The 71,909-nt window shown below is 46.1% G+C and overlaps 1 protein-coding gene across 2 annotated transcripts; it reads left to right on the forward strand.

The window, feature by feature from the left end:
• The first annotated feature begins 22,753 nt into the window (after positions 1-22,753).
• Positions 22,754-55,446, forward strand: HNF4A (hepatocyte nuclear factor 4 alpha). Of its 2 annotated transcripts, XM_030533221.1 has the most exons (12): positions 22,760-22,874; positions 32,375-32,549; positions 35,626-35,720; positions 39,310-39,416; positions 43,974-44,129; positions 48,677-48,764; positions 49,743-49,898; positions 51,864-52,100; positions 53,263-53,398; positions 54,067-54,071; positions 54,306-54,314; positions 55,289-55,446. In XM_030533221.1, exons 1-12 carry the CDS (start codon positions 22,760-22,762, stop codon positions 55,444-55,446), a joined length of 1,437 nt encoding a protein of 478 aa, XP_030389081.1. The 2 variants fall into 2 exon arrangements, with proteins under 2 accessions (XP_030389080.1, XP_030389081.1); XM_030533220.1 differs by lacking the exons at positions 54,067-54,071; positions 54,306-54,314 and having other exon boundaries at positions 22,754-22,874; positions 53,263-53,385; positions 55,304-55,446.
• Positions 55,447-71,909: the final 16,463 nt, after the last annotated feature.

A 71,909-nucleotide genomic window follows, 5' to 3' on the forward strand; every position in this document is an offset into this window, starting at 1 on the left:
GCACATTCTATAGGCACACAAGCGAAATACTTTGCTCAGCCCCAATTCCCCAGGCACATTAGCCCCATATACCATTCCCCTGATATTGTCTCTCTTTCTGGATCACAACATCTGTATTTATCACAGAACCTAGGGAGCTCCTGGGGGCAGCGACTGGCCTGGCCTAGCCCCATGGGGCCCTCCATCAGGAGAGTGACCCCCATGTCTCTTACACATCACCCCTGCCAAAGGCCATTGCATTGGCCCCGTGGGAATGAGCAGGACACTCTTGTGAGGCATTGAAAGACTTGCAAAGGAAGGACCAGCTTATATTGCTGCAGGAGGCAATAGCAATGGACTGTGCTCCAGGAACAGTGATGCAGGAGCCATGGGAAGCCAGCCCGTCTCTGCTAAGCTTTAATCAGCCTGAGTCATGGGGGTGAGGTTGCGCCGGGTCCTGTTCTGCTCCTGGTACTGGTGTCAGGAGCAGAGTAGGTCTTTCACTCCCCAGAGGTTGGTGTGACAAGCGTGTCCTTTGGCTTCTGTCCTGATGGGTACAACTGGCCCCTCCTTGTCCTGTGTTTCTTGTACCTTCCAGATCTCAAAATCCATCTGGTTTCACACTGATACTGTGGATTCTGTCTGATCAGGGCACAGAACTGTCAAACAGCCCCAGGTCTGTGAATCTCAGGGATCCTCTCTGGGAAGCTGCTCTTAGTTTGGCATTTGTGATGAAATCCAGGAGAGCAGGCAAGAGTCCCATGGGGTGGGGGCTGAGTGGAGAAGGGAGAGGTTTGGAGCTACTGAGCCTGCAGACTGGGTTTCATGGTTTCTAGTAACAGGGAAGCCTCTTTACCTGGGTTCTGGAATCCCCATGCACAAGGATGTGACCTTTCAGATTCAGTGACTGGCCACCAGGAGATTAGCAGGCTCAGCAAGTGTAGAAGCGAGTGCTCCGGAGACCTCCTGAGAAGGAAGCATGGTCTAGGCTAGTCCTGGAGTGGGGCATTTCCAGCAGCCCCAGCCCCGGGATCATGCTGAATACAGGGACATTACAAAAGCTTTTGGGTATGAGCATTAAATCCATTGCCCTGAAACACCGTCGCCCACCAGGGGTCTGGGTGACTTCACCGAAGAGCTGCCCTGCTGCCTCTCTCTTTTGCATGGTCTCTCCTTCCTCCAGAAGGGGATCAGCAGGGCTGGCTCCAGGTTTTCTGCCACCCCAAGCGGCAAAAAAAGAAAGAAAAAAAGCTGTGACAGCGTGATTGTGCCGCTCCGCAATTCGGCAGCAATTTGGTGGCAGGTCCTTTGTTCCGACAGGGACTGAGGGACCCGCTGCTGAATTGCCACCAAAGACCTGGACGTGCAGCCCTAGTAACAGCCGGAGTGCTGCTGCCCCTTAGTATTTGCCGTCCCAAGCACCTGCTTCCTTAGCTGGAGCCTGGAGCCGGCCCTGGGGATCAGGATCCCCCTACCACACAAACAGCTTAGGCAGTGGACTGTCAGAATTCAGCATTTTCTGCTCTGTCCCACTGTGCAAAGCCACCAGCTTGGAAAGGTCATAGGAGCACTGCCGCCAGACAGGAATAGAAAGATCAATAGAGGCCATGGCACCCCGGTTCCTGAGATAAGGCCGGCAACGGCTCTCTCAAGGTCTTGTTCTGCTTTGCCAGCCAGAAAATCCCCTTATTTGCTACCAGACCTGACCATGCCTGTCTCTCCTGCATGCCACACCACAAAGGGTCCCTGGGGCAGGAACAGCCTGTAATCACTCCAGCTGAAAGCTCTTGATTGTGTTGCATGTTGAAGGACCTGGATTTCAGTTCCACCATCACCTCTGAGAGATTCACTAGGGAATAGGCTGGTGGTTAAACCAATGCACGGAACTTGCTGACAAATGTCAACCCGATAAGAGTCCCAGCCCACAATAAATACACCCCATCAGCGAGCAGCCTGGGTAAATAAAGGAGCCTTATTCTGTGCACCTGGCAGGTTGTGCTGAAGCAAAGGGCTAATTCCAGAACAAAAGGTGACCCCCCCCCTCTCAAAAGCTCCCTGATCCACCCACCTGGAGATGTTTGGATGCAGGGATTCTTAGCCTAGGTTCCCCTGCTGATTTCACCTGTTACAACAGTGCAGGTAGCAACGGCCACGTATGGCTTCGTAGGTCAATATCAGTGCTTCATATTACACTTGCGAGTGAACAAGAGGAAACCCGTTCAGTGAAACATTCCCCATCTGCTAGCAGCTCTGAGCTGCAGCGTGTGTAGCTTTCTGTAGTAGTCCCATATAGAGTGCACTGCCACTATAATGAGACCAGGACTGTATAGCCCATAGGAGGTCCCAAGGGTGAGCTTATTAGGTACAGCTAAAGATGGAAAGCTGCATATCAAGCATGCTCTAATGCACTGACAGTTATCGGGCTAGTAACACTGCCCATACAGAGAGCACTCTGCAGCCCAGTGCATTCCATTATTACACCACTCCCTATCCTTTTGTAATGGGAACTGGGTAGGGTGACCAGACAGCAAAGGTGAAAAATCAGGACAGAGGTGGGAGGTAATAGGAGCCTATATAAGAAAAAGATCCAAAAATCGGAACTGTCCCTATAAAATAGGGACATCTGGTCACCCTAGGACTGTGGAACTTGTGCCCCTCTATGTAGCACAGGAGATTCAAGCGCAGGTTGTTGTATCAAGGTATTTTATTATGGATGCTTGTACAGACATATTTTCTAATAAAGGCCTTTCGCTTCCCCCTTACCTTGCAGAGACAGACTCACACTGAGTCATTTTGCTAAACGCAATGTGGCATGTTTTCATAAGCAGCCTCTGCATTTGCACACGTGGTTGTGCACCCCAAAAGCTGCAGCTGCGTGTGGGCAGATATATGGGTGCCAGATCAGAGGCCAGGGTTAGGAGACTTTGAAAAGGTGGCCCAGAAGGCACAGGGCACTCCTAGGGGCATGGTCGCAGGGTGCAGAGCTCGGGCCACCTTATAATTCATGTTGGAGCATTTGTCAGTACTCTTTAAAAGCTGTAACTCCATTGCATGAACTCCTGCTTCCAATCAAATCTCATTGTGACCAGCATTAAGAGATTATCTTATTCCTGCAGCCCACACTCCGGCTGGCCTCCCGGTTACTTGCGCTGAACATGGCTCCTTGTTCACAGCCTTTGTGGTGCTTGCTGGGTAGAAATCCCTGTCTGGGGGTGAGACTTCTCTAGCTTCTTCCTGGGGCTCAACGGATCCTCTGGAAAATGAATGGCAGCAGCTATAACTTGCTCCAGGAGACGCCAGGTACTGATACTAGGTCTTTAACTTTACAGTCAGCCGAGTGGGGAAAGAATGGTATTTTCATAGCAGGTGTTGTGAAAATTCATCCAGATGAATTCAGCAGAGCTGTGCTAACGACCCTCCCCCACATCTACTGTCCACATGTCTAACTGCTCTGAAACCCCCACCAGAGAGAACAGGAGAGCACCGAGAAAGCTCCTGGGCAGTGGCTTTGGGAAAACATCCCTCGGGGTCAGCGCAGTAAGGGATCCTTCAGGGTTAGGCAGGGGGGTTCTGCATCTCAGGTACCTCGTGTGTAACTATCATGGCACTGTTCTGGTTTAAGACTCTCCCAGACCAACATTTCTCCTCAGCCCATATCTGCCCTTTCTATTTTTTCAGCTGTTTCCGGGTGACCAGAACTGCTGGCAGCCAGCACTGAATTCTCTCTTACCCTGAAGTCTCTGGGGCAGGGCCTGAATCTAGTGCCACAGCCCAGTCACTAGGCTACTGCCTGGAACTTGTATGGAATTGTCTGTCCCCTGGAGGTCCCCCTGCCACCAGCCAGAAGGACTCCACATTTCCTACTCGTCTGGAGTACCTGAGACTAAGGCATTCTCCCTTATGTAAAGTGACTGAAAAATAGATTTAGGACCTCAGAGAATTCACCTCCGTGTTACTGATCCTATCTCAGGCCTGCAAAGGTATGTCTACATTGCAGCTGGACGTGAGCCTGCCAGCCCACATAGACAGACTCATGCTAGCATGCTAGCAGGGTTCGAGCTAGCATGCATTACTACTCCGGCAGTGACTTGGGCTAGGCACCAGATCCTCTAGGCTCAAGCTCTGGTCTTTAGCCCAAGTCTCTGCCGCACACAGCTATTTTTAGCCTGCTATCTCAAGCCCCACTAGTGCAAGTCTGTCTGGCCAGGCTTGGTGATTCAGTGGCAGCTGCAGTGTAGGCAAAGAAGTCCCTGATTACTCTGCGATGCATTTTGCCTCTTGAGGGTGAACTGTGCAGTGAGATCCTGGCCTAAATTGTGGTGACTATGATGTCTCTGCTCCTCGGGAATGACGGGACTGCTAGGAATAGCAATACAAAGGTATCAAACCACCAAGGATCTTGGTCAGCCAAGAAGGGACTTGTTAGGATTCCCTTTCTGCATAGCGGAAATCGGGGACTCTACTTGAACATCACAAGTCCTGCCAAGTGGGTCTTCCATTTCACATGAACATGTATCGTTTCAAGGTGACATACCATGATGTGTATAGTCACAGCATCTCCTCATATAAGATGGCATTTTCTTAGGAGAATGTATTTTAGTAACAAGCGGCCTCTTCTCCCCGGGTGCATGGGAAAACATCCTCACATCAACCCGAGAGGCACAGAAGTTACAGGAACACGGTGTAAACTGGAAGCTGCTCGCTTTTCAGCCAACCCAAGGCTGCAGAATTCAGTCCCCACTTACTGAGTGGAAAATGCACCTGTGAAGTGGGACTCTTTTTCACAGGCGCAGCAGCTCCACAGCATGCCTTGTTGGGCCAGACCTGGTACTGCAGACTCTCCCTGCCTTCCCCCACGAGTTGTGGCTGCCTGCTCAGAGCTGGGCAGTCTGGGCCATCAATTCAGCGTCAGGCCCTACGCAGTTACAAACACAGAATTTGGCTGCCTGTATGTTCAATAAACAAACATCAAAGGCTTATGCTTGGTTGCAGCACTTGAAAACAAGGATATGACCTGGCCCTGGCATTTTGGGTTAGCACTGAGTGCTCTTCCTCTGTCCCAGTCTTACCCCACGCTTGTCCTGAGAGGCAGCAGGCAAGCCGTCTTAACTAGCCTGCTGGCTCCAGATTTGTCAGCATCTCCTGGCCCTTCTAGGCCACTAGACGACTAAGTTTTGTTGGTAGCCCAGTCTGAGTCTGTGGGTTCATCTTGAGCAGAGTGTTGTTAGGGTGCAAACATCTCCAGCAGGGGGCGGAGAAGGCCTGAGTGACTCCGTCACACTCCCTCTATAACGCCCATGGGCTGGAATGTCCACTGAAAGGGAGGAAGACGGGAATGTGGTTGAAGTGAAACTCACCTTTGAATTGAGACTTAGCAATCCTCCGGGTCGTTTGCTCAGCTCTCCTCACCTACACACCACCTCTTGTCGCCAGAACATTCTTCCTGTCTACCGATGACTTGGGGTCAGGAACCTTGCGCTCACTCTGGGCCAAACCCTACACAGAACTCCAGGCCCAGAAGCTGGTGGGAAGTGGAAGGCAAACAACCCACAGGACTATGGGGGAGGGTCAAATCAATGCAATAAAAGGGTTTACCTCTAGCCAGTCTCCCATGGTATGTGCACCAGGTGGATAAACTTGTGCTAGCAGGGCTTGAGCTAGCTTACTAAAATAGCTGTGTGGCTGTTGTGGCTTGGGCAGGAGGTTGGGGAGGTCCAAAGCCCAAGCTGCAGCCTGAGCTGCAACATCCACACTGCTAATTTTAGCATGCTGCCTCGAGCCTCGTTAGCTTGAGTCCATCTACCCGGGCTGGGAGGCTCGTGCCAAGCTGCAAAGTAGACATACGCCTATAGGCCCAGGATGGAAAGCAGAGGGCACCCAGTTCCAGCCGAGACAGAGGAGAACTCAAGAGCTCAGTCCTCATTTAGGGCCCAAACAAACTCCCACTGAAGCTACTGATAAACTATCCCTCAGCAGAGCCCAGCCCTGTTTTCCTGGCTGATGTACGAAGCCTGGCATCATGTGCTGAGAGACAAAGCTTCAACCCTTCACCTGCAAGTCACTGGGTAGTGTTTAACTCTTTCTGTACCCTGACATCAGTGTAAAGTGCTGCTCCATTATCAGTGTCTCCCTGCTCTGCTGAGCCATGCCACCACTACCACCACATGCACTCAAATCCCCTCTAGCTCTGTCCATATGGAGCAGAGACAGACTTTTTAGGAACCAAGTTGGGTGCTCTTAGTCTAGGGAATATCAGACTCTCCAGATGCAAACTTCATAGGCTGAAACTGGCCAAATCCCTTCTGAAGTCAGAAACAAAGTAGCTGATATGGGATTATTTTTATTAGCCCTTTACACCCTATGCAAGCTGCACAGGGACAATCCTACGGTCAGAAAGCCTGGTGAGTGCCACATACACAAACTCCTAGCTAGCCAAGTCTGAACTAACTAACCTGTGTTTTCACTCATAGCTCACTAAGGAAAAAATAGTTTTCCTCCAGAGAGTGCTAAGTAAATCCCAGGCTGGGGCTCTGCACTCCTCCTGCCAACAACACTTCCTAGCAACATCCTGGAATTTAATTCTGACATTTTGTAGACCGCAAGGCGCATGAACCCAAGACGGACACTAGACCAACGCACATGGTGTAAATTCTTAGATTAGGATAGATCGATCGATCTCCACAACACCCGATAAAGATATTGGTTCTGTAGTCACTGCCATCGAATAATTTTTGATGCCTTTGGTGAGATGGGTTGGTAGTCTCCAGTGCAACTCCTGGTTTGTTGGCACCCTCAGAAGAGAGGCTGAGGATTGAATGGGGCATGGAGATTGAACTCCCCACTCTCCACAGAGGCAGTCTCTCAGGTCAGGGTTGCCTGCATTGCCCGCACTGCAGCTGCAGCTCATGTTCAGTTTTGCGCCTGTCCTTTGGCTAAAGGGTTCCAGTCTGCAGAGCTAGCAGTGTCCGCCTTTTCAGTGGCACTAAAATCCATTTAAATCAAACAAGAGAGAAAGATATTGTGGAGGGACGTGTTTTTGTAAAACAGTCCCATCTTGTTTCTTCTTCTGACACATACTGCTGCTTCCGAGAAGCAGCCAGGTCTGTGCCCTGTCAGCCATCTCTCTAGATAAAGTCATCCTCTGCCAGCGTGTTTTGATTAAACTTGCTTTGGGGGCACTTGTACTGGGAGTTATACCCAGTTAATCATTGCATTTTTTATCTGTTGATGATTGATTTAGAAAAGTTCATGGCTTCGGTGTTTGAAACATTTAGTTGACTCAATTTATGCAGTTTATGGTCATAATATATTTTAATGCTTTTATGACATAAAAGGCCATTAGCCCAGGGTGCTGGGGGAACCAATTGTGATAAATAATAATGTTATTCTGCCTCTGAGTTCCGGGTTCAGCTTAAAGAGGAACTAATGATTTGTGGTGACGTGCGTTATCTTGGAAGTTAGCCAGATGGCGCTACAGCATCCACATCTGTGTTGTTAATGTGACTGTTTGGATTATAAACCTCTCCTGTGATGGAATTATTGATGAATCTTGTGCCCTAACATTACATAGATGACATCTTTCTTCAATGAGAGAATCATAAATATTAGGGGCAGGAAATATGAGGTCATCCAGTGAATCTGCCTATGTGGAAGAGTGCCTGGGGCATTGTGTATTTTTTACCAATTCCAGAAACCAGGATTATCCCAGAATCTCACTTCTGAGACTTTTTTTTAATGTCCAGGCTGATTTTCCCTTTTGCTCTAATTCTGTCAATCTACTCCTCCACCTACACAAGTCTGCTCCCTCCTTGCTATTGATACCCTTCAAATATCTCTGAACAGTTCTCAGTTCCCATCAGACCCTTTCTTGCTCTTTTTTGGATCCTTTACAATTTCCCCATCACTATATCTTGTATTGGGATGCCCTAAACTGCACATGAAACCTTCAGGTGTTTTTGGAGTCAAACTAATACAAAGAGGCTTTGAACAGCAAACTGCACAATGTCATTTCTGCTGGGAACGGTTGGGGAAGATGGATGCGGTGTTAAGAGGTGAAATATTGTTCAGTATCATGGTGCTAGTGTAACCTAGGCTTACTCAGTGGGGGATCTGTTCACCTGTAGTCGTGTCTGGGCCACAGACAGAGTTTGACAAGCCTGCTACCATCTTGGATAATAGAAAGAGCGGTAAAGAACGTCAGAGCACATCTCATAGACACAGGCTACCACAGCATATAAAACTTTTCTGTCCTCTACTCCTTACACTGGCTTCCCATCAGGGCCGGCTCCAGGCACCAGCCCAGCAAGCAGCTGCTTGGGGCAGCCAACAGTGAGGGGCGGCAGGTCCGAGTCTTCGGCGGTGGGTCCCTTACTCCCTCTGGGAGCGAAGGACCAACCGCCGAATTGCTGCTGAAGACTGAAGCGGCGGCGGTAGAGCTGAAGATCGCGATCACGGCTTTTGGTTTTTGTTTTGATTTTTTTTCTGCTTGGGGCAGCAAAAACCCTGGAGCTGGCCCTGCTTCCCATAGAATACGACAACAAGTTCCAGGTCTTGGTCCCTATCTTTAAGGTGCTCCATGGTCTGGGCCCAGGATAGCTAAAAGATTGTCTCACATAAACAAGAAGCAACATGAAAACAAACGTGGCAGATGTTACCCAGTACTGGGAGGCTTTCAATAGACTAGAGCTGGGTCTTTTAGTTCAGGCAGAGAAGTTCATACTTATGACCCAGAAGTCACAGGTTTGATCCACATTGCCAACAACCCACCCAGGGCATGGCATTACACTAGCAGGATAAATTATAGTACAAGGCAGAAACTGTAGTTAAGAAAGGCGTTTGTGGTTGTGGCCCCATGGAGTCGTGTGGTGGAATGTGTCAGATCGATCTATCCTTCTGAGTGGCCCCACCCCTGCAGTACTTGAGTACCCCACACATTTTAAATTAAGTCTTAAAGATGGGGAACTGAGGCACAGAGAGATTAAGTGACTTTCCCAAAGTTACACTGGTGATCCATGCAGTGCCAGGCATTGAACCTAGCTCTCCTGAATCCCTGTCCAGAACACCCACCACCACCACCATCATAAGACCAACCTTCCTCTCGCATGAGCAAAGAGGCTCTTCCAGCTGAAGCCAGTTCATTACAGCTCCTTATTGTCTCAGACAGGGAGAGGCTGATGTTTAGTTCAACTGGGTGAGCTGCTATTGTGGCCGCTGCCTATGAACCATGGAGGTCTCATTTTTTAGTTTCAGTTGTGTGAAGATGTAGGAGGCATCCAAAGCATTTCTGGGCCCCAGATGAGGCACTCCACTAATGGATTAACTCCATTTGACAGGTCTAGAGTGAATGGCCCAATGCCCAGAAGAGGTCTGCCATTCTATGCTATGTGGGACATCCATCAGGAAGGCTTTTGTTTCAGGAAGATGCTTTTTGTCCTTTGGGAAATCTACTATCTAAACAGTGACTTTATCTACTCTTTCCTTGTCCATGCTAGGACTGAGATTCTCAGCAGAACATAGTGGTCAGTGGATCCCTACTTTCCCACACAGCCCCAGCTCCTAATCCATTTGGGTTTCGGAGCTATCTACCATCTCTTATGATCCCTTGCAATTAGCCCCATCTGTCCATTTCCCAGTCCTGGCAATGGGTGGTGCAAATGGTACCAACAGTGACTCAGGCAGGTCATTCTGAGGAATTGTTTTGCAAAAAAACCAAAAAAAATTGCTTTGTAACCTTTGTTGATTTTGGCAATTCTCCTCCTCTGACGATTCTGGTTATCGCTCCACTGGCTGGAATTATTCAGGAGTTTTTTCATGTGTGTACAATGAACATGAAGTATAAGCAAATGAAACCTAAATGAAGTGCAAATGGCCTGCAGGGACTAGTGGCAAGGCCCTCCCTGTGTCTGCTGAGCTGTATGCTAAGCAGGGATCCCTGCACTGCAGAGCTGCAGGGATTCCCTGAGTCAGAATGGGTGGCATTTATCTCCCAACAGGAGTCCCACAGCTCACACACCTGCTGTTCAGTGAAGGGTATTACTGCTAGGGTCATTTCAGACCTTGGAACCAGAGCTGTGCTTAATCAGGGGATGCTTTTTTTTGCTGAATTTTGCACAATAAGGACTAGATTTTTGTGTATTCAGCATTCTGTAGCTCCCATGGGGAGGAGAAAAGTGTTTTCTGCTGGGTGCAGAGCTCTTGGAAGAATCTGGCTCCAAACTTGCACCACTTTATTCTGGCCCTTTTGTTCTCCTCAAATTTTCTTTTCCACTAAAGGGGATGAAATGGTCATTTTGAAAGTGAAAATCTGCCAAAATGTATATACTGTATTTTGAATGTTTCATTTCGAAACAACATTTCCCCTCAAGATGGGCCCTTGCTTTGCTCCAGAATCAGCTCATTTTCACTGCAATCGAGTTTTTAATGAAATATTCACAAACGAGGTGCATTTGGGAGCAAAAATAAGCCCATTTGCAATATTAAAATAAAACATGAAATGGAGTCTGCAGTGTTTAGCCAAGCTGGGGTCCTCTGTATAAAGGTAACATAAGAACATAAGAACGGTCGTACCGGGTCAGACCAAAGGTCCATCTAGCCCAGTATCTGTCTACCAGGTGCTCCAAAGGGAGTGAAGCTAACAGGCAATGATCAAGTGATCTCTCTCCTACCATCCATCTCCATCCTCTGATGAACAGAGGCTATGGTCACCATTCTTTACCCTTCCTGGCTAATAGCCATGTATGGACTTAGCCACCATGAATTTATCCAGTTCCCTTTTAAACATTGTTATAGTCCTAGCCTTCATAACCTCCTCAGGTCAGGAGTTCCACAAGTTGACTGTGCGCTGTGTGAAGAAGAACTTCCTTTTATTTGTTTTAAACCTGCTACCTGTTAATTACCTTTGGTGGCCCCTAGTTCTTGTATTATGGGAATAAGTAAATAACTTTTCCTTATCCACTTTCTCTACATCACTCATGATTTTATATACCTCTATCATATCCCTCCTTAGTCTCCTCTTTTCCAAGCTGAAGAGGCCTAGCCTCTTTAATCTTTCCTCATATGGAACCCTCTCCAAACCCCTAATCATTTTAGTTGCCCTTTTCTGAATCTTTCTAGTGCTAGAATATCTTTTTTGAGGTGAGGAGACCACATTCGTACACAGTATTCGAGATGTGGGCGTACCATGGATTTATATAAGGGCAATAATATATTATTAGTCTTATTCTCTATCCCCTTTTTAATGATTCCTAACATCCTGTTTGCTTTTTTGACCGCCTCTGCGCACTACATGGACATCTTCAGAGAACTATCCACAATGACGCCAAGATCTTTTTCCTGACTCTTTGTAGCTAAATTAGCCCCCGTCATATTGTATGTATAGTTGAGGTTATTTTTTCCAATGTGCATTACTTTACATTTATCCACATTAAATTTCATTTGCCATTTTGTTGCCCAATCACTACATGGAACTTTTCAGTTCTCTTCCCAGCTGCGCCAGTGACTCACTGCATGATCTTGAGTGAATCATTTCAGCCCAGATATTCAAAAGGCCCACATGGAATTGTGTGCACAAACACATATAACTGATCTTTTGCACATGCAGTTACCACGACTGTGATGCAGACTCAGTGACTGTGCATATAGATTAGATGTGCAGTTGTATGCAATTCTGAAAACCTGGGCCTTAGCCTCTCTGTGTTAACAGTCCTATTAAAAAAATTCAAACCAACCAACCAAACAAAAAAATGGCAGTAACAATAATTACTTCCTGGGGTGTTTAGAGGCTTTGTCAGCATTAATAAAGCCCTTTGAGATCCTGGGATGAAAGGCACTGTAAGGGTTAATCTTATAGTGGGATATATTTAAACGGTCGGTGTGTCTAAGCGTTGACAGTTCTCTTTCCCTATCTGTTTTGCATTTCAGCTGTTTATTATGGTTCCTTTAATTAGCTCAGGCTATCTGAGAATGTCTTTTGCAGCTTCCAGTTCAAATATGTGGATGGCGATATAGTGGAATCTTTTCCCTCCTCCCAAGCATGTCTTATTCCGCATGTTACAAGTGCTTTGGAATACTCGATACCCTAACCCATTCCATTCCAGTGGATCCTTGGCAGCAGAGCACATTTTGTGGACAAGTCTGACTGATTTTTCCTGGGCTTGGACATTTTCAGAGAACTCCTCTTGTCTGCAATGGTGAACTAGCCTGAGGTTGATTGAAGCACCTTGCAAAGCGCCAAATTCCTCTGAACATGTCACAAAATGCACAAGTAATGGCATATCTGCCACCATGCGTGGGCCCCCAAGGGGCCAAGCAACCAGTCTGACTTGGCTGCCTTAACGTGCCATGTGCCATCCCCAGGCGATGCAGACATGGCATCATCTCCTGTAAACACCAGCCCCCAGAACCAACCGGCCCAGGTTCCAAGATCAGATCTACAGATAATTCCTAGGAATTTAAATACTGGGGCTACTCTAGGAGTTGGAGTCTGTTGTTGTCCTTACTTGTCACTTTCACCACTTCACAGACTATGTAGCTTTCAGATTATGCCTTAGAGGTCAGTTTATCCTCCTCATGATGCCATATATATATATATATATATATTATGATGCCATATATATATATGTCCTAGTGTGAGTTATGTAAGGAGATCATCAAGGGGACAATAGACCCCTAATTAATTCTGCTGAAACTTACAGCTCCCTGGAGACTTCTCTCACCTGTCAAGAATATTTCCAGGAAATGTTACTGGGCCAGAGCCTCAGCTGCTGTATGTCAGCTGATCTACATAGGATGACCAGATTTTCCTATTTTATAGGGACAGTCCCGATTTTTTGAGCTTTTTCTTATATTTTTACCTATTACCCCCCACCCTCATCCCGATGTTTCACACTTGCTGTCTGGTCACCCTAGATCTACACCAGCTCTTTACCTGATGCTTGTTTCAATTGGCTAGAGAACTATATAGCTCTCCGCGCCCCGGACTGACTCCAGCCAAATTCCTCAGAGCTGCTTATTAACACACAGAAAACTCTGCTCTGTAATTGTTTATGGGACAAATTCCAACAAAAGGCAAATGGGATTTGACAAAGTGGCCAAAATATCCCTGTTTACAAAAAGTATGACAAAATACAAGCCCTTGGCTTTATCTTTCCCATTTGGAAACAGCCAAAGAACAAATATACTCAGGGCACGGAAGGGGGTGGGAATTTATATTGACTTTAGAAAAACTGTTCTTTAAAAAAATAATCTCTCTAGATACCCAGATTCAGCTGTGGACCCCAAAGTCTTGCATAAGGGTTTAAAGCCTGCCTGCTAGCTTGCAGGGTTTGTGTGTGAGCAAGTCATGCAGTAAACTATTCTCTGTTAATTTTTTAATGCAGGATAAACAGGCCGAGAAATGATTAGCATGCAAGTAAGTTCAGCCGAATTGGGGAAATGAGAGAGTGAGGAGGCCAGCTGGAGTTATCAGTTAACCACATGAAGTGCTTCTGCTTCCAAGGGCTAATTCTGCCTGTTGCTTTCTGTACCCTTTTAAATAGACTTTTTTAAAATTTAAGTAATGACCTAAAATGGCTAGTATAAGCACAATGGGAGCCCTTGTTTTCTCTTCTCTTTTTCTGTTCGTAATGGCTGCACACAGGAATTGCAGGTGATAAGGGTCCTACCTGGTTTATTACAGATGATCAGCATCTTCTTCCCCATTCCCAACTTTGAAAGGAAGCTGTTAGATTAAGATGAAAATGTGGAAATCCACTTTGTATGTGCGCAACCATTCTGGTAAGAGTTTCAGTACAATCCCAGCAGATCCAGCAAGTGAACAGAAGAGACTGCGAGGCAGGGAAAAAGCATAACTAGGTAGTTGCTTGGAATGGAGTTTGGTCAGTGGTCGGAGATCTATATTCTCAGATAGACAGGACTTTGTCCACAAACTGGAATTTGAAATTTCAAAGGGAGAAAAGCAGAAGGGACCTTTCCGGGTGTGGAGATGACTATGCTGACGTTATTTCCCCAGGACTTTTGTTCTTTAGCTTGTAACTCAGGTGGTTTGCGCTTCTCCCTCAGCTCATTTGGTGAATGAGAGACTGAAAGATCAGACAGAGAGAGAGAGAGATGTTTGTTGATGACATTCAATGTGGCAATATACACATGTCCCAGCTTCACAGTACAAAACTTTCACAGTACAGATCCAGTACAGAACTTTTCCAAAATTTGGGGTGGGTTCAGAGCCAGCGTTTTGGGTCTGAACCCAGCTCTGGTTTACATACATTCATGACAAAGCCACTTTGGTCACAGTGGAGGCCTGGAGAATGTAGGCCGAAATGTTTAGAAATGGCGTCTACATTTACACCAGCTATGAATTATTCCTGCAAATTGTAGCAACTAGATATCTAGCTCTAGACCTGAAGGTGTAATTCAGGATCTTAGATATCCAGTTATTGCCATTTGGGCTTGAAATTTGTTGTGGGTACAACACTGTGCATGAAAAACTAGAGGCCAGGGGAGGCCCAGCTGAAAAACAGATCTTGAAGGTGAAGCATGGATGATTACTGGAAACTTGTATGTGTTTGAGATGCAATGTTCCAGGTACTACTTACCCCAAGCTATGTGGCTGCAGCCCTACCTGCTGCTTTGGCAAAACTTCACCAGGGATCTTAAGAATGTTTATTCTAGGTCATTGATTCCCAAACTGGGAGGTGCGCCCCCCTGGGGGGGCATGAAGAAATTCCAAAGGGGGCGCAAGGCTGTGAAATGTTCATAAAATATTTTTTTTATCAGAGTAAAATTTATTTATTTATTTATTTTACTTATTTACTTAATAGACCAACAGACAATAAATTATACATATTCTGTATACATAATAATAACTATTCAGAAAATTGTCCAATTACAAGCCTATATTATTTAACTACAATAAAGTATAAACAATCTTCTCATTTTTGATTATGAATATAAGTAGACAAGAATAAAGGTATAACAAAGTACAATAATAATAAAAATATAACTACAAATAAAAGTATATAACTGCAATGTTTTCAAATTTCATACCACGAAATGCAAATATTTTTTATTTTTTTGCCTTTCGACATGTAGGAGTGCCGTTTCGGTTGGTGGGGAGGCCAAAGAACGATGTAGAAAGCAATGGAACTTTTAAAAACTTCTTAGCTTGCTAGCAAGAGTGTTAGAGACTGTTCTATCATGGGAGTGGTTACCTCCACCACTCACCGCACAAGACCGGCTACTTGTCGGACTGGTGGTGGGGTATATATAGGGCAGCACTCATCCGTACGTAATAGTAGTAGTAAATAAATGTTTGTGATAACTCAAATTAACTTGCATCCATTACTATTCACAAATCAGAAAAAATATTTTTATAGATTTTTTTATTAGTATATTATGGTCGCAATTAAGAAAAGGAGGTACGATGAAGACTACATTAAGTACAGTTTCAACGTCATGGGAAAAAACGGGATTGATCATCCTCAATGCATAATATGCCATGCAGTTCTCAGCAGTGATGCCTTGAGACCTAGTCATCCTGAGCCACACTTGACAAGGAACCACAATGCTTTGAAAGACAAACCAAAAGAGTTTTTTGCTGCTAAACTTCAAAATTTAAAAAGCATGAAGCTGGATACTACTGGCACTTTTCATCAAGCGTTGGCCAAAGTGGTAGAAGCATCTTATGAACGGTCATTGCTCATCACTTAAGCCAAGAAAGCGCACATAATAGGAGAAACTCTTGTGAAGCCTTGCTTGCTGAAAGCAGCTGACATTGCACTTGGTGCCAAAAGCAAGAAAAAAATATCAGAAATTTCGCTTTCAGCAATTCCAGGAAACGTCACATCGATGACATGGCGAAAGATCTGAAACTTCAAGTTGTGGAGGCATTGAAAACTTCTCCTTTTTTCACAATGCAGCGCGACGATACCACTGATGTAGCACAATGCTGTCAGTTGCTTGTCTACATTTGATTCATTAATGATGGAACTGTGAAAGAAGAACCGTTTTTTTTTAAGGAATTGATGAGCACATCAAAGGCTTCTGATGTTATGAAAATGGTTTCCAACTTTTTTGAAGAAAATGGACTTTCATGGGAAAAACTGGTTGGTGTATGCACAGAGCTCCAGTGATGTTTGGCTCTCGCTCTGTATTTGTGACATTGGAGAAAGAAAAAAAGTCCAGCCATAACCACAACTCACTGCATCATACACAGACAAGCATTGGCTACTAAAACCCTTCCAGATGACCTACATGAATCATTGAATTTGGCCATCAAAGTTATCAATTTTGTGAAGGACAGCACTTTAAATACGAGACTTTTTGCAGCTCTTTGCACAGATTTGGGAGTGGATCATAAAATTCTTTTGTTTCACATGAAGGTATGATGGCTTTCCAAAGGGAACATGCTTTCAAGATTATTCGAACTGAAAGACGAAGTGAAAATTTTCCTCGAGTAACAGAAAAAAGAAGAGTTATATCATGCATTTATGGACCAAACGTTTCAACTTTCAATGGCATACCTCATGGACATTTTTTAATCTTTGAACAATCTCAATTTGAAGCTGCAAAAAAACAACACTGCAAACATTATAGTGCACCACGATGCCATCAAAGCATTTACGGAAAAAATCAAGCTTTGGAAACATCAAACACAAGCTCAGACACCTAACTTTTCATCTTTTCCAACATTTTCATCATTCACTGAAAATGAAGGTTCCAAGAATTTTGTAAAGAGGATGCGAAGAACAAAATTGTGTTTCATCTGGACTGCCTTGCTGACGAATTCATCCGCTATTTTCCAAACAACTTTTCTGGCAACCTCATTCATAAATTAGCATGTAATCTGTTCAACAGTGATGTTGATTCATTGCCAGAAGTATTGCAAGAACAAGCACTCAAAATGAAATACAATTCAAGTGTAAAAGATATTTTCGAAAACTTAAGCCTGGAGGAATTTTGAATAAAATATTTCCCAATTTATCCGAAAGTTGGGAAGAATCGCAACTTATTATTCTTCCATTTTCGTCAACGTACCTCTGTGAATAAAGCTTTTCAAGTTTAGTCATAATAAAAACGAAACAAAGGAATCGACTGGATGTCGAAAACGATTTGCATTGCGCACTTTCATCTTTCAAAACTAGAATTTCCCAACTCTTGAAGAAAATATAGCATCATCCTTCACATTAAAATTGTTTTTTTTATGCTATATGTTATTTTAAATTACACTTTTGTGCCAAGAAAAACTATTTGTGCTTATTTTTCATTTTAAATAAAATATTGTATACCAACTTTCTGCATTTATTTTTTATTTTAAATTATGAATTGAATTAGTTAAAAAGGTGGTTGGATGATGGTAAAGGAGAGGTGGGGGGCATGAGGGTTTCTCAAAAATTGAAAAGGGGACGTGATGCCAAAAAGTTTGGGAACCAGTGTTCTAGGTCTTTCTGATCCAGGGTCTGCTTTAGGTACAAGCAATCAGCGGTGGCTCCAGGCCCCAGCATGTCAAGTGCGTGCCTGAGGCGGCAAGCCACTGGGGGAGCTCTGCTGGTCTCCGCGAGGGTGGCAGGTAGGCTGCCTTCAGTGGCTTGCCTGTGGAGGGTCCGCCGAAGCCGTGGGACCAGTGGACCCTCTGCAGGCAAGTCGCCGAAGGCAGCCTGCCTGCCGTGCTTGGGGCGGCAAAATGCCTAGAGCTGCCCCTGCAAGCAATGCAACTGACAGCTTGAGGACACACTTTTCTGAGGGCTCTTTGGTCCTATGCTGAGTGATTTCATGGACTCACCCATCTCCCTCTCCAGTTGTGGGACTGGGGATGCAAACACTCATCATGTCTACCACTCCTTCCAGCAGCCCAGAGCCGTAACTCTTGCCTTGGTCCTTTTTTGATGCCTCTTCACCTAGCTCTCCTGAAGCAGCACAAAGCTTCACTTTTTCTGGTCTGCTAATCTGACTCTGCATGGAAACCTTGCAAATGAACAGGGTGCCTTGGGATGGCCATTGGGGTCTGTAGGGAGTGCAGGACAGAGTGTCTTGTCTTCGGTTCCTGAGGAATCAAAGATCACCTTGGGAATCCTATTTTCAACAGATTATGGAGCCTCAGTGCAGTTCTTTTGAGCCAATATTCCTCACAAAATTATTCTGCCATATCATTTTCTGCTTCCAATCGCTTCTGCTTACTACATGCCTCAGGCTTCCTGGATGTGAGGAAGGCCATCTCCAAGCTGAATGGAAAGAGAGGCCTGAAGAATTGCTTCCCCTACATTCTTCGCTGTTACTGATAGTGCTTACTGGATAATAAACTGCCTTGCGTGTCTATCAGCAAATACCTTCAATCAGCCAATGGTTTCAAAGACTTTACAAACATTAATTATTTCAGCCTTTGTCTGTTTTACAGATGATAAATCAAAGCACAGAGGTGAAGTGACTTGCTCAAAGTCACAGAGTAAGCCAGCAGAATGGGAGTCCTAATGCCCAATTCGCTGCTCTGACCACAAGGACACTGCTTCTCATGCCTCTCATCTAGGTATGGCTTCTGAATGGTGACTGATTGTGTTTTAAGAAGTCACTGGGGATTTCCTTTCTCCCTAAAGAACAACAATGATTTTTCAACCCACTTTCAATAACTTCATTAACAGGACAATATATGCAAGTGCTGCCAAAGGTCATGTCCCTGAATATCTGCACAAAAGAGGTTTCCAAATTAGTCATAGGGCAGTGAGGGTTATACGGCCGGGGCCATGTTCTCTGCTGGTATAACTCCATTGAATTCAATGGGTTGCCAATTCCACCGACTGTGACGATAGTTCTGCATCCCTTTCCCTTCTTCCAAACGTATTCTTCCTTGCAATGTAGAAGGGAGTTGTTACATTTATTTGTAATAGAAGTAACAATCTAAAATTGTTAGTCTATGCCTGTTATAGATTTTTGGCTCAGCCACACTACACATATAAGCAGGCCAAGTGACACAGTCACAATTTGCAGTGTGGACAGGTATCATCTGTGTTCAACTCTTGTCGTGTTCACAGTATAAATTGTAACTGGATCAGCAGACAGCCATGTTATAACTTCAGTGGCTCTGTGCAGGTGGTACAGACAGACCGCTCCTGTGTCTCTCTGAGTGTGTCTCTCTCTGTCTCTACGCACACAGGAGGACTATGTCCTTCCCCTGCACGTTTATTAATTGCCCTGTATCCTGCTCCTCGTTTAATGAGGGGTGTATCTTATTTGCTGGGAATCTCCTTTCCTCTTAGAGAAATTGCCAAGCTTGTCAGCCTGTATATAGGGCAGGATTAGTCTCATGTCACCCTTCTATGAGGAAAAACACAGGAGAATTTACTGCTCTCTGATAAAATCAAATGATTGCCCCATGCGCAGGGTACTCCAGTTCCTGGAACTCTAACAGTTTCCTGTCACAGCTGTCTCACATAGTATGAAGTGCTGAGAAGCCAGGTGGAGAAAAAGATTGATGAGGTGGTAGGAGGAAGTTTCCCTAAGCAACTGGATTCTGTCTGGGGCTCTGCTCAGTGCATGTGGAGCTGCCATTCACCGGGACTCTCATCACCAGGACAGAACATGGAGAGACCCATTGTCCAGCCCAGTTTCCACCCTGAAACCCTCCATAGCTTCTGCCTTCTTTCCTCCAGCTGCTGCTACTTGCTAAAACTGGGCCATATTCTCCTCTCAGCTGCAGTGGTGTCAATGGTCCTGATCCTGGACCCATTGAAGTTGATAAGAATATTTCCTGTGACTTCAAAGGGCATTGTGTCAGCCCTAGTGTGGGGTTTCTCCCCTGAAGTCAGTGGATTTGCTCTGGATTTTTACCAGTGAGATCAGAATTTGTCCCTCCCTCTGACTGGTACTAAAAGGGAAACATCTGCTAAGCGGGGCAGAAAAATTCAAATCAGCCTAAAAAGGAAGAGATTGGTCCATTAAATAATGTTTTAAGGAGTCCCCTCTCAGGCCACCCATTCACTGGTCCTGGTCTATGTGCTTAGCCCAAGATGGGTCAGTGTGTCATTCAAAGATGCCATCACACAGGCACCAAGTTACCACTGATTCATCAAGGGAGTCTCTCCTAAATTCCCAATAGAGAAGTTGTCAGAATCCTCTCATACTAAACTGGAGCTTGGGTAACTTGACTAATGAGTAGGATGGTTTATTGTTGATGGGAGCAAAATCAAGCATTCCTGGTAGTGTACCCCATCTCTGCTTTGGTGTGACCATCCTCAAGAATGCAGGAAGTGTGTAGTCTCCTTATCCCAGTCAGTCTTTGACCTCTCTGCTAGGATAAGGGTTTTGTGATATGGAAGTTAGGTGTCTTTGAGGATCTGGGTCTTGTACACTAGGAACTGAACTGAAAACACCAGTAATGGTGGGCTGCAGTCACCATCAACCTAGAGGTGAAAGGCTTCTATGTCCTGTTGACAGTTCCCAGCCTCCTGTGCCATCTAATTTCCCGCAAATCTCCCCCACTCCCCTTCATATACATCTCTTCATTTTCTGTTCCTAGCATTCTGAATCCTCCCTGACATAGGTCCTCCAGACCTAATAGGAGTGAACAAGTATTTCAGTCTCATTTAGTCAGCAGCCTAGTTGAACAAAGACTTGTTTTGCTGAACTAAGCAAAACAGGCCATGCTTTTATGATATTTTACTAGACACTATGGCAAGTCCTGCACATATTTGACTTAGTGTCTGCACCATTTATCTAATCAAAGGGATCACTCTGGCCAAGCCTGGATTGGGACTGAGGTCCCAGGAATGAGGCTGTTAAGGGGCTGTTTTCCACCCCCCCCCCTCCCCCAACCTCACACACATTGTTTCAAACAAATGAATTCCTGGCTCAGAATCCTCCTTGCTGAAGGGGAAGTGATATACCAGCCATGTGAGTTCAGAGGGGGGTCCTTTGTATTTTTAATGATCCTCCTGCTCCCACCCCTGGGAAGGAACACTAGACATCAAACCCAAGAAAGGAATGTGGGGCTTTCCCATACCTCCAGCAACCAAGTGGAATCAAGGTAGCCTATGGAGCATATAGCAGTAGCCTCAGGGTATAGGTGGTGTCTGTGCCTTCAAATATAGAGACTGTCAGTGTCTTGGGGCACAGACTTTGCAAATCACCATGCTGAGGACATCACCATGATTTTCCATTCATGTGTCGAATGTCACGGCCCAATGGCATGTATAATTTCGGAATCTGAGGCCCCAGGATTTCAGTGTTGAGCTGCCATTCCTATCAATCAAGTCTTTTTGACACAACGTGGCCCAGTCTGTCCTGTGCGCCTGTGAAGAGTGATCAAAACTAGTTCAAGGCCATTAACTCGCAGGGTGTAGACTAAATCGCCCTGCATTGATTGAGAAATAAACTGGGATGTTTTGATTACACAGAGAGCTGACACTAATCGTTAATTACTGGCCCTTCTATGCAATTCAGCTGATGCTGTTAAGTGATAAATTGATTTCCACTTGTTGATCTTGTGGTGTTGTGCAATGGAAATTACAGTGGATTATATAAAACCTTCCCAGTGCAAACCACTGCCACACACTGGATAAACTGGCATCTCATAAAGCCCACACACAGCAGATGAAACCAGGAGCTCAGAAAGAGACAAAGAAAAAGCTCTGTTTTCTGACATTTGTAACATACATTCTTACTGTCCTGTATGGTTTGAAGGTCTGATTCAAAGCCCCTAGAAGTTAATAGAAAATCTCCCATTGATTTCAATGGGCTTTGGATCAGGACTTCATTCTACAGCATGTGTTGCATGCTACAGTATATAAGAAAGACACCCTGCAGAATAAAGTTCTGTTGTATTGTAAAATGACTGGGGGGATTTTTAAAATATAAACACACACGACAGATTTTTCAGATTGGCCCTTGAAAATCAAATACAGGAAAATGAGCTGCTCTTCCAGGGTGAGATTTTTCAAATATGTTAGGCATAAAAAAAAAAGTCAGTGCAATTTTATGCCTGATCCACCGTGCACTCAAAATGCACCCAGAATCACACTTATGCTCACCTTTGCCATGTACCTATGCATGCCTGGCTCTTCAGAAAATCTGTCCCTGAAAGTTGTTGGGAAGGGCTGTGGAGTGAGAGGTGTTTATAGTGAGCTCTGACCCTGTAAAACTCGGTTTATAGGGAAGTAAAATGAAAGTCTCACTTTGTTACCATGTGGAAATGGCAATTCTGGTTAGAGTGACCTTCTGTGAAATGAAAGCACGAGGGAGAAAAGGGTGTGGGGGACGAGAGGGGGAGAAAGCCGGAGGATACTGAAGGGGAGGGAACAGGGCAAGAACTTCGTTCTCCAGGACGGGTTTTTCCAAGTTCTTACACTTCAGCTAAAATTAAGACCAATAATAATAATTAAGCATCAAGATCAATAGCCCAGCGAATGTACTTCACTCATGGAGAATGCTCCTCCCTCTAAGTGCTGCCACCCCAGCATGTGCCCAGAAGCTGAAATCAGCAAAGTGCATGGAGATTCAATAATAAATGGTCAACAAAATTGCTGCTGCCCCACCAAAAAAAAAAAAAAAAACAACCCAACCATCCAGCTTAGCGTTCACCAGTGGGTGAGATGATTAAAGATTAACCCCCCCACCCCCGCCTCTTGCCTCCACCCCTCTAGGGAGTATAGGCCTTGAAGCTCAGCAAATCCTTTCACAGAAATATCTGAAATAAAAGACAACAGATAGGGGACACAGTGAAGGCAGCCGGAGGCTGAGGGGCCAATAACCTCCGACGAGTGAATCGCTGCAATCTGGCCCGTGTTTGCTGATGATAATGCGTCTCTCCAAAGCCCTGATAGACATGGAGATGGCAGATTATAGCGCAGCTTTGGACCCAGCTTACACCACTCTGGAGTTTGAGAACATGCAGGTGCTGGCCATGGGCAACGGTAAGTCTGCCTCTGCGTTAGCTTTCACCAGTCGAAGGTGGGGTTGGTGGTAGAACCAGCCAGTGCCTTCGGGAGCACAGGTCATCTGGCAACAGGCATGTAGTTGGTGCAGAGGGCACACGGGGAGCTGAAGCACCGAATCGGAGGGGGATTTTTCCTGCTCCTATAGAGAAGGGTTTCTGTTTAACTAACATGCCACTTGAACTGATCAAATGACATTAACTCAGATACCAAGGCAATGGAAAGAACCTGAACAGAACAGAAGTTTCCTGCTCAACATCTGGCCCTAGCAGACACAGCAGAGGGACTACGAGCCCAAGCTGACAGCAACTATCTCTTACAAGTCCCTAACCCAAGGAAAAGGAGAAGTGTGGTTCTTTACCTCCTTGCAAGGCAGGGCTTCCGAGTAAGGAGCTTTCCATGGCTTGACAGAAATACTGTGAAGCCCGAAGTTGGGATAGTGACGCTGGACAGAGAGCAGCCCTTCTAGCAGTGAAGTAGAATGAAAGCCCCAGAAGATTTCAGTGCATCATGCCACACAGATTGTAATACCTCCACATAGAGAGAAGCTGTTCATGTGCACAGGTGGCATGACATTTCTCTTTACAACAGGCTGACCGTAGCTAGCTTGAACCCCATTGCATGGCATAATTGGTGTGAACTGAAACATATGTGGGGCTCTGAGGGGAAGGTTCAGTCCTTTAACTGGAAATAGTGTCTTATAGCTGTGATAAAAGGGCACTTTCACCCACACACCCCAGGGGAGAATCACAATTCTATCAGGATTTGCAACATTTTCCCACTGGTTATATTTTGGAACTTGTGAGGATTCCTTTTTATTAGACCCTCAGAGACACAATCAATGAAAATTCCTCTCTGGGTACCCCACAAGTCCTCTCTAAATACTGGTTTAATCGCTAAGCCGAGTATGCTGCAGAAAGCAACTAACTAGCTCTCAGGGCTAGCAGAATGACGTCCCCGCACCCAGGTCAGCTCCCTTAACACGAGCCTGCTCTGGAAACAGAAACAGCTTTTACTTACAAAAAGAACAGGAGTACTTGTGGCACCTTGTATCTTTTTGCAGATACAGACTAACACGGCTGCTACTCTGAAACCTTTTACTTACAGAATCCTGTCACTGATCTAGTCTCACTGTGGCTGCAAGAGAGAACTTCTCCTGCCACAAACCATCTCTATAGAGTTGGGCTCCCCCTGTATATTGTCCCTCTGCTCAGCACTCCATGCGGTCAGCATCTCCAGAGCATATGAACCCAGAGGGAGCAGATCTGAGTGGTGGGTGTAATCTGCCTTAAGTGGGGCATAGACTGTAACTACCATTAACTGCATCAAGGCTGTTCAGTGCATCAAGTCTCAGTATGCAGAGCTCCTCTCTCCAGTGCTGTCTCATGCAGCTTGGCTAAGAACGCTGTCAGATTTTCTAGAAGTGGTAAAGTTGTATTAAATCCTCCAGCCTCTGCCAAGGGGCTCGTTAGGGGCAGAATGGGTGAGAGAGAGAACATAATGGGTTATGCTGTGGAAATTAACTCCACAGCCCTGAAACATCCCTCATCTGCTGTAACTCCTCCAGCCCTTGTTTTGGGTCTTGGTCCTACATTTGCATCTTGGCAAGCTGAGCGATTTCGCTTGGAGAGTTCAGGGGACACAGGCTGGTGGGATGCACAGAGAGGTAGCCGCCTTCATACTCCATCTCCTTGAATTCTGTGGAATCAGTTGACTTGCAGAGAGGTCAGTAAGCTGGGCCTAAGCTTTACTACTAAGCTTAAAGCCCCTCACGTGGCCCTTGTGCCATCCATCTAAGCAGGGCCGGCTCCAGGTACCAGCTGAGGAAGCAGAAGCCTAGGGCAGCACATTATAAGTTCGTCTGCCAGCTTTGGGGGGGGGGAGGGGGGTTGGGGGCAGCAAAAAAGGTACAGACAGCCCTGCATCTAATGTATTGAACTCTCTCATCTGTGGGGAGTCATCACAACCTCTAAGGCCTAGAAAGCCTGTTGAAGCTTTGTAGGGCCAGAGTAGACACTATCTGTACCGAGTTTGCTTCAATATGTTTTTAGCAGAAATGGCTGACAAATTCTACAGGGACAGTTCTGATTTTATAAGCTGTAGCAAAGGTGATCACCTTGCAACAGGCCCTGCAAGAGGAGAGTATCAGCTTCATTTCCTGCATCTTTTCTCTTCCAAGAAGTTTGTGTGTTCAGGCCCAGTAGGAAAAATGCCCTAGAAACTCTCTGCTAGTAATCCAGCCAATTCATCTGAACAGCTTCCCCCTTCTTGATATATGATACTTTGGGGCCTTTGAGCTATAATGGAGAAGATTTAAGTGAAAGTCTACATCAGTGGCTCTCAATCTTTCCAGACTACTGTACCCCTTTCAGCAGTCTGATTTGTGTTGCATAATTCCAAATTTCACCTCATTTAAAAATCAGACATAAAAATACAAAATACAGCACACTATTACTGAAAAATTGCCGACTTTCTCATTTTTACCATATAATTATAAAATAAATCAACTGGAATATGAATATGGTACTTACATTTGAGTGTACAGTATATAGAGCCATATGAACAAGTCATTGTATGACATTTTAGTTTGCACTGACTTCACTAGTGCTTTTTCTGTAGCCTGTTGTAAAACTAGGCAAATATCTAGATGAGTTGATATACCCCCTGGAAGACCTCTGCGTACACCCAGGAGTACGTATACCCCTGGTTGAGAACCAGTGGTCTACATTTTTAGAAAGGATGAGGACATGAGGGTTAACTCTGATTCTGGCAAAATTCCCACTCAGGCACCCACAATCTGCCTACCTAAATAACCCACCTATTTTGTTTTGTTGTTGTTTTATTTTTGCATTGGACACAGTCCTCTATATTTCTGATCCAAACCTGCTGTGAAATGTTGCTGTGTGCTGTTAAACAGACATTATGTTCCATTCCAGAGGTGGCCGCATTTCAATGGTAGATGCAGTTCATACCTTTTTATAGTTTGGTGCTTCTAGTTTTGAAAAATGCTTTGGGATTGGTCAGGATAAAAATTGCTATACAAGTGTTAGATCATTTTCACTGTTATTAATTCCCTGGCTTTAAAAGGGAATTAGCTTTTTTCATCTTCCTTGTCCTAACTTCTGACTAATCCCCATTAAACAGGCATTGTTGGGAGAGCCAGGGAGAGAGGACAGTCATTTAAGTTTCTGACACTATACAAACAATAATAGTTTGAAAATTATCCATCAGAAAATAATTCCATTTCTGTTTCCAGCCAGTGAGAACAGGAGACTGGTAGACAGTAAGCTTTTTGGGGTAGGGACTGTCTTTTTGTTATGTGTGTGTGTACAGGCCCAGCACAAAGGGGCCCTCATCCCTGATTGGGGTCTCTGGAGACTACTGTCATTCATGTAATAAATAATGAGGTGATAGTGTGCAGCACTCTCTAATTTTTTTCTTCTCTGATTCCATATCTTTGTTTTATGTTATATATGTCTGGAGGAAATTGACATATACTCATTTTTCTGACATGATTTCATCTCTGACTGTCTGAGACCCTCTGAACTGTCACACCAAGAGGAGGCATGTTTGTAGGCAGCAGCCTTCCTGCAAAGCATTACAGAAGCTACTAGCTGAAAGCTAATGAGACGTGACTCACTCGCTCAGGGGCAGGTGCCAGATGGGGCAACACAACTTTGAAAGCGACCCCTAAAATCCAGGGTATCAATGAGAGGGAACAAAGCCCAGAAGGGCAGAATGCTGAGGACAGGTAGATATGAGCTCAGAGAAAGAGCAAGTTCCTAGGTGGTATTGAAAAGCAGGAGAGTGATCTGGAATTAGAATCAGAGATGGAAGCCTGAAAAGGAGACAAAGGCTGCAGGGAAGGACAGGAAGGGTGTGTAAAAAAAACACCTCAGGAGAGATCAGACCAGCTGCAAATTTCTCATCATTAACATGGCAGTGCAGGCTGATGCTACAGCCCCCAGCATATACCTTGATCCAGGGGGCAGGGGACACTGCATGCTCAGGACGGTCACCTTTCGCTACTAGAGATTGCGGGAGGGCTGCAATTTACTCTGTTCTGTGTAAATTCAGTACGGTTCTCTCAATCCTGGCAAGATGCAAATACAGCTTGCTGGACTGGACAACAGCCACTTAGAAAGCTTACATCCAAACAGAACCCCCCCCCACACACACACACACACCCAGCCTCAGCTGCTACTGCTGCTGTTGCAGAGGATGGATTGAGCAGACCCAAGGCCTTAGGGTTTGTCTGCATGGGAGATTTGCCCAGTTATATCAGTATAATTATAGCAATCTAACTAAACCACTCTGGTTATACCAGTATAACTCCCCCATGCAGACACTCTTATTCTGAAATAGGCTTCTGAGTTTGAACAGCTTCCAAAGTGACATAAGCCACACCAGAAAAAGGCCCTCTGGGAGCAGAATAAGAGTGGCCATGTGGGAAGTAGAACTTCAGTGCTTTAAATTCACACCCCAGTTTATACCAGTATAACTTCCCCTCACAGACAAGCCCTTATTCAGAGGCAAGTGAAGAGGTGTTTTGGAGCCTGTGTGTATCTCTATGCAGTGGATCAGGGGGAACAATTTCCTAGTCTGCAGCAGTCCAGTTCTCTAGCCTCTCTGGAGCCTAGTTAAACAAACAGGCAAACAAAAGAAACTTCCCACAAGCAGGGCTTTAAACAAAGGGCTCACGAGGCTCCTTCAGCCTGGCCTCTAAATGAACTCTACAGCAACAGAGCTTTGCCAGCAACATTGTCCTACCCTCCTCTCCACCCCAGGATTCTGGCTCCTACTGCCAGCCCCAGACCTTCCGTGCACAGCCCTCTTATCATGTGCTGGTGAAAGGCCTAATTTGCCCAGCCTTGCTCCCAGGTGGATCTCTGCACCGAGGCAGCTGTGGCCTATACCGAGAGAGTGTTAACCCCCTTCCTGCCAGAGCCTGTATGAGGTCTATACATCTCTTCACAACAGGAAAGGAAATGGTGGGTAGAATATTGGGTTTCTTCCTCTCAAATCAGACAGATTCTTCGTGGGGGTTAGGGCAGAGATTCATTCATAGTGCAAGCCTGAGGAAGCCAATGGAGTTATCCCAAGAATGGGTTTGACCCCCAGACTCCATGAGATCCAGTGTCTGTTGTGTGCAAGGCAGAGGTTCATTCAAACCTTTTTTTAGGATTCCAGTTCATTTTTAGCTTATGCCCCCTGAGTTTTTGCTTTGCAGAGACCATGTCACTCACCACGGATGGTTGATGATCGCCTTCTAGAGCCCCATAGAAATTCCAGCTGTCTCCATTAGAATCCTTCAGGTAGCTTTCTAGGGTTTTCTCATGGTCCCTCCTAATTCCTACTGGCGTCTATCAGTGTCAATGTCAGTACAGCAGTGGGACCAGTAGAAATCAGAAGACCAGCAGACTCATTTCTCTGTTTCTATGACCATGTGAAATCAGTCAATAATTTTCATCTGGAATTTCCATAGAGGAAGACAACGGTATCTGTGCTGATACATGACATATGGAGGTGTCAGTCACACTTACAGGGTTAGCAGCATTCGATGCCATTAGCCTTAAGGTTTGTTGGGTCCCATCCTTCCCAGTCAATGTTTATGCAAAGCCCCCAGGGGAGATGATATCATAAAAATCATAGAGATGTCAGACTGGAAGGGACCTTGATAGGTCACCTAGTCTAGTCCCTTGCACTGAGGCAGGACTCAGTATTCTCTAGACCAGCCCTGACTAACCTGTTCACAAAAACCTCCAATGAAGGAGATTCCACAACTAGAGCCCTGAGCGGATACAAATTTATATCTGTTATCTGTGGATATAAATCAGTATCTGCGGAATAGCAGGGCTCTCCTGGGAACTCAACGGCAAAATGAGCAGAATGTGGGGCCACCACTCCCAGGAGCCAGCGCCGGCAGTTCCTCCCGTGTGGCTGTACTGCCCCTAGCCCCACTCCCATCCCTTCCATGCAGCTGTCTGCATCACTGCATCTCTTTTCTGGGGTTCATACAGCCATGAAGGGCTGGGGGTGGGGTTCAAGGCCGCCCCCGGGGGGGGCAAGTGGGGCAATTTGCCCCAGGCCCTGGGCACCACAGGGGCCCCCACGAGAGTTTTTCAGGGCCCCTGGAGCAGGATCCTTCACTCGCTCCGGGGGCCCCGGAAAACTCTCACAGGGCTTGGGCCCCCGGAGCTTCTTCCGCTCCAAGTCTTCGGTGGCAGGGGGGTCCTTCCGCCCTGAGGCGGAAGGACCCCCCTGCAGCTGAATTATCACCGAAGGCCCAGCACTTCGGTGTCGGGTCCCACTTCGGCAGTAATTCGGTGGTGTGGGCCCCCTGCCATGGGTCTTCGGGGCACTTCAGCAGCGGGTCCCGGAGAGGAAGGACCCCCCGCCACCGAAGTGGGGGCCCTCTGCCGCCAAAGACCCCAGACCCTTTGAATCCTCTGGGCGGCCCTGGTGGAGTTGAGGGGTAGTACAGCTGCAGTGGAGAGGGCACTGGCTCCTGGGAGCAGCAGCTCCACGTCCTGCTCCTTTCACCCACACAGTTCCCGGGAGAGCCCTGCGTTTCCACGGATACCGATTTATATCCGTGGATATCCACATCTGCAGATATAAATTTGTGTCTGCGCAGGGCTCTATCCACAACCTCCCTAGGTAATTTGTTCCAGTGCTTAACCATCCTTACAGCTAAGAAGTTTTTCATAATGTCCAACCTAAATCTCCCTTGCTGCAATTTAAGCCCATTGCTTCTTGTCCTGTCCTCAGTGGATAGGAAAACAATTGGCCACCCTCCTTTTTATAACAATCTTTCATGAACTTGAAGAATGTAATCATGTCCTGCCTCAATCTTCTCTTCTCCAGACTAAATAACTCCAGTTTTTTCAATATTTCCTCATAGTTCATGTTTTCTAGATCTTTAATCATTTTTGTTGCTCTCCTCTGGACTTTCTCCAATTTGTCCACATCTTTCCCAAAGTGTGGTACCCAGAACTGGACACAGTACTCAGGTTGAGGCCTTATCATGGCTGAATAGAGTGTAGAATTACTTCTTTTGTCTTGCTTACAACACTCCTGCTAATACATCCCAGAATGATGTTTGATTTTTTGTAACAGTATTACATTGTTGACACATATTTAGTATGTGATCCACTATAATGCCCCATATCCTTTTTCCTAGGCAGTTATTTTCTACTTTTTTATATGTGCAATTGATTGTTCCTTCCTTAGTGGAGTACTTTGCATTTGTCCTTATTGTATTTCATTCTGTTTATTTCAGACAATTTCCCCAGTTTGTCAAGATCATTTTGAATTTCAATCCTGTTCTCCAAAGCACTTGCAAATCCTCCCAGCTTAGTATCCTCTTCAAACTTTATAAGTTTACTCTCTCTATTACCATCCAAACCATTTGTGATGATATTGAATTGAACCAGATCCAGAACAGTTCCCTGGAGGACCCCAATCAATATGCCCTTCCAGCTTGACTATGAACCAGTGATAGCTATTCTCTGAGTATGGTTTTCCAGTTAAGCACTGACTTTATAGTAGGTTTGTCTAAGTTACATCTTCCTAGTTTGTTTATGGGAAGGTCATGTAAGATAGTATACAAAGTTCTACTAAAGTTGAGATATATCACATCTACTGCTTCCCCCCTATACACAAGGCTTGTTACTCTGTCAAAGAAGGATATTAGGCTGGTTTGACAAACCCATGTTGACAGTTACTTTTCACCTTATTATCTTCTAGGTGCTTACAAACTGATTGTTTAATTATTTGCTCCATTATCTTTCTGGGTACCGAAGCTAAGGTGTCTGGTCTGTAATTCCCTGGATTGTCCTTATTCCTAGATGGAGGCTTGGGATCTAATGTTCTCAGAGACTCAAGGATGCCCAGATCTGTCTCCCAAGTTCTACAGTCTCAGCTCTCTCTTTCTGGGCTGGAGTGTGCAACCGTTGCTCAGATGGGGGAAGCACTTGACTCACACAAGTCAATGGGGCTCATCATGTGGGAAAGGGCTCCCTCACCTCAGTAAGGATAGCCCAATCTGTGTCTGACTGCGCTAGGGATCATCATGAAAGTGAACTGGCTGCTGTGTATCCTAACAACCCAGGTGTGGTGCCTGTTGACAGGAAAAAGCATTTAGAGCAGTGGGCTGACGCTGCATTTGAGGGAGTTTGTCCACACGATCCACCAAGATGGTTGATGCCCTCAGAGACCCTTTAGATTAATTGCTGCTTCTGAATTGCCAGTTGGAAACAAGTGGCCCATAAGGTATTTTTCCATCAGCAGCTGGTCAAGAGGCTCTCATGCAAACCTCACAATAACTATCCCTGTGTTTGTCACCACACTCCTCTAATACATTCTACTTAGGGATAGTCTGGGCCAGTGGTCCCCAACCTTTTCGTCTGGTGGGAGCCAGATGAAGGACCGTGGTGCCGGTGAAGCACTTGCCGAAATGCCGCTGAATTTCGGCGGCATTTTGGCGGTGATGCCTCTCGATGACATCACTTGTTGGCAAGCGGAATTATCGAGAGGTATCGCTGCCGAAATGCCATAGAAATTCGGTGGCATTTTGGCGGATGCTCCACTGCCGGCCAGGACACGGGCGCATTTAGATGCTCCCGCAGGCGCCATGGCTTCCACGGGCACCACGTTGGGGACCCCTGGTCTGGGCTCTTTGAAGGCTAAAACGAGTGCAGAATGCAGCTGCCTACCTATTAAATTGGGAGGCCTACACTGAGCACATGGCACCTGTGCTCCACGCACTGTCCTGGCTAGCTGTCTGCTTCCAGGGGCAATTCAAGGGGTTGTGGTCAGCACCACAAAACAGAAACTGAAATGTGAAAATCCCCAGTGAATATCGGCTCTGAGCAGTGCTAGCTCTGAGCTGTGTTGCCATGAAATTTGAGACTGTGTCTGGATTCCAGACTGTTTGAATGCTAATCATAATGTGTGTGCAGTGACTTTCATCACAGGGTCTTCATGCACTTTGCAAAAATGAAGTATTTACTGTCCCCCTTAAACTGAGCCATTGAGTGGCCTGATTTTAAGGGGTATTGAGCACCCAACCCCCTAACTGAAGTCCATGGGAGCTGTAAGTGTCCGGCTCCTTAGAAACTCAGGCCACTTATTTGGGTGCCTAACTTTAGGAATCCAGGTTAGAACATTTTGATCCCAGGGCCAGATTTTCCAAGGAGCTGAGCACGCCCAGTATGTGCATGTGTGTGCATGCATGCGTACGTGCTGTAACTAGAAGTATTGCTGCACCCCAAGGCTTGAAGAGTTTTCCATTATCTACAAGGTTTACAGTCTGATTCAATGGCTTTCAGCACTCTCGTGATACAAATTGTTCCAGCATCCCTGTGTGTGTGTACGTGCATGCCACAGGGTCCCCCTGGTTACCTCCTGCCTCCTTGGGTAAAGAGCAGCTTCTCTGACTCTTCATTGTCTCCTTTTCTTTGTCCTTCCTGACGTAGACACTTCTCCATCAGACGCGACAAACCTCAGCACCTCCAATAGCATTGGGGTGAGCGCACTGTGTGCCATCTGCGGGGACCGTGCCACGGGGAAGCACTATGGGGCCTCCAGCTGTGATGGCTGTAAAGGCTTCTTCAGGAGGAGTGTCAGGAAGAACCACATGTACTCCTGCAGGTATGGACTGAGGGCACCAGGACATCGTGCTGTGCAAGGCTCCAGCTGGAGCAAGGCATGTGCCATAGACAAGAGGGGGAACGAGTCTACCAGGAACTGCACCGAGAATCCCCCAGAACTTGGGGTCACTATTCCCTGTTGTCTTCTTTACCCCACATCTCACAGTACTGACCTGTCCCTCCAGCTGAGGAAGGCTGGACACAGGTCCCAGCAGAGCTCCTCTCCGGCCTCAAGCCAGCGGTCACTTGAGAGTAGCAGGGAATGACGGCCTCATTCTATGGGACTAAGCACACTTTCTCTGCAACACCCTAACCCCTGCTGGGCTGGGGAGAAAGGCTGAGAGGAGCCATCATTGCAAAGCAAGATAGAATGTTTCCTACTGCCGGGGGCTGAGCACCTCGCCTCCACCACACTCCTAGTCTGGTGGGCAGGCGTGGTGCTGAACTCCCATTCCTCCATGCGAGGCAGTGCAACAGGCCATTGGGATATTACTCCTGCATCAATCCCAGCAGAGTCTGGTCTGGGGTAAAATTTCCAAAAGCACCGAAATAATTGTAGAAGCCTACGGCCTATTTTTAAAAGTGACTTAGGCACTCACGTGTGGGGGTGTTCAGATTTTTAAAGGGATGTCGGCATTGCTCAGCTGAGCAGAGCTACGCTTAACCTCTTGGCAGGCTGTTCCTGGTGGAATTTTCAGCCCAGAGTGAGGTAGCTCCGTGCCGCTGAGGCTCCCTATAGAGTGCGTGGGAATAGTCAAGCACCTACGAAAGTAGAAGCTGGCCAGCTGAGCAGGGAGCTGCCTAACCAAGCCAGGAGTGAAATGCTGCAGAGAGGAGAGGGACTTAGGGGTCTACAGGGTTGAGCTGGTGCACCTGGCTGAAGAGCCAGAGATAAACACCTCCTTCTGCCTGGGAATCCCAGCTGTGAACCCTCTCCTAGAGTTATGCACCGAAGCCTAGATAGCCCATGGCCTAGCAGCCAGTACCACCTCTCTCTGGTTCCTGTTCATGTTCAATACCTCACTCACTCTCGCCCTACATATATCTGTGACCCTGGCTGTCTTGTGTGCAGATGCTGAGCTTCCCCCACCATCTGCAGCCAGCCCTCCTGCTTAGGGGGTAGCAGACATCAGGTCTTAGGCATGCTCAGAGCATGTCTATGGGATGGGGCCCTACTGACAGGCATCCCCCCACCAAGTTTGAGAATCTTGCTTTGGGGCCTCTGGGATTTCAGTTTGAGCTGCAGCTGTGAGCAGCTTGTTAGCTGTGGGGCAGCAGCAGCACTTAGGCTGTCTTGAAATGCTGACAAGCAGAAATGTAGGGACCGTGGGGTTTAGGCGGCACCTAAATTGCAGCTTTGAAAATGTCTGTGGTGCCCCCATGGCGACTGTAGGCACCTAAAACCCTTTACAAATCTGGCCCGTGGGTGCCTAAGTTTCACTGAAAGTCAATGAGGCCTCAAAGTCCCTTTTGAAAATGAGACTGAGGTGCTTTTGAAAATGGTATCCTAGATCTCGGAGAAGCTGGCTGGGGAATGTGCATGGCCGTGTAAATGCAGCACCTGAGGAGCAGAGAGGAGCCCCCGATGTGTGACAGAGGTGTAATTTGAAGTGTAGCTTGGAGCCTAGGGCTAAGCTTTTCAAAAATGGGTGCCTAATGTTAGACTCCTGCATCCATACAGGGCCAGTGCAAGGATATTTTGTTCCCTAGGCAAAACTCCACCTTGTGCCCCCCCTGCCTTCCCTCCCCTCCCCCTGGAGCATTGCTTATTATAAACTTTCAAAAATGAATACAGTAGTGTAAAAAAAATTGGGGGGCACTGCTTTTTGGTGCCCCCAAATCTTGGCACCCTAGGTGGCCGCCTAGTTCACCTAGTGCTTACACCAGCCCTGCATCCATACTTAGACATCTAAATAAGTGGCCTGATTTTCCAAAGTGCTAAGCATCCAGCAGCTGCCACTGACTCAGGTGGTCATGGTAACACATTCAGCAGTTTGGAAAAGAAGACCACTTATTTAGGTGCCTAAACATGGACTTAGAAGGCTACCGCCAGGCACCTATCCTGGAAAATATTGGCTATGGGCTTTAATGGAACACAATGAAAACAGCACTCTCAAAAGCTAAACAACTGACATGGCGGGGCCCCTGTGTCCCTTGGGTCCCCCTACATGCCATATTCACAGGTTTAGTAAGCTGACATGATCAGCCAGCTGAAAACTATATAGCGAGCATGAGAAGTGCCAATAAAATCTGTACTGCAAACGACTATTGACACTGTGCTACACACTAGAGCCATAAACAAGGGAAACAAGGGAGTGTCATGGACCTGGATATAGCAGTGGGGAAGGAAGAAATTGCTGTGGTTTGGATCAGTGAAGATTGGGGGTTATACTGGGAGATGGGTCTGTTTGAGCTTTAGTGCAGTGTTGTGTGGTGATAAAGGGTGGGAACCTCGGGGTCAGGATGTCTTGATTCTAAGCCTAGCTCTGGGAGAGACTGTGGTGTAGCGCAATGATTCTTAACATATTCCATACCAGACCACCCATCCTCCAGGATCTCCCTCCTACCTAGCTGTGTTCTATTGGGGACCCCCCACCCATTTAGCAGTATAGGGGGGCAGGTTGGTTCTGACCCCCCTGTCACTTGTGTGTGACCCTGCTGGGGGTTGTAACCCCCATCTTGATCAACCCTTGTCTAGTGGTCAGAGAAAAGGGCTAAGGGTCAGGACTCCTGGTTTGTATTCCCACCTCTGCCATTACCTTGCTCTGCAACCTTAGGCAAGTTTCTTGGCTCCCATAGAAATTAATGGGAGTTCTGTGTCCGAATTCCTAAATTTCCCATTATGATCATCTAGTCTGACCTCCTGCACAATGCAGGCCACAGAATCTCACCCACCCACTCCTGTAACAAACCCCTAATCTATGTCTGAGTTATTGAAGTCCTCAAATTGTGGTTTGAAGACCTCAAGGTGCAGAGAATCCTCTGATTTTGTGTCTCAGAGCACAGTGCCCCTGTAGGCTGCTCTCTCCTTAGACTCTAGGCTGTTGCAGCTGCTCATCTCCCTTTCTCCTCCCCAGGTTTAACAGGCAGTGTGTGGTAGATAAGGACAAAAGAAACCAGTGTCGATACTGCAGGCTAAAGAAATGCTTTCGAGCAGGGATGAAGAAAGAAGGTAGGTGACTGTGTGCTTTATCTGTTCTAATGCCAGTCACTGGTTGGGTGTGACACCAATTACACAGCCGGTTTGGTCGCCTCTACCCTGCCAACCACAGACACCTACACACAACTTCACACAAATACCAATCCAATTATGTACACTTCCAGAGACACGCCTAGATGCTACAGACTCCAACCTGCGCACCAACATCTACTTGCACTCACAAACACACAAAATATTTACAAGCAGGCACTCCCTCCCTCCCTCTGACACGCACACGTACCTTGCACTTGCACATCCAGTGTAGCTGTATACACGTGTATAGGACCAATATCGCTGAAGCATTTAGAAAAGCTGCATAATGTTGGCAAAAGAACCAAGCTTCAGAGTCCCAGTTAGTTTGGATACCGAGAAGATCACCACATAATTAAGACCCTGAGTGCATGAATCACATCAGGTCTGATCAGTGTGAAATCAGCTGTCTCTCACTTTATATCAATTATTTTTTAGGGGGTCGGGGTTGGCTGCAAGTTCTCTCCCCCCTAGTATCCGATCATTCTGGAGTCCAGTGAGTAGTCACTGGGAATTGAGTAACCACCAGTGCGTCCCACAGGGCCTAGCAGACTTTTTGGCCTTTCCTCATTCGGCCTGTGCCCTAAACTAGAGGATAGGTTACCTAGTTGATTGCCAACTACTTAAGGCCTTCTCTGCAATGGAGACTTGTTTCAGTAGAATACTACAGAGCCTATACTGGCGTAGCCACCTAGTGTAGAGACAGTGTACACCAACAAGAGGAGTTTTGTTGCTTGGGGGTGTGTTTTTTTTTTCACACTCCTGACTGACACATTTATGCGAATATAAGTTTTAAGTTTAAACAAAGCCTAAGGTGTGACTTTAAATCAATATAGTTATACTGCTCTAAATCCCTGTGTGGACACTTTTATTCCAGTGTAAGGGGGTCATCTTTGGTTTAGCTTATGTCACTTGGGAAGCTAAACCAAAAAGGGTACTTCTGTAGTGGAATAAAAGTATCCACAAAGGGAGTTATACTTGTATAGCTGTAAAAGCAGCAAAGAGTCCTGTGGCACCTTATAGACTAACAGACGTCTGTTAGTCTATACAGCAGATGACACTAATGTCTGCTAGTCTATAAGGTGCCACAGGACTCTTTGCTGCTTTTACAGATCCAGACTAACATGGCTACCCCTCTGATACTTGTATAGCTGTGTAACCAGTAAAACTTTCCCGGGTAGACAAGACCTCAGTAGTGTTTTGTATCTGCTTCTTTCTGGGATGAGTCACTAGTCCTTGCTCTTTGGCACTGAACTTATTTTGCTGATGAGGGAACATGAGGATCTCCATTTGGAGGACACCGACATTTTTGTTTTTCAAAACACTGGCTAATAATTTTTTATGTCATGGCAAAGTTTGAAAACTCTTGATCCTCCTGCCCCAAATAGGGATTGGTGCAAAGGGCTATTTTCAATAAAGAGCATTTCTGAATGAATTGCCTGCTATATTTTTTTATCCTGAGCAAGTGCTGGTGGCTTTTACATAGGAACAAATAACCAGGGACATTTTACACACTGAGAGAAATGCCTTTTCACAAGTTTACCAAAAATCAAAACTCCATTCATTTTTGCTCAAAATTTTCATTAGTACCCAGAGAATTATGCACAGTGTGGGGCATACTGAGGGAGCCAGCAAAAGGACCATGTACCACTTAACTCCCACTTAATCCCAAGTGGTGCATAGATCTCAAGCTGACCTTCTGCACAGAGATCAATGTCGCTCTAGACACAGACAATGGCAAAATGTCCACTCCAAAATGGTGCATTTCCACCTTTAAGAAAGACCCTGGTGGAAAGTGCTGATAATTCACCCCCAGTAAAATGTGTGAATGGTCATCAAAATATCCACTGCCAGGTGTGGCTACTCACCACAGCCTCACTTTGCTCCACATGCTCCCTGCACAGCTACCTTTGGGGCCTCTGCAGTGTTTCCTGCATCTGTAACACAGACATGATGGGCCATTCAGTGGCATAACATCAGAGATGAATTTGGTTCCTCGAATGCACAACTTAAAACCCAAAGTTCTCCTGATTACAGCTTGTGTCCTCTCTGCCCTCAGCCCGTTGAATAAAGCAACCTCCTGGGATAACAGACACCTCAGGCTACTGCAGCCAAAACATAGGCCCTTTGAGAACACCCTAACCCTGCCTTCCATGAGGAACATTTCTCCCCATACTAATAGGGACTAGGCATTGCTAAGAGCTTGCCTTAATTTTGCCTGAAGGACAAAGGAATCCTCTCTCTTTAGAGCCTACTCATCTTGTGCTTGAAGCTCTGCTTGTGTCTGTTAATATTCAATAGAAGTTACATTAGGTCCATGACCAGCTAATACTGAGCAAACATTTAGAAAACATCCTGGTGTGACTGAACCCGGGGCCTGGCCACTGATAATGAGCAACGTAACCTTGAGAGCTCCTATTTACAGCTGCTGACTGCAGGGCTTTTATTTCAGCCGAGCCCAGTTATTGCTTTTTATCAGACTGAATTATACATTCAGAAAATATAAATCCAGGGAGCCACAAGCGTTGTGCAGTGATTTTGGTGATACAGTGGATCGATAGCCTCTTCTAGCAGATTGCTCGGATGACTGTATCTCTTCCAGCGTAGTTTGCCTACCATGGGTCACAATCAGCACAAGTGCCTTTCAGCAGATGCTGGAATTCACCTCCTCAGCATTATTGCTCCAACAGCAGCAGACACCCCTTAGACTTCCAGCCTAAGCCCTTCAGAGGAACAAACCAACCAGGGAGATGTATGAGAGAGAAACATACCTGTCACTGTGACTCTTCAGTCTCAGATATTCTGTGTCATACCTAACTGAGAGCTTAGATACTCTAGCAATAGTCACTGCAAGATGCACAGTAACTATTGTTTCCTTTATCATTCTACATACAGGTGGTTCCCCAAAACACGATTGTACCTCTCTATGCTGCATGAACGCAAAGCCGTATTGGCCACATTTTCAAAGGCTTCCGAAGTTATGTCCACAAAAAACATTTGCACCCAGCTTTTGTGTGTACAGAGTGAATAGCTGGGTGCATGATGGCCTGTTGTCAGAAGTCATGGGTTTGGGGAGGGTTGTGAGTGTTAACAAGGCACATGGACATTTTTCATGCATGGCTTAAGAGGTTCTGTTTAAAAACTGGCACTATAGCATGGGACCAAGTCTGCACTTGGGAGCAGATCCACTATCCATGAGTCACTGGGGGGCTTTCCATTGACCTCAATGAGCATTGGCTCAAGCACTTACACACCAAAATAGTTCAGTACCAAGATGTTTTAGGCAGCCAGGAGAGCCCAAATGTTGAATTATGCGCTACATTTTGGTCACCAATGTTTGAAAATCAGGCTTCCTGTGTTTAACACTTGATTCAGCTGCATCCTGGCCTGCCTCCCACACTGTGTAGCTGTGAAACCTTGGCTAAGGAAAGCTGAGGATTTAGTGTGTAAAGGTAACACCAACGGAGTGGGAGGGCGTTTGGTAAACACATTCCTGACTCAGCTTTAGCTGACCCCAAATCCTTCTTTGCAGCTGTACAGAATGAACGTGATCGAATCAGCACCCGGCGATCCAGTTATGAAGACAGCAGCTTGCCTTCCATCAACATCTTACTGCAGGCAGAAGTCCTTGCACAACAGGTACTTCTTCTTTCCTGGTAGCCTACTGCTAATGCATCAGGTGCAAAGTTTTCAGTAGAGCCAGGCGAATAATCCATCACTGATTCTAGGGTTACCACCTGAGGTGGTGTGGAGGATTGTTACTTATCTGCAGACAGAACACCATTTTTCTCAAAGGTGGTTGTTACTTGAAACCGTTCGTGATATAATTGTTGGTCTGGAGCTGATCTGTGAACAGGGTTGCTGCAAGTGCTTGACATTTCAGCTATGTAGACTGGACACAAAAGGCCACATCCTCAGCTGATGTAAGGTGGTGAAGCTTCACTGAAGTCAATGGAGCCATGCTGACACACACTCAGCAAGATTAATAGGCAGCAAAATTAAAATAAATAAAAGGGAGCACTTCACACAATTCACCGTCAACCTGTGGAACTCGTTGCCACGGGGTGTTGTGCCAGCAAAAAGTATAACTGGGTTCAAAAAACAATTAGAGAAGTTAGTGGAGGATAGGTCCATCAGTGGCTATTAGTCAAGATTGTCAGGGATGCAACCCCATGCTCAAGTGTCCATAAACCTCCAACTGTGAGAAGCTAGAACTGGACAAAAGGGGAAGGATCATTCAAAATTGCCCTATTCGTTCATGCCCTCTGAAGTATCCGGCCACTGTCAGACACAGGTTACTGGGTTAGATGGTCTGATGGGTTAGATGGTACTGGGTTAGATGGACCCAGTATGGCCATTCTTCTGTTCTTACACCATCTGGCATAGAGGTCATATGGTATGTTTCTATTCCCTGTTTAGACAAGAATAAATCTTGGAATTAGGCTTCTGGTTCAAATAGTTGTGATTATGAATTCAAAGTTTGCTTTATGCAAATATTTTCGCTAACGTTTGCTTAAAATTCTTTGTGTCTGTAAACATTCCTGCCAGGACACTTATTTGCTAGAATATTCACAGAAAGGGGCCCAGAAAGAGGAAGCAAATTTGTTTAAGAATTTGAATAAATAGCCATAGGCTTAAAAAATTGACTTTGTCTGTGATGAACTGAGCCCCAGAATTCCAAGAAAGGCAAACACTCGGGATGTTCCTATCAGGCCTCCAGGTCAGAAAGCATTTCACACAATCTTCTCGCCATCAGACAACCTGAATCTAAAGCACTGGCAATATCCAGCGGTGCAGCCTTAAATCCAGTGACATAATGCAAGGAAACCATTCAAACCATTACCACTGCAATGCAAGGAAGGTCATCTTACAAGACCATGCATCACCCAGCCCATCTCAGTCTTGGTCACCTTAAGCACATTCCCTGCTCTCCCTGCTCTGCCAGTGATGCCAACCTCAGTCCATCCAGGGTCTTTATCTCCTTTGATAGGTATCACCATGTCTTGTGCGATGTTGCTGCTTATACTTGGAATGAGCTTCCCAAATCTCCAGGCCAAACCACCTCCCTCACCTCATTCAAATCTCTCCTAAGAAGGGCTGGAGGGAGAATAGTTAAGAAAGGAGAAAGGAGGAAATTAACAGAAGCATTAAGGCATTTCCAAGCACAGTGGGATGACAATTTTTGTCCAAAACTTTTTTTTGCTGATAAATGCAGATTTGGGTTGACTGAAATATTTGTGTTAAATTTGCCATATGGTTTCAGGCAAACCAACAAACAAAAACAACCATGCCAAAACAAAACCAAAAAATTCTGAAAAAATAGAAATTTTATTTAAATTTTTTTAATTTGAAATGACTTTTTGTTTTGAAATTTATTTCAATTTCATTTAAAACACATAAAAACTTTGTAAACACTTGAAAATGAACAAAATGTTTAATTTGAACTGCAGTTATTTTTTTCCTTACTCTTTGATTTACCAAAAAATTTGAAAACTTTTCATTTCAGGTCAGTTTGAAACAATTTTTTGGTTTGTTTTTCGGAACGGCCAGCAAACTGGAAAATCGCATTATTTACACAGCTCCATGTCCAAGCTCTAGGACTTGATCCTGAGAAGTGCTGAGCATTCCTGGCTTCAAAGGGATTTGAGGGCATTCAGGATCCCAAAGGAGTGCTCAGCAGCCTACAGGATCGAGGCCCTAGTGAGTAACCATGTGATCTTTTAATTGTCCCCCTTGTCCTTCCTTTCCCTGTCCCCCACCTTCTGTCTGCTGATACTCTCTGTGGTGTATTGGGCCTGGTCTACACTACTCTGTTAAACCGATTTTAACAGCATTAAATCGATTTAACGCTGCACCCTTCCACACTACACTGCTCTTTATATCGATTTAAAGGGCTCTTTAAATTGATTTCTGTACTCATACAAAATGAGAGGAGTAATGCTAAAATTGATATTACTATATCAGATTAGGGTTAGTGTGGACGCAAATCGACATTATTGGCCTCATTATTTTACAGTAGCTACCCACAGTGCACCGCTCCAGAAATCAACGCTAGCCTCGGAACATGGACATACACCACCGAATTAATGTGCCTAGTGTGGACGCGCACAATCGACTTTATAATATCTGTTTTATAAAATCGGTTTAAGCTAATTAGAATTTATACTGTAGTGTAGACGTAGCCTTGGGTAGAATGTCAGGCCAAGATTTTCTAAAGTCACTAGTGATTTGGGATGTCTCTGTCTCAGCTTCCGGGTGCCCAACGGGAGACAATTTTCAGAGTCGGGTGCCCAACTGATTTTTCTTAGCATAAATCCAACACTACTCAAAACACAAGGCCTTTCTGAAAATCTTGGCCCACGCCTTAGCTCATTCTGCGAGGCTCCTAGCACATTTATGGGCCCTGTAAAGATAACATCGCACTCTGCTGCAAGGTGAAATAAGGGTCCTCTGGCCATGAGGCTTCCAAGGGAAGAGCATTTTACAATGAGACTGGATGTTCTGAAGCAGCATGCTCCTTTGTTGAGTCAGGTCTCCTGATAAAGCCAGCAGCCCCAAAGAAACTCATCGAGACTGCTCCATTCCAGCAGAGCACACACAGACTCATTAAACACTGGGGCTCCTAGCATGCTAATCAGTAACTTATACATGCCTCGCTAATTAGAACAAGATATTGCTGAGGAGCCGCTTTCTCTGGGATCTCAGGTCACTCACCCAGAGGTCTGTGTTTATTTGCCAAGCCTTCCGGGCACCCTGATTAGGGTAATACATGGTGAGATTTTTACAATCTTATTTATTCAATAACAGCTCTAGAGCTGGAGAGGTTCCAAGAAATGCAACCTGGAAAAACTGCTGGTGCCTTTCAAACCAGTAAAGCCGTGAAAGAGGGAGCCAGGGCTGCGTGAAAGTGCTGGGATGCAACAGGACAGGAAGTGCAGGATTCCAGAGGGCAGAAGGAAGAGAGTGGTGGGTCTGGTTAATCACTCACAAAGTCATAAGGAAAAACTGGTGATTAAAGCCAGATTTTGAAACAAGCTGAGTATGCAACTGTGCATGCAATATGTGCACGCACTTGCGCATCTCATTGGCATGGAAGTTTGCTGCATCTTTGCATGAAAATGGGGTCCCTGCACATGAAGATGTGCCAGATCAGTCATTTGCAAGTGAAATGGCACCATTTGCCTTTGCAATCATAGTAATTCTGCATGCAAATTGGACACATGGTGTATTTTTGTGGGCATGTTTGCACATGTACAGTTTGGCAAAATGTTTCTGACTTTAAACTGGGGCTTCAGCATTTCAAATGGGGATTTTAAATTTAAATGCTCTGGTTCTGATCTCACTTAAGCCAGCTTTAAGCCTGGGTAACTGACCTCAGTGGAGAGACTCCTGATTTATGTCAGCAGGAGTGAGAGGAGAATCAGGCACTATATTCAATATCTTATGAAAAAAGCCTGGTAAAGGCAGTGATAGCTCTGTTTGGTTGGGAGCAGGGTATGGCTGGCATGGAGGTAGGGTAGTTCTCTGATCGCTCGCTGGTGGGGAAAAGTCTTTTCTCTAGCACCAGCACTAGCCTTGATGAGCCTCTGCTGAAGGGAAACTGGGTTTATATCAGTGCCCGTAGTACAGAAAGAAGAAAAGACAGACTCGTCTGTGGGCCACATTGGGCTCTGGTGTAAATCCACTGAAACCTGACTTACTCAATCAGAGGAAGAACTCTTGACTCTGGACGTGTTTCTCACATGCTTTACAGACCACTCAAGTCTGGTCAGGGAACGACACATTGATAATGGGCGTATCTAGGCTTTGCCTCTGTTTTTCATTCCCTTCCTCCTATGATAAAGAAAGAAAGCAAATCTAGATCCAACTCCCAAGTTTCTGGGGCTCATATGTACTAATCCAGGCTCTCTGTCCAGACCTAGCTTAGAGATAGCTCAGCTGCTAGTACAGAGCATCATTCCTGACATCTCAGCTATACAGAGGAAAAAGCTCCTGACTCCATTGATACCTGCCTGCCTTTTAATCTGTTCTTTGATTAATCTCTGTAGATCCACAAACCTATATCTTATATCAGAGAAGGCAGAAATGTTGCCCCCACTTTTCATGGGTCTTCCCAGCTTCTGGGACTTTCATATCACTGGCTCTTCCAGCTCTGAAATATGAAGATCCTACATGGGTCCCTTCTCATCATTGCAGATATCATCACCAATTTCTGTGATCAACGGAGACATCCGAGGGAAGAAGATTGCAAACATAACAGACGTGTGTGAATCCATGAAGCAGCAGTTGCTGGTGCTGGTGGAGTGGGCCAAGTACATCCCGGCCTTCTGCGAGCTTCCCTTAGATGATCAGGTTAGTGCCATTTGACCTCCTATGGCTCTTTCCTGTGGAGGGTAATCTGTGGCCAAGAGGAATGGCCCGATCTGCAAAGAAGTTGCACATTGTTTACTCAATTATCATGACTGCATAAGCAGATCAGATAACTGCACGCATACAATACTAGCACTGGCCATTTGCATGTGCAGTTAAGCAGACTGTTTGCACAATCGCTGTAACAATGTGCTCAGCTAGACGCATGTAGCGCCCCTCTCCAGCAGACAGAGCTCCAGGAATCTATGTAATCTCTTTGGGGGTTACACGCATAATCGTGCACACATTTTACAAGCAAAATTTTTCATGGACAGATGGTTGGTGAATCATTGGTGAATGCTACTGCGGCACTTTGAAAACCTAAAGTGCTATACAATGCTTAGGATAATTAGACTGATTAGGTACAGTATATTGGCTTAATGTTTGAAGGCCTTTCTGTTGCCTAACATTAAAAAAATCTATCTTTAATTATTCACTGGGCCTGTGGTTTCCTGGTGTCAGTGGTAACTGTTATTGATAGTAATTTATAAATTATAATAAAAACGTGTCTAAGATCCCAAACCAACAGCAGCACCTCTGTAGACTGAAAAGTTGCTCATATATTTGTATTTAAAGCAAGATATTAAAGTAATTTACTTACCAAGACCAGCATAGAGTGCTCTGCATTCCCCTTGTAAGAAGTAAACCATAAGATCTAAGGGTATGTCTACACTGCTGGCAGAGTGTGATTTCAGACATACCCTCGCTAGCTTTAATCTAACTAGCTCAGGTCCGTGGCAGCGTGGGCTTCAGCACAGGCTGGCCACCCAAGTAAGAACTCAGGGTCCCAGGAAGGCTTGCATACCGCTATGCTCCCCATACTAGCTAGATTGAAGCTATCTTTGGCATGTCTACACAAGCTGCATTCATACTTTAGACATGCCCTAACACAGCCCCAGTGGCACAAGGAAGTGCTCAGAGTTAAGGACTGCGTTTCAAAGTTGCGTGCAACTGATGGAAGTGGTGAAAATGCACAACTATCTATGTATAGGTGGTATGCATGCTCAAAATACACACATAAAAGTGAGAGTGTGCAGGGAAAACTAATGAGAGTCCATTTCTGCAGAAGGCTCACAGTACCTGTAGTGGGGCAGGAGGATGTTTCCAAGTTAATTGTTTTTTGTTCACAAATTTAAAAAGGGTTCTTTTCATCCAGGATCAGGGAGCAGCCCAATGACCTCCGGATCAGAGGGTAGTTTTTACCAAATCAGAAGATTAAGATATTTAGAAAGTGAGAGTGCCCAGCTAGTAAAGAAAACCCACAGTCATCTCACACTGCAGATCACTGGGAAGTCCGCATATTTTACAGCCTTTAGGAATGCTCCCATTTCTATCTATTTGGGTGGTAGCTTTGAATTATTTACAGTGATAAACAGCATGCTAAATTCCTAAAGCAAATACACTTAGAAATCACAGAAAACAAAATGGTGTCCAACGGCAAATTGTATTTACCTAGCAAACAGGCTGCAGCATATAGAGGGCTAGATGCAGCTACTGTTCTATCAAGTCTTTCACTGCCACTTGGAATGGATGCTGTAAAACCCAGTTAATGCTTTGTAAGATCTATAACAGTTTGCACATGGAACGTCCTCACCAAGTGTCTTTGGCTCAGTCATGGGAATTTTTTAGAAAGGAAATAACCAAGGAGCAGATTGCCTGACCCCTGTGTTCACACTGAAGAGAGGTTTTTTACATGCTTCCTGCCCCGATGTGATTCGTGGTCTGAGTAACTGCTCGTCAGTGTGAGTCTGGCCCAATATGTCAGGGAAGAATCCAGGAGAAAAATATTTGCATTTTTTTTCTGAAATGCACATTAAAAAACACCAGAACAATTAGACCCACATTTTCAAAGGAAGATGAACCACATGACAGTGTGGGAGCCACAACTAGAAATGGCAGCAAAAATGTGTGAGTCCCTGAGACAGCTGCATGGTGGACTCTAGAGAAGTTTTCCATCAGAAACTGCAGTTTTGTGGAAATCCAAATGTATTGTGGGAATGCCAGTTTCAGTGAAACTTTCCACAGGAAGATGTCAAAACAAATTCATGTTGAAACACTTTAAGGTAAAATACTTCATTTCAGCTTTCTCATTTTGTTTAGACTTTTATATTCAATTAAACTATTAATCTTAATATTATATTGGTATATGTTATATTTAATATTTTAATAGAATATAAAGTTTAAATGAATCAACATTATCGAAACAAAACATTTCAACATTACCAACATAATTTAACATTATTGAAACAAAACGTTTTGATAGTTGTGAATCAAAACATTTTGGCCTTTTCATTTCACAGGAAATTGTGAAACTTTCGATGCAGAACGATTTATTTTTTAAGTTCAGAATTCCCTGAGGAATGGAAATTCCAGTTTTGACCAGCTCCTGCACACACAGATAGCTGTAGTTACACAACAAACTGGGCGACTGCACACATCTGGCCATCTGCACATGCACTTCACATTGTGTTGCACAAATGAGGGTTTCACAACACCTTGAAGCATTCACCCTTTTTGTAGAAGTCCCTGTTCTATTTATTTGCATAATACCTTTGTCCCCTCAAGTGTCAGCATCTTTTCTAATCAGAGCTTTGTTCTAGCTCATTTGCATTCTCTTGACACTTATGGTGGAGTGAGGCTTCCCTTGGCTTCATCTGATGCTGAAAGATAACACCCAGGAAAACTGTGATATGTTCCTGCTCCTTGCTTCATTCTCCTTTTCACCCTCTATTTGTTCAACACGCAGAGGCTGGACCATCCCTATCAGGACACACTTTTCCAAGTCTCTCCATTAATGTTTAATAGTTGTTTTCTTCGGCCAACATCCCTGCCTGGCTATTAAGAAGCAGCTGGGCCACACTGTCCAATAGTTAACCTTTGTTTCTACAAAAGCTTTGAAATTGTTAACAGAATGGGGCAAAAGATCCGGGACATTCTCAGGAACCACTGAGGGGTATAACATGAAGAACATCAATTATTAACGTCAGGGCAGAAAAACATCTCTTTGCCTTCATTGGTCTTAACTGTCCACTGCCACTGGGGAGCAAATGACCAGAAGATGACCCCACCCGCTGGTGGGATATAGCAAGTGGCGTGGTGACCCCACCTGCTGGTGGGACATAGCACGGCATGGTGACCCTATCCACTGGTGGGATGTAGTGTGTGACATGGTGACCACACTCTGGGTGAGATGTAAGGCATGAGATGGTGACCCCACTCCTGGTGGGACAAAGGGGGGACATGGAAATGATCCTACTTATTGTCATGATGTAGAATGTGAAATGGAAACCGCCCTCTCCCCTGGCATGAATGCATTATGCAGGAGTGACTCTGCTCCCCTAGCTCTCTAGCATGGCACGTATCATGCAGAAGCGACTCTACCCCTCTGGTGTGAGTGTCCAATGCTATTCCAGTCAATGCGATATTATTCGTGTGACAAGTTCTGCGAGGGTTGCCAAAGTGTGAGAAAAAGACAGACCCCTCAGGTATCTGTCAGAGGCAGGAAGCCCCCCACCAGGCTGGGTCACAGACTCTGGGGTTTGTTCCCTGCTTGTCACGACTATCCATTCCTGAGCCACTGGCTGGCTGCTCTGTGGGGTAATGCGGTCTCTCTCTTTTCTCCCAGGGTCAGTCACAGTTTCTCCCACTCACTTTTTGATAAGATGTCTTTTATAGATCCCGACAACCTTCTTGCCTTCCTTATACTTGGGACACTGGAGCAGGATGAGTGTGTCTCTGCTGCCATGCTGGGTGCACAGTTGCTCCTCAGACTGGTCTTTGTACCTCCTGATTTCCATCTCTTGTGCAGAGCCACCAGAGGCGGGGGCAAGTGGGGCAATTTTCCCCAGGCCCTGGGCCCCGCAGGGGCCCCGCAAGCCCTGGACTGACAGTGGTCCAGGTCTTCGGTGGCATTTCGGCAGTGGGGGGCCCTTCAGTTGCTCCGGGTCTTTGGCAGCATTTCGGTTGCACGGGCCCCTTCAGTGCTGTCAAAGACGTGGAGCGACTGAAGGTCCCCCCGCCACCAAAATGCTGAAGACCTGGACTGCCACTGGGTGAGTACAAGCACTGCAGCTCCCCCGCTTTGGCCTAGGCCCCCTGAATCCTCTAGGTGGCCTTACTCTTGTGTGTGGTCAGCAGTTGTGAGAATCTGTCTTAGTGTTGCACATGCCAGTGCAGTGAGGTGGGTGAGAATTCTGTGCAGGGATCTGGACCAGCTCAGGTGCTGGGCTAGTATCTTGAGCATCTTTTGGTTTAGACTGTTGGCTTCCTGGCCAAAGGGTTGGCGATGCTGCACCTGAGGAGTGGTGAGATGTAGGAGAACATTGTGTTTGAACCCCCACATATAACCAGAGCAAGGACCTTACTCCTCTGCCCTGACATGAGCAATGCAAGAGTGGGCACTTCCTCTACATTCTACTTATGTGGAATCAAAGCAAAGCACTCGCCCCCCTTCTCCCAGTCACCCAGGTAATACGTCTCTGTCCTTGCAGGTGGCATTGCTGAGGGCACACGCAGGAGAACACCTGCTCCTAGGAGCTGCCAAGAGGTCCATGGTGTTCAAAGACATCTTGCTATTAGGTAAACCACTTCTTCTCTACGCCGGGATGTTGCTGCTTCCTCTAGTAAAGCAGATACACTCACATGGGATCATCCTCTTTATGGATTTGAAAGGGATGGGCATTTTATCTCGTCCTGTGTCATTTTTGGTGAATGGCGCGTTGGGTCGGAATTCTCATGTATCCAGGGAACCTAGCACTGCCCTGGGGTTCAGTTGGTGCTTCTGATCTAAGGGCTTGGTTCACATTTCCACCATAAAGCTCCATTACAGTGCTCCATCAGGATCGAGGGGCCTACAGGTCATTGACCCACCCCCCATTAAGACCCAATCACACTGCCAGAGAGGTGAAAAGAGGCCTTAGTATAAATGAGAAGCAAAGCCTCCATCTTCTTTTCCTTGTTGCAATGATCTTCCTATGCCCAGTAATAAAGTGAGAAGAGGCTGCTTGGGTAACATAGGTCAGCATTTATGGCCAGCACATCCCTTCTGCTACAGGAGAGGAAGGCAGTGGATGTATATAAAGACAGGCCTATTTGCTGCTCGGGGATGGGTGGAAGAGGCAACTTCACTTGTCCCAGGTGGGTTTAGTCCTGTTCTGAGATAGAAAAAAGCCCAATTGCTAAAGCCCAGGACTGTTGTGCCTATTAGGAAACCACTGGCATGTTGCAGCATCCTGTCCCAGAGTAATGATACCTGTCCCATGCATGGCCCACCCATGGGGAGCAGCTTTATGAAGTCCTTGAAGTCTACAAAAGATCCCGGATGCTTGTTGATTCAGGAGGCCAGAGTGATATGTCCCACTTACACTCAGACCCACATACCACACTTAATTCCAGCCTTGGTCATGTGGGGTGAGGAGTGAATGTGTGAAGCCTTGGTCAGCATTGTAAGGCTTGGTGGATGTAATAAAGTCTGAGGCGCTCAGGTGCCTCCTTGTTGCTGGTTTGATCACGAGCAACAGAGAAAGCTCCTGATATAGTTCTATTGTGTTCCTAAAGGAAATGACCACATAATCCCACGGAACTGTCCTGAGCTGGTGGAGGTGATCCGTGTGGCCATCCGAATCCTTGATGAGCTGGTCCTGCCATTCCAGGAGCTGCAGATTGATGACAATGAATATGCCTGCTTGAAAGCCATCATCTTTTTTGACCCAGGTAGGCCCAAATCTTCAACAATTAATCATCAAAAAAGATCTCCTCTTACAAAACCCAGAATAGCAACCACACAAGAGCTTCGCCCTGCTCTCACGCTAGCCAGTGCCCCAGCAATTTGGTGCAGTGTCGGTGGGATGTACCTGGTTTTCTCAAGGTGGTTTGTCCCGTGCTTTCAGAGCCCTTTCAAGTCTCCAAATCCCTTCTGGGACCCTGTGTCTCCTTGCACAGTGCTGGCATTTGGGTACAGCGAGATAGTGCTGGGCCTATTATGATAGAGGAATTTGACCCCCTGGATAAAGTTAAAAAGACAGCAACCCTGGCAGGCAAGACAATAGGATTGTTACTAGCAGAGCTTGGAGCTCTAGGAAGGTGCTGGTTCCACAGTGTTCCTGTGGGATCAATGGCCACACTTCATGCTCATGTACCACAGCAATCCCAATGGAACTGGGGTTGAGCTAATGTCATCCCCCACCTGGACCCCACGTGTCAGGGTCAGCGGATGAGGGGGTGGGGGCTGGGAATGCGATGGGATTCCTGAGGAATTCTGAAAGGGCAGAACTATGGATCCATGATGAGGCAATGGCTGAACCATCAGTTTAGGAGACAGATTCTCATAGTCAAGCTGGACGGGCATATCAAGTGGGGTCCCATAAGGTTCAGTTCTGGGTCCAGTTCTGTTCAATATCTTCATCAATGATTTAGATAATGACATAGAGAGTACACTTATAAAGTTTGCAGATGATACCAAGCTGGGAGGGGTTGCAAAAGCTTTGGAGGATAGGATTATAATTCAAAATTATCTAGACAAACTGGAGAAATGGTCTGAAGTAACCAGGATGAAATTCAATAAGGACAAATGCATAGTTCTCCTCTTAGGAAGGAACAATCAGTTTTACCCATACAAAAGGGGAAATGACTGCCTAGGAAGGAGAACTGCAGAAAGTGATCTGGGGATCATAGTGGATCACAAGCTAAATATGAGTCAACTGTGTAACTGGAGTATTGTGTCCAGTTCTGGATGCCGCTTTTCAGGAAAGATGTGGACAGATTGGAGAAAGGTCAGAGAGGAGCAACAAAAATGATGAAAGGTCTAGAAAACATGACCTTTGAGGGAAGATTGAAAAAAATTGGGTTTGTTTAATCTGGAGAAGAGAAGACTGAGAGGGGATGTAAAAATGGTTTTCAAGTACATAAATGGTTGTTACAAAGAAGAGAGAGAAAAATTAGTGGTTAAGCACTGGAATAAATAGCCTAGGGAGGTTGTGGAATCACCATCGTTGGAGATTTTTAAGAGCAGGTTAGACAAACACTTGTCAGGGAGGGTCTAGATAATACTTAGGCCTGCTGTGAATGCAGAGGACTGGACTAGATGACCTCTCGAGGTCCCTTCCAGTCCTATGATTCTCTAGGATGGTATGGTCACTTTGCGCTGCTCAGGTGGCGCAAAGGGACTAGATCCTGCCCTTAAATAGTCAGCAGAGAATTTCCCTTGTGGAAGGGACCTCTCTTTTCACCTAAACCTGGAGAATGGGGCTCCTGTGCCAGTCCACCCTCTCCTCATTCATGGCGGGAGCGTGCCAGGTGAGGAAGGAGATATGTCAAAGCAGGCCTGGGGGTAGACCTGTGCTACACTGAGCATCTGCTGCTGATAGCTGCATTAGGGACCTTACACTAGTGGTGTTAGTTAGCACAGTCCTTAGGCAGTGCCAGAGGATGCTGGGGAAGGTTGGTGCAGAACAATGGAGGCATAACTGGCTTACTGATGGCTCCCACCTCTGTGCCAAGCCAAGTTTGGATGCAGGGAAGAACTCAGCCCTAGAAAAAAGAACCACAAATGTCTATAAAACCAGATTGCAGGGAGCCAGAGAGACTGCCTGGGCCAGGCTGAGCCCACAGCTCATGGCACTGGAGAGGGTCTCTCCCTTGGGAAACAGCCCTCCATTTTTGTTTCATGATTTGTTTCAGACGCAAAAGGGCTGAGTGACCCCACCAAGATCAAGCGGATGCGGTACCAGGTGCAGGTCAGCCTGGAGGATTATATCAACGACCGGCAGTATGACTCACGGGGCCGCTTTGGCGAGCTGCTGCTCCTGCTGCCCACCCTGCAGAGCATTACCTGGCAGATGATTGAGCAGATTCAGTTTGTGAAACTCTTTGGCATGGCCAAGATTGACAACCTGCTGCAGGAGATGCTGCTAGGGGGTGAGTATCTGTGCTCAGCCTCTGCAACCCTAATCCTCAGCACAACCCCATCACCCTCTCATCACAGGGAGGGAAAGAGCCAGGATCAGAATGGGGAGTGTCCTTGATTCCCAGTCCTGTGCTCAGACCTCCTGATGCAGGGAGCTGAGCACATCAACCCAAGTAGATCATCTATCTTCATTCAGAAGCTGCAGCTTGTGTGAAACGTAATTCTGTCCCCCCTGCAGCTTGCATCGTGTTTCATGTACTTCATGCTGAGTAATAACAGGAGACCACTCCATTCTTATTAAATAAAACTGGCTGTTTATGTCATACGTACTGACTCCATGGGTGCTCCATGGGTAAAATAGGGTAGGAAGAGGCAAGGTGAGGTGGAGCCTTGGGGGAAGGGGTGTAGTGGTGGCAGGGCCTGGGGCAGAGTGGGGATTGATCACCCCCAGGGAAACCAGAAAGTCGGCCCTCTGGTTTATGCAACTATTTACAGAGCTTCACGTTAGCATTCCTAGCCATGAGCACACAGACTGACTTCCCTGTGCCTCCTCCAAACCCTTCCCTCCTGCAACCTGTGCTCCGCCTCCTCCCAAGTTCCATGCAGGTTGCTACATATAGCGAAGGTGCTGCTTCCCAGCAGGAGCAGCTGCTGAAGGGATGACAAGCTGCCCCTCTGTCCTTACATCATCTCTGTGCACATTCAGAGGATGCATCTCCCAAAAGACAGAGTCAGCTACTTACCCAAGTCCTGTTTCCCCTAGGAGATTCATGGGAACAAGACATGCACTAAAGGGCAATGGAAAGGTTTGGTAAAGCATGGCCCAGCTTTACCACTAGCTGCTGAAAGCTCAGATAACCTCATGTGATGTATGTAGTGGAGCAGCAGTTTCCCCTGTGTGGCTCCTGCACATAGATCGTCCCCTGAAACCCACGAGGAGAGGAGAGTGACACTGCCACAGCCGGTGTTGCTGTGGCAGAGGCAGAGCAGCACTGAGGTGTAGTCTCAGTAGAAGACAGGGAGAGAGTGTGTTCTGATCATTTGCACAATAGTGCACCTGGAATTACTGGTCTGGCTGTGAACATTTGGCCCTCTGGGTCTATACTCTTTTAGACTGTCTAGTGCTTTCCCCTTCTGTCCTGCTCACCATTACTGACACTGAAATGGTTCTAGGCTCATCAAGTGAAACACCTCATGCTCACCACCCTCTGCACCCGCATCTGATCCAGGAGAATCTGGGGACGAACGTCATAGTAGCGAACACGATGCCTGCTCAGATGCACAATGGGCAGATGTGTAAGTATCCCTAGTAGGACTGACAGCTGCCAAAACAGACCTTGTTTGTTTAGAATAAAGCTAAATGAAATGAGTAAGAATCAGGCTGGCATTCCAGTGACATCTCTGAGCCTCAAAGGCCGCCTCAGTAGTGGCATATTCTACACTGCAAAGCCACAGTGATGCGAGATGGGTATTATGATGCTAGAAATTCCTTTGCAAAAAGGACAGACAGACACACAAGGTGGCGGGGAGGTTAGAGTAGATTAGATTGAATACATGATTCAACTGAATGCTCCCTAGCAGATGATAGTTTTTACAGTAGCTCTAATTTGGGGACTAATGCTCCAATCCAATGCATGACTCCTGAGTGCTGATTTGATCAGGCCCCTAAAGACTAGCCTGGTATCTCTGGGGGAAAACCAGTAAAACTTTTGTTAATGTTTTCCCTGTCTTGGCCTCCCCATTGTCCTTCTGTCCAAAGAACCCAGCATGAGGGGGTTGAACACTAGGGTATCATGCTTGGCAACAGCACAAAGCTAGATCTCGGAGATGACATTCAAACGCAACCTACCAGTAGGGTTGCCAACTGTCGAATGGCACAAACCCAAACACTCTTGCCCTGCCCTCTGAACCACCCTTTCCCCAAGGCCCCACCCTTGCCATGCCCCTTCTCTGAGGCTCCACCCTCACTCACTCCAGCCCCTGTGCCTCTGTCACTCCCTCTCCCCCACCCTCATTCACTTTCACTGGACTGGGGCAGGAGGTTGAGATGCAGGAGGGGGTGCGAGCTCTGAGCTGGGGGGTGGGGCCAAGGGTTTAGGAGTGTAGGAGGTGGCTCTGGGATGAGCCTGGGGCAGGGGGTTGGGATGCAGGGGCTCTGGGAGACAGTTTGGTTGCGGGAGGGGGTGCAGGGCTGGGAGGGAGTTTGGGTGCAGGAGGGGGTGAGGGTTTGGATTCTGGGAGGGAGTTTGGGTGTGGGAGGGGGTGCAGGCTCTAGGAGGGAGTTTGGGTGCAGGTGGGGGTGTGAGGTCAGGCTCTGGGAGGGAGTTTGGGTGCAGGAGGGGGTGTGAGGTCAGGCTCTGGGAGGGAGTTTGGGTGCAGACTCTGGGCTGGAGCAGGGGGTTGGGGTGCGGGAGAGGGTGCAGGGTGCAGGCTCTAAGCTGGGGCAGGGGATTGGGGTGAAGAAGGAGGCCAGAGGGTTGGCACTAACCTCAGGCAACTTCCGAAAGCTACTGGCACATCCATCCAACAGCAGCTTCTAGGTGGGGAGGCCAGAGGGTCTCCACACCCTGCCCCTGCCTGCAGGCACCACCCCTGCAGCTCCCATTGGCCAATGGGAGCTGTGGAGTAAGTGCTCGGGGCAGGGGCAGCATGCAGAGACCCAGGAGCTACAGGGACAGTGCCAACCACTTCCAGGAGTGGCATAGGACCAGGGCAGGCAGGGAGCCTGCCTTAGCCCCGCTGCTGTGCCGGATCTTTAAACACCTAAAATCTCCCAGTTTGGCTGCAGTAGCCTCCAGGAGATAGAGCGTGATTCCAGGAGACTCCCGGTGAAACGGGGAGGGTTGGCAACCCTACCTACAGGTGAATCTTCAGTGCAGAGTAAAAAGCAGGCACAGAACCCCTGACCCTGTGCTTCTTGCTGTGGACTCCCCCAGCGTCTCTAGTGGCTGTCTGCACTGGAGACTGTACTGCAGCCTAAGTAGCAGCATGTGCACAGCCCACTGGAAACCATGTTTTCACTGAAGAGCAATTGGCCTCTCTGTAACCGTTGTGCCAGGGCTAGAAGGATCCAACCATATCTGGATCCTTAGCCCTTCCCCAAACTCTGGATTATATGGAATTGGGATCCAGATCTGAATGTTGCCTCTTGAGTTCTGGTAGTCCTGTAGCATCTGCTCCTTCTGCCTTTGTAACATAGTGTTTCTTTCTGCAGCCACTCCGGAAACTCCACAGCCTTCTCCCCCTGCAGGCTCAGGATCTGAGCAATACAAGCTACTCCCTGGGGCCATCGCTACTGTAGCAAAACAGCCAGCCTCAATCTCACAACCCACCATCACAAAACAAGAAGTCATCTAGCATCTCCTAGAGGAAAACCAGCCTGTTTTAGAAAGACTGTGCAGGGGAAAACAGACTGACTGTCCCAGTGAAGATGGACACTATCGGTGGATTCACAGGCACAAACGCATCGGCTTGTTTATTGGAATACAGCAAAAGGCTGTCTTTGTGCAGCTAGAGAGAGCATGTGCCATGGTCCAGCTGAGAGTTACATATCTGGGAGTTAAACTGTAGTGAAATCATTAGTCCTAATACGAAGGGCCAGAACTGAAACTCGTGCCTGCTGGTGACTCTTTTGAGATTTGCATTGACTGGCTGTGAGGTTGCATCTGACCATTTCTTTATTGCCTTGAAGTGGGTTCAAAGCAAACCAGACACTACTGGAAAAAAGGACTTGTCCCATAAAGACACTGCATTTGAAGGAAGGGCGGAGATGTCTGCTGCTGTCTTTAAAGCTTCTCAGAATAGTCCCAATTTTCAGCCGACATTAATGGAGCTAAAAATTCTCTGGAAAGCATCATTCCGGGTCAGGGGGTATAATAACCTCTTGTGACAATATTTAGGCAAAGACTGGTCCACATGGTGAGTGAATTGGGCTGGGAAATCATTGCTGCTTCTGGATTCCCTGCCATTTCAGACTTTCCATGTGTTGGAGTGCTGCTGGAGTTCCTTATCCCAGCACCATTATTCCCTCCCCATGGCAGACACTGAAGGATGCAAAGGCAGCAAATTCTTCTATTATGCTACCATGGCATATTTGCGAATAGGAATGGAATGATGGCAGAGTTGTGGGATTCAGCTAATGGGCTTGGGAAGTACAGATACGGGGGCGGGTGATGATATTTGCTCAGCACTCTGAGATACTGCACAGATATCGCTAAGATGATTGCTGGGATCCTGTGCATGTCTGTGCCTCCTAGTGGTACTCACACACGTTAACTATCAGCAAAAGCTTATCTGCAGCCTGGTCATGGGAGATTATGGTAGGAGGAGACCTGAAGGGGAATGGGGAGGATTCAGAGGTGGAGAAATGAGAGATGGACCCAAGACACAAAGGTTGGACCAGGATCTCATGTTCCTCAAGGCTTGGGAGTGGCTGGACCCAGCTGCTTGATCCAGGCTCATCTTTAATCCCAAATGATGCATTATAGCCCGGCTGGTGCCATGTGGACTTCTCCGTCACCACAGTATAGCTGATCGATCACAGATTTATAGGGTTTTATATCGTGGCAGAGATTAGTCATAACAATCCGAAAGATACAGACTGTCAAAGCATGAAGACAATTAGAAAACCAGGGAACCTCAAACTCTGCTGCGAAGTTCTCAAGGGGTCAGGGAGAGACGTTCTATTATGTAAATGTCCCTCCTAGCCCCTGGCCTGTACCCCCGCCATAGAAGCTCCTGGGTTTTACTTTGCTTGTGTTTTTCTTTTGCTCACTGAAGCCTATTGGTGCTATTCCCTGCAGCTCCCCCCAGCACAGGGAAAGAAGGCCATGAAGCTAGCAATTTCTCTCTCCCCAAGAACTGAAATCACCTCCGGGGGGAAATACTAGCTTTTCCTGACCACACACTGTATTTCTGCAAGGTCTTGGCCTTGTGGGAACATCAAGAAGTGGTGGAGTCACAACTGCCAAACGGTCTTGAGACAAATCCCCAGCTGGTGTAAATGAGAGCTCCTCTGATTTACACCTGCTGCGGATGTGGCCCCTGGATTTCAAATGCAAAAGCCAACACCCCGCCCCTGCATGCGGGTTTCGAAGTATTGTATTGTCTGTCAGACCTGATGGCATTTTGCTGAGTAATTTATTGCAATGATGAATCTAATCATTTTCTATACATTATTTTGTAAATCACATTGATTATTTATGATCAGGAAATTAAATGCGAACAACTTAATAACGAGACCGTCTTTTTCAAACTGTATGCAGATAGTGTGGGGGGGATATGTCTCAGTGCACATTTCATTCGCACCAGACATCCCCAGTACGGTACATTAATTTTTTGCTGGTTACTGCCTTCCAATGGAAATAGAGGAATATTTCTTCACTAGAGTTTGTATTAATAAAAAAAAGAAATAAATGCAAAAATATTTTCTAACTCTTCCTGGAGAGATGGATTTTTTTTCTTCTGGGAGGATAGTTCTAAATGCCCAAGCCCTGGTTAACTCTAGCAAAAGGGAGCATGCATACCTTTGTTTTTCCAATTACACCTGGGCTGAATTTGACCCATAAACCAAATGGGCCTTCAGCAGTATTGCCAGATCTCATGTTATCACAAGTCTCTCAATATTTGGTATTTTTCTTAAAGCCCCAGGTGCTGGAAGCATGATTGCATGAGAATTTCATTTAAAAAAGTAACTTTCTAGACATTGTGGTTGTAGAGAAAAGCTTGAACACATGTAAGTTAACAATTACACTGTGGAGGCTCAGACACCAGAGAGTAAAGAAAAAGAAACCAAAATCTATTTCTCCTAAATCCCAAGATTTTTTAAAGGAAATCACATGATTCTTGGGGAGACTGACTCATGATTTTTGAACATTTTGAGGTGGCAATGCTGCTTTAGTTCTACATCCCACATCCACTAGTTCCAGGGGGGTGTAAATGAAGGCAGAGTTGGGCCTACAATGCCCAAAAGGATGACAAAATGAGTTAATTTGTACCATGTCTAGAAAACATGACCTATGAGGGAAGACTGAAAAAAACTGGGTTTGTTTAGTCTGGAGAAGAGAAGACAGAGGGGGGACATGATAACAGTTTTCAAGTACATAAAAGGTTGTTACAAGGAGGAGGGAGAAAAATTGTTCTTCTTAACTTCTGAGGATAGGTCAAGAAGCAATGGGCTTAAATTGCAGCAAGGGAGGTTTAGGCTGGACATTAGGAAAAACTTCCTAAGTGTCAGGGTGGTTAAGCACTGGAATAAATTGCCTAGGGAGGTTGTGGAATCTCCATCCTTGGGGATTTTTAAGAGCAGGTTGGACAAACACCTGTCAGGGATGGTCTAGATAATATTTAGTCCTGCCTTGAGTGAGGGGACTGGACTAGATGACCTCTCGAGGTCCCTTCCAGTCCTATGAGTCTATGATTGTGAAGGTGAAGAAGTACATTGACAATTAGGGAAGGCTGTTAATGACCTGCCTTTCTGATCAGATGAGTTTAATCTAAGTCATAGCATGCACCGTAAGACATACATCCCAACATTTCCAGTGGCTAAAGTAGGATGGGTCCTGCTCTCAGTTCATGGGGTTGGGGCAGGGGTCAGATGCTGCCCCTTGGAGGTGGGGGGAGTTGTAGAGTGAGCCCCCTCTGCACTCACCCTGTAGTGGTAGCCCCTGCAGCTCCTATCCCATGGAGCGGGCACTGGGCTCAGCTCTCTGGTTCGGGCATTGTGGCTTGGACCCCGACACATGGGGTTGCAGCAATGCTCAGGTTTGGCCTAGCCCCTCTGATGGAGTGCAACTGGGCCAAATTTGAGTGAGTGGCACTGCAACCACATGCACCAAGTCGCAACATCAGAGGGGCTGAGCCAAACCTGAGTGGTGCTGCAACCTCCTGCTAGGGTGACCAGATGTCCCGATTTTATAGGGACAGTCCTGATTTTGGGGTCTTTTTCTTATATAGGCTCCTATTACGCCCCGTCCCATCCCAATTTTTCACATTTGCTGTCTGGTCACCCTACCTTCTGCTCCTGGGGCCAGGTCGCAATTCCTGATGTGGGGAGCTGAGCCCAACCAGCCCTACAGAACAGGAGCCACTCAACCAAACCAGGAGGTTTGGGGGAGCAAAGTGGTGCAATCCTGCAAAATCCAGGGCTAGGATTGCCATCTGTCTAATCGCACAAACCCAAACACCCTCGCTCTGCCCTGAGGCCCTGCCCCTTTTCCAAGGCCCCTGCTCCACTCACTCCATGCCCCTTTCCTCCGTTGCTCACTCTCTCCCATCCTCACTCACTTTCACTGGTCTGGGGCAGGGATGTGGATGGAGGGGGCTCTGGGAGGAAGTCTGGGTGTGGGGAGGCTCAGGGCTGTGGAAGGGGATTGGGGTGCAGGAGGCACCACTCCCACAGTTCCCAGCCAATGGGAGTTGCGGAGTCGGCACTCAGGCTGGAGGCAGCACACAGAGGTGGCCACCCCTGCCTGCACCTAGGAGCCGCAGGGACATGCTACCACTTCCAGGAGTTGCACAGCACCAGGGCAGGTAGGGAACCGGCCTTAGCCCCACTGCACTGCCCCCTTTGACTGGACTTTTGGCCTATTAAAACTTCCCAGATTGCTTTCAGTAGGAACAAGGAGATTGAGGCTAATTCCAGGAGGTCTGGCAAGCCCTATCCAGGGCTATTGGGAGGTCTGGCAAGATAATAGGGGTTGAGAGATAGAGACTTATATTTCTGTAATGACTGAGACTTTGCCGAAGGAAAGACAATCATGCATTGGTGAGGGGTGACTGAGGCTTTCAGTTGTAGAGATCCCACAGGTAGTCACCGCAAACCATGCCCAACAAAGGGCTGCTCGGTGGCCTATGTGAAATGAGTTGTGGGGTTCTCAGTCTATTTCCCAATGGGGACAGGCACTCACCTCACCTCTGGAGTTGCTTTTGTTGTGAGGCCACCTGGAAACCTAATTCTCTTTTAGGTGGAAAGTTGACAGCAGAAATGAGCCCAGGACCCAAATTCAGAGCTAGCTTCCCCAGACTTTAGGGTTGTTCATGTCCAGAGCTTCTACTTGGGCCCATCATAGAGCCAGGGCCTGGCCAAAAGTCCAGGTCCAGTTCAACACATCTTCCAACCTTGGGAGCCCAGCTCTAGCTGGAAAATAGACAGTCCTGGAACCTGAACTCCGCTGTTCAGTTACAGATGAGGTTCAAGAAAGGAAGTAGCAGGACAAGTTCCCATCTCCCATCTCCCAGTCAGGCACCTGTGTGGTTAGCCTTCTTTGGTACAAGCAAATGGGGTCAGCTTCTTGCCTCTAATAACATGCAGCTAAGCCCAGGCCTCACTCAGTCTGGCCCAGCAAAAGCGTAATGCTGCCCTTGTTTTACCTTGGTATGTGTTCCGTAAATCCATAGACAGCATCAAATCTGTGAAGCAATAAATTCTCCTGGACTGCTGCCCACAAATTGCTCCACTGAGGTTACCCTTTGCCTAGTTAATCTATTTTAGATGAGCGTAGTCCCTACTTTACTAGCTTCAGTTTGTGCTGGAAAAAAACCACAACCTCTCTCAGAAACAACTCTGGCCTCAAGTCAGCTCCACTGTCACAACACTCCCTTCTCTTTCACCCCTGACAAGACACAACCAGGGGAGCTTCAGGCTGTCCCAGGCCCGGCAGGACAATGTTTTACCTTTCTAAGGCTCTTGCCACTAAATGGCTCCCATTACCATGGTTCATTTTGTTCTCTCTAAAATCATTTTCTTACACTATCTCTGACCAGGAGTGTTCTTTGTTGCCCTTTACTGGCCCTCAGATTTTAAGCATTTTCTGTACAATAGAAGTAATATCTCCAGGAGCAAGGGTTTACCCTGACGGCCAAGTCATGATGTGAGAAAGTGGGATTTTTAGGTGTAAAATGGGATCTTGTTCATTCCTTATGTCAGCTGGCTCTGAAATAGCTAATGGGCCTCGGAACTTTTCCCTTTTCCAAGTGCTTTCATCTCTCAGTGGAACACAGGAATGGTAAATTGAGTTTTACAACCCATAGATCACGCCTGACAGAAGTAACTATTGCTGCTATTAAACCCTCAAGTACACACACAGCACCGATAGCCATAAAAGCAAGAGCCTGCAGGGACAACGTGGCACTGCTGAGACAGGCATTTCCGTGTGCCAGGCTGTACGGTCCTTTCAAGGCTGATGACAAGAATTGCAGCTCGATTTTGAGCTACTCTGTTCTGAACCACGAAGACCCTTTCCATGCAGAGAAATGGCATATGTGGCCGAAAGCTAGTGCACAGACATTCCAAATCCGCCTCCTAGTTCCTAATTAAACTGCCTACAAAGATGTGACCCTATCGGTAGTAAACACAGTAAGAGAGCTGCAAATCACCAATAAAACACCACTACTCTGTCAGCCTAGGCAGGTATAGAATAAACAGACGAGCACAGTACGGTCAGGCTTCATATTCACTTCCTTTAACTCAGCAAGGCCAGCTCCTCAGCTGGGGTAAAGCACCACAGACCCATTGAAGTCAGTGGAGCTATGCCAATTTACACCAGTTGAGGAGCTGGCTCTGAAAGAGGCCTCTTCTGAGCTTGGAAATGAAGGCAAGTTGTGAACTGAACTTCCAGGGTTTGCCTGCCCAGTCTGTGACTCTTTAGCTCAAGCTGCAGCAGCTGCTTCTTTTCCTTCTGGAGCTCCTAGGTTCCCTCTCTGGGGTGTTGGCTAAAATGGCTGCCATCACAGATGCATGATCTGAGGCTGTGTCCTAAGGGGACATGTGCAGGATGGCAGCAGAGTCAGGACACCATGCCCTGCTCGAAGCATTAGACACTGTTCTCCCTCTGAAGAGTGTCAAGAGATGATAGACAAGACATAAACAGGGGCATTTGAGTCCCTCAGTTCTGTACTGTTCTCATCGCTCTGCAAAAATCACCCTGAGCTCTCACTTAGGAATTACCCCTGGAGTCAGATGTATGTGAGTCTGATTCTCTCAGTCCCTTGGGGTTGTAGTCCACTGCTCTCCCAGAGGCTCCAGGGCTGGAGGAGGGCAGGACAGCTGGTTACAGGTTTGCAGGCTCATACCTTTGCATCTGAGTGTGATTATTTCCTGTATGAAATGAGGCTCTTTGCCCCAAAGTTCTCAGTACTGCGTAGCCCACAGGCAGAGCATTCCTCAACCCTGAGGCCATGTGAGAGCAGAGATCTTCATTCCAGTGTTGGCTTCTCTCTCAGCACTGAGAAACACGGACCATTTGCCGAGCAGAGGCAACGGCCGAGATATTAATTAGCCGAGATGACAAAGAGCCCAGCAAGTTTCTCGCAAGGCTCTGCTGCTCTTCCCTTTCCAGTGAAATTTGGGCTGGTGAAAGCTGCCAGACTGACAGCCTCAAGCCTCTCTTTTTCAAACCAGTGGCTGCAGTATGGGCATCAGCAGAGCAAGCTTCCCCCTACTTTGCCCCTCTTACTGGAACACTCCCCTCTAGGAGTCAAAACAGAGCAGACTCTGTTTCTCTAGTATCCTGGGCCTCTTTGCTGAGGCTGCCATCAAGGTACTGGCAAGAAGCATAGATTCCTGAACAGCCTAGTCATTGCCCCCAAGATGACTAATCTTCCAAGGGATCCACAATACCGTGCAGCTAGCTTTGCTTTCATTCCAGGGTGCTGGGGTATTGGGAAAGACTAAGTCTTAGAGAAGAGTAAATTAAGCTACCAGAATCCTGTAATATTTAAGCTGTTTTGGATTTTCCCACCCTTACTCCACTTATATTCTATTCTCGACCTAATTCTTGCAAAATGCAGGAATTGTTGCAGATCTAGAAGCTAGAAAAAAAGGGGGATGATGATTCTTTTAACAGAATACACTACCCTTTGCATATATGTGCATGGCTGTGTTGCATTGTGCCTTTGTGCATCGTGTTTGCTTACGTTGCATTTGTGTCTGCTTACATACTTGACTGTGTAGGGTGACCAGATGTCCAGATTTTATAGGGACAGTACTGATTTTTAGGTCTTTTTATATAGGCACCTATTACCCCTCACCCCATCCCGATTTGTCACACTTGCCCTTATCCATTCCCTATACCTTGGGCTCTGAGCAGAGCCAGGTTTACACCAAGAGGAGGCCCTCTGCACTGTGGGAATGATCAGGATCTCTTTCCACCTACTTTAAGCCCTCTTTACATTGCCAAAGTGGTTAAATGCGCCCAGGAATACCTGAGAATCAGGACCATGTTGTGCACAGGGGTTTCCTACCCAAACTACATTCCAGGCTCTGCTGCTTGCAAGCTGGCTTTGCAGGTTGACAGGCGAAGCCAAGAATTTCAGGATGGGCAACTCCCTACTCAAATGCTGAGCAAATTCATGGTGCCTGTATCATTTGCAGGCCCCCAAGGCTCAGCCTGCGTACCTTGGGAACCTTTGGCAGGCCCTCATGTGCTAGACACTGCACGTAGATTATCTTTATTACCGGACTGTTATGTTTGCTCAGTTTAGTGATTAAAAATCAGTTTAAAGCTTTCTCCCCTAGCTCTGCTGTTTGAAGTTGTGCTCTATTTTCGACTTCATACAAATCACCCATCTCACCAGGACTGTAAAATGTTTATTGCTAATGGTGGCAAACTTAAAGAAGCCAAGATAACTTTCCCAGGCTGGGCTTTCAGATTGCTTGGATAAGTCAATAAGTGAAGATCATTACATGAAACCCATTAAATATAAACCAGCACCAACAGCCATTTAGTTACAACAAATATCCTAGAGCTGGGGAGAAGCCAGGGGCTGCAGAACTGAGAAAGGCATGAACTGTAAGGTACAATCATGGCAGAGGACCATGAAATGGGTCAGATACACAAGTGGACACAATGTGTGGCCTCCAGAGTCATAAAATGCAGCCCTGAGCATTCTCTCTCTCACCCCCAGAAGCACAAGCAAGGGGAGAGCGGTTTAGCAACAGGATTTAATTGCTTGGGAGCTAGGAGTTCTTGTCCGTCTGCACAGGGAGACTATCCTGACTGTGCACACTTATATTTGTCAGGCAAATTCTATATGAAAATTAGTCACGGTCCTTAGGTTCCAGGCAAGTTGCAAAATGTGTTTCTCAGATGATATGAAGCTTGGGTAGCCCTGTCTCACATGACTCTGGGTGAGCTTCACTTGGGGGCTTTGTCACTTACGCCACTGTCTGTCTGGACACAGGGCACCTGGCAGTGGATATTCTGCAAGGAGAAGGTGGCCACAGAAGGCAGCTACCTCTCTGTGCTTAGGGACCTGAAGGGGGCAGCACAGTTGGAAAAGTGTGTGTCCATCCCTTCAGCAGACTCTTTAGATGGGGCTCCCCAGGAGACCTTAGTGTGGGGGTTGGAAAGCTGCCCTTTCTTGGCACAAACTCAGAGGGAGGTTGGGAATAGGAACAATTCCCTCTCCCCCATTAGAATGAAGTTTGCAATCTCCCAGCTGGAGTGAATCTAGTCCTCTGAGTCTAGGCTCATCTGTGTCTCGTAGATTTAGAAATCAGTCTGGAAAACTCAGGAGAACAGATCTCCTAGGGAGATTTCTACTACTTACTATTTAAATACAAGCTGGAAATATCATGGGAGCAGGAGAAGTTTTGACATCCTGGGGCTTCCTAGCACAATGGGGCTTCGACCTGCTTGAGATCTCTCTCATTACTACTGCAACATAAAGGATAAATAACAATGATGAACCAGGCAGTGCTGAGGGGCAGGACAATTTATATTTTGAAATTTACCAAACGTTTTCATACATCATGAAATATTTGGGGACTCAGTGTATGAAATGCTGAGACCATCCACGCTGGCCTGTTCTCAGCGTTGCCACCTCTCGCAGTATTATCCTGTCTCGTGACATTTCATCTCTTTCTGTGTGAGACGTGCCACTTTCATTTAAAAGAAAACATAAAATAGCACAGTCTAGGCCTCACTGTTGGAGAGAAATGCTTGGAAAGGTGACCCGAGTGCCCCCACAAGGCTCAGAAAGCAACGAAATGTTGGGTTCTTGTTCTTCCTCATTTTTAACTTCATGATTTTAAAGCCAGTTTCATGATTATACGGGCCTGGCCTCATGATTTTTGAATGCTTGGGACTAGCAAGATTGCTTTTCAAACCCTAATTTGCAAATATACTGCCTTGCTATCCACAATCTGTGACGGCAAACAGTGAGCAGTCACTGCTAGCCCCAAGGTTAGATTTTTTTTCACAGATGCAGAAGAATAAAATTAAGTACTGCCGGTATGTATCCAAATTAGGGGGAGAAATTCTGAGCTGAACTGGGGAACAATATTCAGATCCAGGTGAGGCTTAGCCTGGGGTTTGGGAATCAGGGTTAGAATTTGCATTCTTATTCAACAGCCCCCAGATCTCATGAGCTGCTCTTGTCAGCTGTCTGCCATCTTGGTGTAAATCTCGTGCAGCCCTTGTGGTATTTCAGCCCTGGAGGCTGTGCTTGACAGCTTTCAGCCCTAGCTGAACTAGAGGTGGCAAGTACACTCTCTTTCCAGGCTGAGAGGTCACCTAGAACCAGTCACAAGCGTGTGTTCAGATCAAGGGATTTGAAAAGCTCCTCCCACGACATTCAAAATGTTTTGGATTCAAGGAACCAGCTTTGGTCCATCTCTTTGAAACAAATGATGAGTTTTCCCAGCTGCATGAAACAAACCTAATCCATAAACTATTTGGGAGGAAATATCTATATCCATTTATTTATCTGATGTTTTATGACGTATTATGCTGTGATATAAGAGAGTAAGACATATAGTACATTAAAAGAGGCCCATTCACTGAAACAACCCATAACAAACAATGCAGACAATCTCTATTAACACCCCAGTGCCTCATAAAAAAATCTGGGAGGCCAGCAACCTGGGTCTTCCCTTTATCATTTTACAGTGATGTCTTGCAATTGCATTAACTCTGCACATCTCCAAATGGCAGCACATGCCTCCATTCTGTTGCTGAAATGTGTGTTTCCCTGTGCCGGGATTGTATTGTAATTGTTTGTAAGATTTCCTAGAATGACAGCTATTAAAGTAGTTTTTTTTTTCATAAGTAGCAACCTACAAAGGTATCCTGTGCATTCTGTCCGCAATAATAACGTGGTTTCAATGTGATGTCATTTTCCAGAAGCCAATCTCAGCAGATTAGACTTTAAGCAAATTTCAGCAAACAGCTCCTGGTCCCAAATGTTTGGTTTCACATAAAGGATGTTGCAGAGGCTGCAGATCTTTTCTCAAAAACCAGTTCATCTTTAAACTGTTTGTTGGACCAGCACTTCAATGGGCTGTATCCAGGATAGCATTGCTATTCAGGAAAGTATTTCAGCCCGGAAACTGTGCTTTCCTGAGTGGGGTCCATAAGGATAGAACGGAAAAGGATCCAGAGATCCAGATGACTTGTAATGAGATTTACTGTAGATCCCTCAAATGGATCCAATGACTTAGATGATGTGATTCCCCACTTTGTATGCCCAGCCTCAGCAGCTGTGCACCTAACTTTTTCCTGATCAGACCTTAACTTTTCATCTTCCTCTCCAGCCTGGGGTGCAGGTCACTTGCTAGAAGCATCTGGGTATATCTCACCAAATCAATTCCCTGCCATTGGCAGGCTCCTCTGCCATTGGTGCACCTTGCTCCCTCCTATTCTCTGCCAGTGGCACACAACAGTTTAGTCTCAAGAAGGTTGTAATACTTTAGTCTAATCCAAGTTATTGGAATCAAAAGTGGGGTAAGCGGGTGGTGATTAGCGGACTGTGAGGAGGTCAGAGTAGATGATCTGGTGGTTCCTTCTGACCTTGAACTCTATGACTCTAACTACAGATTATATTATTTTAAAGTTGTTTTTCAAAAGAATGATCAGCAAGAACAATGCTAGTGAAAGCTGCTGGCTTGACTGCTCTGGAGACTGAAATCCAGAGCAGCTACAGCACAGGCCATAGCAGTGCAAGCTTCCTGCACTCTTGCAATGTCCTAAAACCAGAGATCTGCCTTCTAGCTGATAAGCAGGGCCAGATCCTCAGCTTCCATAAATCAGCATAGCTCCATGGTAGCCTCTCTGCATTCCTTAAAATGTCTCCACTCCCTGCTGGAAGACACCAAATCCTGAACTCAGGGCTTGGCCAAGGAGAGGAAAGGGAGCTGACTTTCAAATTCTTCCGCTTTTAAAAGCTTTTTCAGTAATCTTTTCAGCATCATGGATTCTTGTTGCTGGTTTGCAATTTTTTTTATCAGTTATTATTGCTGGAGAGCAGCATGTGGTCACAGAGCTGTGCAAAAAGTGAAGAGCTTGAATGTGTTTACAAAGCCTCTTTGGTCCCTTTTAAAAGCTGACTTTGTTCTTAACGTGCTTTCTGAAGGGGGGCAAGGGACAATTTTCTTTCAATCTAAGAGAAAGTCCTAATAATTACATCGACTGTACAAGTGTAAAAAACAACAAGAAGAAGAACAAAAGGCAGTTCAAGTCTATTTAGAGGGGTTGCTACCAGATCAGATCCTGGATCTTTGCTGGTGTTTTTGATTAACCTTATGGTCAGTAAATGAGTCAGAACTGCAGTGTGCTGCTGTCATGCTTTGCAAGGATTTGGAGTCCTGTCTGGTTTCCAGGGCCGTGTCATAGCAGTGCAAGGACACCTTGTGTCACCCCAGACTGGGTCGGTCCTCTGACTCAGGAGGTTAGCAAATCAATATGTGACTGGAAAAACACTATCATGTACATTTCTTCCGAGAAACATCAGGAGAACGGGCACAGAGGATCCCTATCCCCAAAACACCAGCGTCTCATATTCTGCTAACTGGTCCCAAAGTGTGTTCACACTTGTGGCAAAGGGACTGCAATGAAGCCCCTCCAGAACTCACAATCCACCCTCTTTGCCATACCACCTCCAGGACCCAACACTCAGGAAAGGGTCATAATCCATTTCCAAAGAGATTTAGGGGGGTGTATCTTAGAGTGAGGGTGCTGTACAGGAAGAGTGCAGAAAGTGCACAAGGATTATAATGAGGGTAACTTTGTGGTTAAAAGTACATAAAAATGGATCAAAATACCAAAATAGCCAAACTTGACTCCAGGCTTAACATTGGCCCCCATTTTTCCAGTGAGCAATTTGGAGTGTATTTAGCTGAGTGGGAAGCTACCACTTCTGGATGCCATTAATCACATAAAATCCTCAGTGCAAAATTGGAGGCTGGCTTGAGCATCTTTAAACCTTCTGTCCTCCGAGCCATGCGCCCAAGAGAAGAAGAGGAAAGATGAACACAACATCATTCTTGCTTTTAGGAGCATCTCCCATTAAGAAACAGCAGTGAGCTGTATAGTTCTTTTATGGAGTAGCAAGTTTAGCAAGCTCTGCTTGACCCCTTCACTTCGCCCTGGAATTGACATGCCTGTAGACTGAAGTGCTCTATTATTTAGCCCAAGAACAAACACAGCATGGGCAGTGGCAGTGCAAACACCCCCCCAGCTAAGCCGCCAATATACATAAAACCCTGGCCTGGAGGAACTGAGATAGGAGCTCAGTCTCCATGACCCATCCTTGTCCTCTAGGCTGAGAGAGCCATCAAAATTGCTGATTATGGTAGGGAGGACTTTCAGTTCTGCATCAGAGTCAGACCTTAATGGCCTATAGATTAGAGTTTCCATACACTCTAAGCCAGCTAGTCCTCCATAAGCCAGATATTTCTTTATTTCCACAAGCCAGACAGCTGGTGACTTTTTTTGTTCTTGGGTAAACAAGAGATATTAGATTTATAGGCCAATGAGGCGTTCTGAAATCTATGCTGACTGCTCAGACCAATTGCACTCACTGAGGTAAGAAATGTCTAAGAGGTCTACTCCCCACCCCCCGCCCCGCGTGCAGTAAGTGCCAGATATATGGAGAAATGTGTCTCGGGAAAATTTCCCAATTCACATTAAAGCTAAGTTTTAATCAGCTGTTAATATGATTGGCATAAGGGACTAATCCATCTCTCACTGAAGATGAGTCTTTCCATTGACAGGAGTTGGTTTAGGCCCTAACAACCAAAGATCCTTATAGCAGGGAGATCTTGAGAGCTTGAAAATAATGATATGTGATAGGGGAAGCCTGCAAAAAGCCAATGTAGAACCTGGGGGTGGGGGGAAGACAGCGGAAATCCACACAAAATTAGAGATGTGTGAATAACAGATTTTTTTGGTTCACTGGCAATTTTAGAAAATGAGTTTGTGTTGACCCAGAAAAGAAATGTTTTGGAATCTTAGATGAATTGAAAAGTTGATAAAAAATTGTTTTAGGCACAATGATATATTTTGTTTCAATTTTGACCATTTTAAAGGGGTTTTGATTTTATTAAAATAAATTAAAGGACATTTCAAAAAGAAGTTATTTTGAACCAAAAATATAAAAAGACTTTGTTTTGAAAATATCAGAATGAAACATTTCAACTTTTTCTGATTTTTTTTTTGGCTGGGGAGGGTGGGGGCATGACCATTTTGGCAAATTCAACATCAATTTTCAAAAAGCCACTGAAGCTACATCCCTCTCCAAAGAAGTTTCAGCCGAAAAATGTTGCCCAGCTCTACACACAACACAAACCCTTCAGAAAAGTCCACAGCACAAAGCCACTTAGCTAACAGAGAGACTGTTAGTCTGGAGAAACAGGCTCTCTGCTTAGTGAACTATGGGCAGCTGCTCCAACCACACAGGCTTTGGAACTTCTCTTTGCTGGTAAACTTCTGAGAAACTTGAAAGTTGCAGCCAGCCTACTATGTATGCATCAGTTTGCAGGCATGAGATTTGCAGGGCACTGTGTCCTTAGGTTGCCAGCTCTCCAAGATTGTCCTGGAGTCTCCAGGAATTAAATATTAATTTTAATTAAAGATCATATCATATTATGAAACCTCTAGGAATACATCTAACCAAAATTGGGAACACTAGTGTGTCATTTAATGGAATAGTAAACAGAGTATTTTGGAATGATAAAATCTTGAACTGAAATAAAATGAAATTGAACCAGAGAAACTGATTCTAAGGGAAACTAACCCCATCCCTCCATGGAAGGCTTGGAAGGCCTCCTGCTACAGTATTTGTCAAAGAGCCTTTGACTCCCTCTGCTGGTTGCAGGTGTGTATTGCCCTAAAGGAATACAGCAAAGCCCAGCAGAAATGACCCTAATTAGCTTATGCGCCAGCTATTCTGATTGGCAGTAGCAGAGATGGTCCCTGGTATTTTAGATAAGTATTCAATTCTTTTGTGCTTTTTCCAATTGAGACTTCACCTTGTCCCCTGTATTGCAGTGCCATAGAAGGGCATGTCTCCTCCCCTAAATGCTCCTAGTTGTAGCTTTCGAACTCTGGCAGGTCTGGAGACTGAACATATATTACTTATTATTATTTGTGTTATTTTAGCACCCTGGAGCCCCAATCAGGGACCATGACCCAACCGTGCTAGGTGCTGGACAAACACAAAACAAGACAGACCCTGCCGCAAAGAGGTCACAGTCTAGGTAACAAGGTGAGAAGAAATCAGATGGTCTTAAAGGTGACAGCTCCTGACTGATCCAAAATAATCCTCAGGAATAAACTAATCCACGCAAATGCACCAACCCATGTCAGCACTGCTGGGGGCTCTGAGGTGTAGGTCTCTTGCTGGAAAATATTGTAGCCTCTTTATATAAGGAAAAGACACAGACTTTCTTTCCTCAGGGAAAAAAAAACAGTGTTTCCTCCCTCCAAATAAAAGATCATAAAATCATATTTACAGTCCAAACCATAAACGAGTCTGTATTATAAGGAAGTAGCTGACTGTTGCTTATTAAGCACCTGTGCTTGTTTCATTGTAACTGGAGCCTGTGTTCAGTTTCAGCCAGCATCTGTGACTCACATGGTATCAATAATAATCCTTGAAGTTTCTATAAAGCCTGTCAGCACAGGTGTCTGTAATTCTCTGGACAAGTCATTGCTCAATAAGAGACCACGCCTAAATGCTGCAGAAATTGGCAATGGTGGCTCAGTATGGGGGGCTCTTCAATCTGAGCCTGTTTGAGTTAGGGGTGTGATTCCCAGCTTGTGTGGATATACTTGTGCTAGCTCTCACTAAACTAGTGCGCTAAAAGTAGCATCAGCAAGCTATCTAGAGGACATACCCACGGGGTCCAGGCAGGTTTGTACTCAAGGCAGCTAGCTAGTGCCGCTGCTCACGCTACCATGGCTACAATTCTATTTTTAGTGCATGAGCTCATGAGAGCGTGCCAGTGCAAGATAGGAATCACACCCCAAGCTTCAAGTCTGGCTGAAACAACGCCCCTAGCAGGGTAATAAGAAGCACTGTGCTACTGGAGGTACCACATTTTGAGATAAGCCATGAAAATGACATTCCTGAATACATAAAGTCATGAAAGACCCTATGCCATTGTCCAGTAAAACTAAAGGCTTGTTAATCCAGAGACCTGACCAAATTCTAGCTCATGTGATCGCAGTCTGCTGACCTATATTCCCCCTGAAACTTCATGCAGGTCCAAGTCTTCTGTCCTAACGATGAACCTAGAACCACACTTCCTCACTCCCTCTCTTGATCTGCTGTGTAGCTGTGCTGCATGTTGTTAAACAGCTACCATGCTCCACCTCACAGGTAGCTACATTATAGTAGTGCATTAAACAATCTCTACAAACGGGCTGTCCCTTTCCCACCTTGGTGGAGGCCACTCATGAGGCATGAGTAGTTAAGCACTTGAATTTCCTCACATGAAGAGAGTCAATAGGAAAGGACAAGCTAACTATGTCTCTTGGATTCTACTTCTCACCAGCAAAGGCTAGATAGGCTTCCCTGGAGCGTGCAGTAATCCTTTCAGG

This window comes from Gopherus evgoodei, chromosome 14, assembly GCF_007399415.2.
Source record: "Gopherus evgoodei ecotype Sinaloan lineage chromosome 14, rGopEvg1_v1.p, whole genome shotgun sequence".
NCBI classification, from domain to species: domain Eukaryota; kingdom Metazoa; phylum Chordata; order Testudines; family Testudinidae; genus Gopherus; species Gopherus evgoodei.

Bases quoted from the DNA above. Each gene is read 5' to 3' on its own strand.
- HNF4A (XM_030533221.1), top strand. From the start codon at position 22,760: ATGCGTCTCTCCAAAGCCCTGATAGACATGGAGATGGCAGATTATAGC. The intron at 44,130-48,676 runs GTTAGTGCCATT...CTGTCCTTGCAG, and splicing joins AGCTTCCCTTAGATGATCAG to GTGGCATTGCTGAGGGCACA. The intron at 52,101-53,262 runs GTGAGTATCTGT...AAATGGTTCTAG, and splicing joins GCAGGAGATGCTGCTAGGGG to GCTCATCAAGTGAAACACCT.